Source organism: Arvicanthis niloticus, chromosome 2, assembly GCF_011762505.2.
Source record: "Arvicanthis niloticus isolate mArvNil1 chromosome 2, mArvNil1.pat.X, whole genome shotgun sequence".
NCBI lineage: Eukaryota > Metazoa > Chordata > Mammalia > Rodentia > Muridae > Arvicanthis > Arvicanthis niloticus.
Genome location: NC_047659.1, coordinates 119,713,649 through 119,774,596, shown reverse-complemented (window position 1 = coordinate 119,774,596; position 60,948 = coordinate 119,713,649). Strand labels below are relative to the sequence as shown.

General features: G+C 40.1%; 2 protein-coding genes and 1 pseudogene across 2 annotated transcripts; 2 read left to right on the top strand and 1 right to left on the bottom strand.

Moving 5' to 3' along the window:
* Positions 1-1,622: 1,622 nt before the first annotated feature.
* Positions 1,623-5,148, bottom strand: LOC117703880 (uncharacterized). Its single transcript, XM_076929932.1, has 3 exons — positions 4,939-5,148; positions 4,686-4,746; positions 1,623-3,613 (listed from the first exon to the last, which is right to left on the bottom strand). The coding sequence occupies exons 1-3, from the start codon at positions 4,970-4,972 to the stop codon at positions 2,671-2,673; spliced, it is 1,038 nt and encodes a 345-aa protein (XP_076786047.1). The 5' UTR covers positions 4,973-5,148; the 3' UTR covers positions 1,623-2,670.
* Positions 5,149-8,757: 3,609 nt separating this feature from the next.
* On the top strand, positions 8,758-22,321 carry LOC117703232 (dihydroxyacetone phosphate acyltransferase-like; annotated as a pseudogene).
* Positions 22,322-37,414: 15,093 nt separating this feature from the next.
* Positions 37,415-40,223, top strand: LOC117703231 (uncharacterized). The gene is given in 5 exon segments (XM_076928317.1): positions 37,415-37,423; positions 37,618-37,744; positions 37,941-38,001; positions 38,978-39,669; positions 39,754-40,223. Coding segments are annotated over 5 exon segments (1,359 nt in total).
* The last annotated feature ends 20,725 nt before the right edge of the window (positions 40,224-60,948 follow it).

Here is a 60,948-nt window from a genome sequence, read left to right as displayed (position 1 = left end):
GCAGGAGCTGAGGGGGGTTGTATCCCCATGGAGAGAGCAGCAGTGTCAACTGGCCAGACCCCCTGGAGCTCTCAGGGACTGGACCATGAACCAAAGAGTACATATGAAGGGACCTATGACTCCAGCTGCATACATGGCAGAAGAGGGCCATGTTGGCATTAGTGGGAAGAAATGCCCTTGGGCCTGAGAGTGTTCAATGCCACAGTGTAGGGGAATGCCAGGTCAGGGAGGCGAAAGTGGGTGGGGGAGCACCCTCATAGAGGCAGGGGTAGGATGGATGAGATAGGGAGTTTCCGAAGGGGAGACTTGGAAAGGGGAAAACATTTGAAATGTAAACAATGAAATTATCCAATAATTTTTTTTTATTGAAAATAAATCTCAGTGCTGTTACATTAACTAACATCTCTAGATAATCCCCTTTGGTGGCATACTTCAAGATGACGTGCCAAATGATAAGTAATGGGAACATGAAGAAGCATAGAACATCAAATGATATGTACATATCCATAGCAATCAAGCTATCCTGTGATATACTGTTGATTGCTGAATATCCTATCTCATTGCATCTCTACCAGACACATGACAATGCTGTTCTGGACACATAGGAAGTATGTAATGTTTGTTATATTCTATTAAGCATTTTAACATTAGCATTGTTAAAATTTGTTGACAAAATAGGACACATTGGGGTATATTATCTATGCTTTAACTTGTACTCAGGAGGTTTGACACATGAGAACCAAGGGTTTAAAATATATCATTGACTACTGGGTGGATAACACACCACAACATTTGAAGGGAATTTTTGACACTTGTGTTGCCACTTTCATGGTTATCCAATAACCCTCTGAAACCATAAACCAAATTAAAATCTTTCATGAGTTCCTTTATATACTGTGTTTTATCACAATGACAGAAAAGGCACTAATACCCATAAAGCTCTACATCTGGAGTAATTTCCCATAATTGAAGAGAACTGGGATTCTGAGTCAAAACAAAATAAACAGAGATTATTGAATTTGCCAAGTGCAAACAAAATAAAGTATGACATCATAATGCTTGAATAGATTGTTGAGACTTGTCATATTGTTTTCTCCAGAAAAATAATCTTGTATAACTGAATGTGTCACAGGTATAGATATTAGCAAATCCTTCAGAGTCACAGATTCACTTCAGTATGAATTTCTAGGTCCTCGAAGACGACTGTGATATGGAAAGTCTTTAAAGATGGATTATATACTAAAATATTTTACTCTTGCATGAAGATACCATGAAGTACAAAATGTTACCACACTGACTACAATTATGGGTTCTTTTACAGGATCACTTTTTCTCATCATTTTTCCAGACTACTGCTACATGCAAATGATTTACCAACTGCATATTAATAAGATTCTGATCCACTATGTTTTTTTAATAACTGCATATAACTGTATTGATGACATTTGTAGGGTTTCCTCTCCAGTGTAAATTTTTTCTTAAGTATTCAAAAACGACTGTGATATGCAAATGTTGGGAACAAGCAAAAGAAACATGTCCTAAGAACTGCCTTTGTGTTATCGGTTTCTATTTAATCATAAGGTGAAACTAAGTTCAAATTCCCAGGCCCTAAGGTAGCTGGGGACTTCCCAATAGTGGACCAGCTTCTATTATGCACCTTTTGTTCCTGAAAACATAATGACTGTCCCAAATAATGTCTTCTGCTATTCATCTTTTGTTCCTCAAAATAAAATACAGGTTCCTAACCACAAAGAACAAATGGATTTGATTGGTTAGACTGTAACACTCACATTCTATATCAGCTGGCACAGAAAAATACATGAGGAAAGCACCTATCCCTCAATCCTGGTTCATCAGAAAATGTAGCTGTATCTTGGTGCAGATGTTTCTGGTTTTCAAACTTAAAAGCTCCTTGACATACTGGCTCAGTGTGGGTAGGTTGGTGTGGGGACTGTCACAGTTCAGCTTTCAAGTATGTTCTCTGGCCCTGATCCAGCAGCAGCAGCTTCATTACAATAAATTCTAGTCACTTGCATTACCTGAGTTTGAGTTGTGTTGGATCTCAGAGGACCTCATAACACAAAGGCTTTACCACATTGCTTACACTCATAGACTACAGTACGAATACTTTCATAATAACAACTTGTGAATTTGAAAAGACTTCACCATCTTAAACTCATTTATACTTCCCAGTATGGATTTCTTCCATGCTGATGAAGACTATAGAAATGTGCAAAGAATTCAGTCTTAAAATACACTCACAGGGGTTCCCTGCAGTATGGTTTCTTTTATGCCTTTGAATACCACTGGCATGCTTTCCAACATGGATTACATTCAGTTTCTCACCAATTTGTATTCTTTTATGTCTTAGGACATGGCTATTCCATGGAAAGGTGTGACCACATTGGTTACATTCAAAGGGTCTCTCTTCAGTATGTGTTCTTTAACATATTTGGAGACTACAGTGATTTGGAAAGGCTTTAGCACATTGATTACATTCACAGGGCTTGTCTCCTGTATGTGTTCTTCTATGATACAAGAGACCAGTTTGACATGGCTTTGCCACATTGGTTACATTAATAGGGTTTCTCTCCAGTTAAGTGTTCTTTTATGCACTTGGAGACTACTGTGCAGTCTTTACCACATTGCTTTCATACATAGGGTTTCTCTTCAGTGTGTACTCTTATGTGTTAGGAGATGACTGTTTCGTGCAAAGGCTTTACCACATTGGTCACATTCAAAGGGTTTCTCTCCAGTATGTGTTCTTTTATGTATTTGAAAATGACTGTGATGTATGAAGGCCTTACCGCATTCCTTACATTCATAGGGTTTCTCTCCAGTATGTGTTCTTTTATGATACAGGAGACCACTTTGACATGCAAAGGCTTTATCACATTGATTGCATTCATAGGGTTTCTCTCCAGTATGTGTTCGTTTATGTATTCGGAGACCACTTTGACATGCAAAGCTTTTACCACATTGATTACATTCATAAGGTTTCTCTCCTGTATGAATTCTTTTATGCCTCTGAAGAGAACTGTGCCGTGCAAAGTCTTTACCACAATGGTCACACTCATAGGGTTTCTCACCAGTATGTACTCTTTTATGTCTTAGGAGATGACTACTTCCTGCAAAGGCTTTACCACATTGGTCACATTCAAAGGGTTTCTCTCCGGTATGTGTTCTGTAGTGTTTTTGAAGAGAACTGTGATATGCAAAGCCTTTACCACATTGATTACATTCATAAAGTTTCTCTCCTGTATGTGTTCCTTTATGATATTGTAGTCTGCTTTGACATCCAAGGGCTTTACCACTTTGATTGCACTCATGAGTTTCCTCTCCTGTATGTATTCCTTTATGCATTTGGAGTCCACCTTGACACGCAGAAGCTTGACCATATTGATTGCATTCATAAGGTTTCTCTCCTTTATGAACTCTTTTATGCCTCTGAAGAGAAATGTGAGACACAAAGTCTTTACCACATTGGTTACACACAAAGGTTTTCTCTCCAGCAAGTGTTGTTTTATGTATTTTGAGACTACTGTGATGTGCAAAGGCTTCACAATGTTGGATACCTTCATAGGGGTTTTCTTCAGTATGACTTTTTTCATGCCTGCAAAGATAATTGGCACATGTGAAACATCTGTGTAAACATGTTTTCCAATTTGGTCTAATTGTAAAGAACAACCTGATCTTAGTGTACTATCACTTTGTTTACATCCATGGAGTTCTCCTTCATTGTGGATTCTTGTGCATCTTTGAAGATACATGGGATGGGAAGAACACTGATGACATGGATCACGTTTACAACATCCTCTTTATTATAAGAGGTTGTTCACATTATTTGAAGAGAACAGGAAGAACTCGGAGCTTTACTGCACTGATTGCATTCGTAAACCTTGCTATCATGTAATTCTACATTTGCAAAGTGAACCAAGGCTAACAGAAAACTTCCCTCGTATTCAATTTTCCACAGTGTGATTTTGTAGATATCCCCAGTAAGGTTGGAAAACTATTAGTAAACTTGTAGCATATTTAGAAAGTCTATGCAAACTGGGGAGTTCAACATATCTTTGAAATGTGCTGGAAGACAAAGAGGTTTTTTGCTTCTTTCAATATTCCTATTTTCACATGGCTTACACCTATTGTGACTTATGACATCCCTATTAAAAGGAGAATAACAAGTAAACGAGTTCCACTTTGCATTCACAGTTTGGCTTTCTTTCCTCATATAGATGTGGTACAGGGATTAAGGTTTTTCCACAACAGCATTCTTGGCTTTCTAAACTACTCATCTCACTAAACTTAGCAGTGATAAATACCAGCTTTAGTATGGACTATTTCCTTATTAGAAGGTTTTGGAAATACACTTATCACCTACTCAGTGTGTATACCTTGCAACGTCTAAGTGGTAGTAGATTGAACAGTCCTACAGCATAACTACTAGGCTGTGATTCAAATGGTGAGCTCTGTTAAGGCATTGTTTCCTTGTCCTTGTACTTAGAGGAATGCTGTGCAGGCACACATGAGATACCTAACATTGACACACATGGTTTTGTGAGAATTGAGTAATCACCCATAACGTAAAGCAGTGCTTTTTTTACTTTGTTGCCTTTTTTAAAACCTGGAGGACATAATAAAATTTCTTCCAAGGCATATTTTAACAGTTTGTACATGAAAATTACCTTCCATGTCTTCTAGAACTTTGAAAATGTTCTTCAAGATTATGGTCTTCCCAAACGTAGCCTAGAATATAGTACCAAAGACTATGTGTTACACTATTGGAAATTAGGCAAAATATAAGTTACTAACTTCAGTGAACTTTACAACCATACTTGACTTATTCACCTCATTCTCAACTGAAATTACAAGAATAACAATAACAAAGAAACATTTGTCACTACATTTTAAAAAGTGAAACAAAATTCACTGTATTACCTATAGCAGCAAGATTCCTATAGGTCTCCAGCATCACATCTTTGTAGAGGCTCTTCTGAGAAGGATCCAGCAAAGCCCACTCTTCCTGAGTGAAGTTCACATGCACATCATCATAGGTCACTCTACCCTAAAATATCCAGTACATGTGTACAGAAGGAAACATATTACTGAGAACACTGTAAATGTATACTTCAGTGAGAATACAGCCATATAATTCTGGTAATTCCTGCACCTAATTCCGGCCACAAATGCTCTAATGTAATAAAGGCATTTTAGAAGGACACTAAATAATGAATGAAGTTCACCTCTGTCATTTCTGAATAGGAAATTCACTTCTTGAATAGGATAAAGCCTTGCAAGCAAAATGATAATTAATAGACATAAAGACACACAAGCAAACAGTTCAATAGTACTGAGGACACACATCAGATAAATTGTATGAACAATTACTAACTTAAAAATGATAAACATTCTAGCTATTCAATTGTGTCTTTAATCCCACTAGTGAAGAGGCAGACACAGGTATATGTTATTGAGGTGGATGTCAGCATGGTCTAAAATCTGAGTCCTGGGAGAGGAACAGTATTAGGAAAGTATTAGGACACTAACTCCCATGCAAAAATCAATCAATCAATCAAACCATAAGATAGAAAGAACTCAGAGGTCTTCACTGAAGTTCCTACAAAGAATTATACATTTACTGCAGTTCTTTATTCATTTTTCAAAAACCTCAGGTGACCCAGTTTCAACAGTAAAATTAATAAGATCTTAATAAAAGGGAATTCATATTTATACATGAACAGAAAAAAACAGTAGCACTATAAATCTTGAGCATGAATTAGAAACAGGGCAGTTGAGGTGGATCACCAGGTGTATTGCCTGTATTGGAGTAAATTGCCAATATTTACATGGAGGATGGATCACAACTATCCATTGTACCAAGTTCAGGAGTTCTGCGGTCATCTATCTTCTGCCTACAGTGAGCATCAGGCACTCATACTATACATAGTCATACATACAGGGAAAATCCTCATAGTCATTTAAAAACTTCATAACATACCCCACAGATAGTAATAATGCCAACTAGCTACAATCCCAGAACATCTAGTAGTATTAATGTCATGAATACATGATATCATGAGAAATATAATACACTCTCTGCCAAGGTTCAAAATTCAAGTGTGGATGAAGTTCAGTACACCAGCGTGTGCTTGCACATACATAACCTACTTCCAAGCCCATCAGCTTAATAATCTAAAAACAAAACAAGCCAGACATTTTGCCCCACATCTAATCATAGCACTCTGGAGACACTTCACCAAATTCAAGTGCTGTCTGGTCTGCAAACCTACTTTCAGAACAGCCAGGACCATACAGGGATACTTGAGCTTCAAAATAAAAAACCTAAAAATATAAAAGTGTCAGGCTAGCAAAATACCTTAGCACTGAATGACAACAGCTTCTACTGTATCTATGTGACATATGGATAGAGTCTATAATGATGAGGATATGACAGCAGAAGAAAAAAGCTGACTGATAAGTTTCAACCACAGCACAGTAGTCATAAAGTACAGGACACAGGCTGAGTGTCCATTGTGACTCTGGTCACTATAGGTTCATGGTCATCCTCTCATATATTTAGTCTAAATTCAATGATCCTTATATTCCCCTAGAGTGTTCACACGTTCAAAGACTCCTTTGACACTCAAAGCAATCTCTTGACTGCCACATCTTGGAAAATCAGAAGACAAATTATAATTTTGAACATAAAATGGCAAACACACACACACACACACACACACACACACACACAAACCCTTTCCATTCCAATACAGAAGAATGTGTACATTAGACTAAGGCAAGAAACCAAACAGAGCAAACACTAAATCCCATAGTTCTGTCTCAGACATATGAGGCTTCAGGTTCAAAGTGCTTACATGGCTCTATCCCTGCAACTTCTCATACATCTCAGTTTCTGTACTTCCATTCCCTATATGCATCTCTCCATGGCAGATTCTCATAGCTTAGGTATCTCAACATCTTGTGGTCTCAAAATACAGCTAGGCATCTGTCAGGGGCAGCTTTGCTCATACACTGAAGGCCTGAAATCAGCCATAGGACTAAAGTCAGTCTGCTAGCACAAAGTCTCGGGTCTCTGTGGAAAAACACTGACACAGATGGCTAGAAGCTATTGTAAAGGAGCACCTTTGGTGGAAGCCTGAGTAGTCACACACCTTGGGTAGCCTTGGTGGATAGTACCAACTTAGATAAGGACAAGTGAATCATAGGCGGAGTCATAGTGTCCTGTCCCCTGAACCTTCCCCCAGCTGACCCACTGTTCTGGAAAATATCTGTACTCCCCCAGAACACCTACACTCCTGTGTCATCCCCTTCCACACATCCTGCCTTTTTGTGTATATAACCCATGTGTGAAAAGTAAAAATTATGGTTTGATCAGCCTATAGACAAGCCGTGTTTCTTTGTGTCTTTGCCTGTTTTCCCCCTGCTCTCTTTCAGGTGACCTCCCTGGACCTCTGTTTAATGTCCTGCTGGACAGGACAGGACAGGCATCATCCTCACAGCTTCATTTAGTGAATGCTCACAGTATCCTAACTTGGGCTGTGACTCTGCCAAACACAGAAGGCTGGAATAGTGCTGAACTGAAACAAGAAAGGAGAATCCATGACCATAATTTCACAAATTCCTTGTTTCCAGAACCAGAACAATATAGGAGAGCCTGTGAATTCTGACTCCTACATTGGGTTGGAACCTGCCACACATGTACCATAGTTACAGCAGGTTTTAGATAAAGTTCCTTCCTGGACTAGGTATCACTTTGCCTACTCCTTCTATTAATTGAAGGCTTAGCAGAAGGGATTATTACTCCTAGGGCACCTTCTTAGGCTTCCAATCCAAAGCAATGTCATTCATGTCACTGGTGATAACATTGACAATTCATGCCTATGTTTAAACACTGACAGCATCTGAAACTACCTAGTGTGTTTTTTCTCTCCAAACACACACTTTGCATTTCTTTCTACTACACTTGCTGCTTTTTTTCCTATTGTAGTTCTGAATGAGTCAAGGTAAGAACCATATAAAAGCTTCAATATACCAACTAAGAAATCAGTCCATTATCTTTTCATTCTGCCCTACTCAGTTCCACAGGGCATGGGGAAAATAAGAAATATTTGTGGCCTAAATAGCAAACATGATCTCCAGCAAAGATTTTCATAGTGTCTGTTTCCCACTGAATTTCTATGACATCATCTTCCTCTGTCTGCATCAGTCTCAATACTCCAATCTTCCTAAGTCCTACAAGAACAGCCAACTAAGATATATATACAGCTCTCTAAGGCTTTGACCATCTCAAACCTTATGTTTTCCATATAATGCTGAAAGAAAATATTTCCAGGTTTTAAAAGGACTGAAATCCCTTTGTGTGTACCATTCTTTGTTCTAACCTGCTACTCAGGTTGAACAGTTTTCTGGATGCTTCTTTCAGATCACAGTTCATCATTTTGTGAGCTTAAGACAGAAATTGATGCTAGAAAAAAAAGGCAAAAAGCATAGATCAACATTGTTTCTTTGTTTATCCTCCTGCTTGGTCACTGTCCCGTGTTCAGCTAGCTTACTTATCCAGCCCAGGCCCCCTTGCTTAGGGATATTGTGACCCTCAATGGAAGTGCCTTCCCATATTAATCAACACAGTTTCTCAAAGACAGTGCAACCAGCCATTAAAAAGGGGCGGGTCGTACACCATTAATTGGGTGACTATATGCTCTAAAACATTGAAAAATGAAGCTAATTAGGACAACAATGTATGAGAATGTTAATGTCCTAAACCAATGTGTTAACAACACCAATCAATTAAGTAGCAAAACCACAAATACTGATTGTTACAACTACTGGAAAAACATAGATTTGGCAATAAATGAGAAGAGGTAAGTCATTAGGATCAAGCAAAAAAACAAACCATTTTCTCCAGAGAAAGTCCCTGAACCTTCAAAAACTCAAGGAATGCATAATAAAATATATTAAATTTTCAGAAGACAAAAATTAGTGAGAGTCTATTATTTTTAGATTATACTTAATAATATCACAAGACAAAAATGGCACCACTAATTACAGTAGACACAAAGACAGACTTACAAATACAACACAGCCTTTTAAAAAGAACTACAGTACGATACTCAAAATCAAAATCAAAGAAATCAATTGTACTCTTGTACCACTCGGCTCAAGTACTCTCCTGTCCTAATAATAGAAAACAGATTGGTCAGCTATTGCTTAAATAATATGAATGTATCAACATTGGAAAAAATACTATTGACTACTAAAAGCATCTTCTCCACTTATGATAAAGAAATGCATGTGTTTTAGGATCATTTATTTCCTATGATTAATCACTGCCAGGCAGTGATGGCGCACGCCTTTAATCCCAGAACTTGGGAGGCAGAGGCAGGCAGATTTCTGAGTTCAAGGCCAGCCTGGTCTACAGAGTGAGTTCCAGGACAGCCAGGGCTACACAGAGAAACCCTGTCTCGAAAAAAAAAAAAAACCAAAACAACAACAACAACAACAAAACAGAATATGCTTTCTACTAAAAGGCTAAACAACTTGTTTGAAGCTAACTGCTGTATAAGTCATAAAGACTTCTGAAAGCATATCTACTCCATTCTATCTCTAGTAATAGGTAGGTAAGAGCCTCCCAACTTGGGCTGGCTGTTAATATCTGAACTCAGGTCAACCTCGAAACAAATAGTTGCTGACTGACCTGCCCATCCACATAGAACATGTTGTCAAAAATAAGCTAGCGGCCTTTCACAGATAAACAACAAAAACCTAAGTAAATATAGAAGTGAATTAATGAGCCCTGAGAATCTGATGCCTTGGTATTAAGCCTTGGTAAGGAACTAGGTAGGATGTCTCCAGACCATCCCCACATTCTGCTGAGACCCAATAATCAAGGTTGCCCTGAGGACTGCAGCTTCCTCTCACATGTCCATGCCTCCTGTAGATACAAAAGAGCATTTCCATCTTCCCTTCTCTTCCTGTACCACCTGTGTCTGAGCCCTCAACTATGGGCAGAAACTCCCTGCTGAAAAACAGGCCATGACTGCCAGAAGACTAGGCACTCTGTCCAAAGACCCATCCCACTCTCTGTTACTCCAGACCCAATTCTCATAGTTGCTAAAGCACTGCAACACAGTATGGGGTAAACTTCCTCTTCCAGTTTCCATGGTCCCATAAATACCACAGATAATCCCCAAATGCCCTTCTTTTCCTGCCCCATCTCTGTGTCCCAGGCCCTGCTGAGGAAGACACACCTTCTCAACCATGTGGTAAGCTTTCCAGAAGACCACTTAGGCAGTCCAAAGATCTGCCACACTATCTGTTACCCTAGACGTAATATTCACAGTTTTCCACAGCACTGGACTAAAACACAAAAGGCAGCTTCCCCTATCTTCTGTCAACTGTCTGTGAAGATTACTAAGATCATATTTTACTTGAGTCTTTTTCCCACAACCTCCAAAATCATCAAGCATTTCCCTTTGAAACTCACCCAAAAAAACAGATCCAGAAATGAGGCAACACTCAGTTAATACACTCTCTGAAAATCCAGAGAACCAACAGAAACCCAGGAGCAAAACTCCTCCCAAAAGAAGACAAATCTTGGAATCAGAACCTAGGCCTTTAATGACACCAAACCTAGATGTCTAGACACCAGCTTAGAAACATAATCAATGACAGCCAGGAAAATTGTCACCAACAAGACAAACTATTTTCCCACTGCAAGTCCTGAATATTCCAACATAACAGAAAGCACAAGAAAAAGACCTGAAAAGCAACTGTTTGAAGGTGATAGAGGTCCTTTAGGGGAAATGGATACATGCAGGCAAACACAATCAAACAACAGACATGATTAAGAAATTGCACAAATGTAGTGAGAAAAAACATGCAAATGTTTAATGAAAACATAACTGTTCATGACATAAAAATGGAAATAGAAAATATAAAGACAGCACAAAACAGAGGTCTCCCCAACCCCCACACCACACCTTTGCAGATTTCTATTCAGTCTTCTGGCCCTCTGGACTTCTTTCCTATCTTCCCCCAGTAACTGATCTGGAAACTGTTTTCCCCTCTTATTCTCCTCTACCACCCTGATCCTTCCCTCCCTCCCCACCTCTGCCTCACATGATTAATTTGTTCCCCTTTCTAAGTGGGATTTAAGCATCCTCATTTGTGCCTTCCTTCTTGTTAAACTTCATACTGTCTGTGAATTGTATCATGGATATTCTGTAATTTTTGGCTAATGTCCACTTATCATCGAGTCCTAACATGTATCTAATTGGGTCTGGGGCTCAGGATATTTTCTAATTCCATCCATTGGCTGGCAAAATTCATGATGTCCTTGTTTTATTAATAGCTGAAAGTTCCAGAGATGTGGGTGTGAGGAAGATTCTAGGACAAAACTGCAGAACAGTGGGGATAGGGAACCTGAAAAGATCACCTCCAATACATAGACAGGTTCCCCAGTGTTGGGATGACGGCATCCACTTATCTTCAAAATTTCTGACCCAGAAATGCAGGACTGGAGCAGAGACTGAAGGAAAGGTTATTTACTGACATACCCAAATTTGAATCCCTTCCATGGGCTGGCACCAAACCCTGACACTATTACTGCTGCCATGTTGTGCTTACAGACAGGAGCCTATCTGTTATGGTTGTTATCTGAGAGGCTCTAGCAGCAGCTGACTGAGACAAATGCAGATACTTACAGACAACCATTGGACTGAAGTCAGGACCAAGATGCAAGAGTTAGGAGAACTGGAGAAGCTGAAGGGGATGACAACCCCATAGGAAGAACAATAGTATCGACTAACCTGGAACCCTCAGAGCTCCCAGAGACTAAGACACCAACCAAAGAGCATACATGGGATGGATGGTAGACTCAAACACATATGTACCAGAGGACTGTCTGGTCTGGGGTCAGTGGGTAGATATGCCTAACCTGTAGAAACATGATGCCCCAGGGAAGGAGGGTGTGCTAGGAGGGTGAGGGAGTAGAGGGTGGGTACAGAGGGTACAGGTGAGTGGGGGAGCATTCTCTCAGAAAAAAAAGTAGAAATGATGAGATGAAGAACTCTGGGAGGGGGACTACTAAGGAGGGCAACATTTAGAAAATATATAAATAAATTAATGAATAAAATATTTTTTCTAGAGAAAAAACATGATACATCTCAACAATCTATTCAAGCATTATGATATGATGGCGCTCCTTATTTTGTTCACACTTCCAAATAAAATACTCTTCAATTAATATGAAATTACTCATCCAGGTGTAAATTTTATGGCTGTACGTGATAAGGGGGGTAGATGTTTCCACGGGGGAGCACTTTCTCACAGGTAAACGAATGAGATGGGATGAAGAACTCTAGGAGTAGGGACCAGGAAAGGAGGAGACATTTGAAATGTAAACAAATAAAATAATTTAATAAGAAAAAGAACAATAAAAAATGAAAAAGAGCCGGGCAGTGGTACTGTACACCTTTAATCCCAGCACTTGGGAGGCAGAGGCAGTCAGATTTCTGAATTCGAGGCCAGCCTGGTCTACAGAGTGAGTTCCTGGGATAGCCGGGGCTACACAGAGAAACCCTGTCTTAAAAAAACCAAAAAAAAAAGAAGAAGAAGAAGAAGAAGAAGAAGAAGAAGAAGAAGAAGAAGAAGAAGAAAAAGAAAGCAAAAGCACAAACTAGGAGCATCCTGTAAAATCCTTTAGGACTGCAAAGAGGAACTACAGTGTCAAGTTTCATCCACACAATACTGATGGATGGGAGAATCTCAGACACTGAAAGTACAATACAAGGAATGGATACACAGGACAATGAAAATTTTAAATCTAAAAATTGAAAAAATTTGTAACAGAAAAGTTGATCCCAAGACTATGTGTCATGTGAGAAAACTCAGAATGCTCAACAGTATTCTGAAGAAATAGTATACACATTGGCACGGTGCAACTTCTATAATTATGAAAACTATACAATAATCAATAATATGTACAATATTTGTGAAAGAATGTGGGAAAGCAAAGAAAAAGCCAAAAATAGAAACCTAAAATTGTATGCAAGTTTTCATCAAAGTACCTAAGGAAACTAAATCAGGAAAAATTGAACTTGACCAATGTTACCTGTGACTATATGTATAAAGAAATTAAATAAAAACGGAATTCATGAATCCTATAACAATAACTCAAAGTGACCCCTAACCTGTTATATTTCTGTCTCCAGCGACTGCTCATCTGTCTTCCAAACTCTCCATGTTCTAGACCTCTCTCTGTAAATAGAGGTGGTCAGAACTGTAGGCTATGACTCTGCAGCCCCTCATGACCCCTTGTGATTTCAGGTAAAGCTAGTACCCCAGAATACAATATTGAAAAATAATAAATGAGTGCTCCCTGCCACATGGATTATGTCACAAGATGCACAATCTGCCTTACTCACTTACCCAACACTATGTACACCTTAGAAATTCTGCATCTTAGAAACTCCTTTTGTCCTCTGGAACTGAAATTCCATGAATCATGCCATTGAGAATGGAGGCAGTGGAAAGGTAAAAGGATTCTAATCAAACATTACTGAAGGATGATCCCTACCACCTCCTTCTATCTATTCCTAAACTATTTGTGCCACAAAACTGAATGTGGAAGGTTCAGAAATTCTAGAGACCAGACCTGCATTCTTCAATATGTCTTCCTACTACACACCCAAAGCAATGCTTGTGTGTACACACTGGATAATGACATTATAAACACCACAGATTTCCACAGCCAGTGCTCTACAGCTTCGTCCTTCCATTGGAATTCAGGCTCAGGAAGGGTCAGAGGCCAAGGGCCTCTGCTCAGATCACCACATGAACCAATAGAACCAGAGTCTGACCCACAGTTTATCTCAGTCTCACCACGTCATAGCCTGTGGTCTTCCTCACAACTTCCTGCAGCTGCATCTGAGGAGAATCCTGGAAAGAATTTGCAAGCTACCTTCCACTGGTGCTCCTGATAGTTAGAACTGCACAGACTCGCTCATTAGCTTAGAAAACTCAGCTGGTACTCAGGACAGTTGCAGCTCCTCTCCTGGGAGAACAGAGAGCAAGTGCCTCACACAGCCGAGGCCTTCCCAGATCTGCCTTTCCACTCGCGGTGCAGACAAAGCCCTGGTCTAGAGAATTTGTATTTCTCATTCAATTCATAGCATGGTCCAGTCTCCCAGAGCACTTATTCTCCTTTTTCAAGGCACAAGGTCCTGTGTTTGCATATTCCTTTACACATGCACTGTCCAGTGCAGCCATGTCTGCTTCAGAGTTGGGAAGTCCTGCAGCCAAACTGGAGTCAAATCAAACAGTAACATAGTTAAAAAGAAAACGTGACTAGGAAATTTATAGCAAGGAGTGATTAATACGAAGTAAATGGGAAAAAAAGAAATAAAAAAGGAAAGGACATGACTGCTCCTAGGTATGCAGGAGTAGAAAGCTTCTTATACATGAAAGAGAGAATATAACCAGAGGCGAAACATCTGGGAGAGTACAAATAGACAGGACCCTGAGCCATGTGGAGAGAGGAAGGAGGGAAGAAAAAAGATCCAGACAAAGAGATCAAGATAATTAGTGACACATGAAAAAGACTACATAACCAAAATGGTTGGTTTCCATAAGAAGTGGCAGCTGGGAGAAGGGCAGCCCTGGCCTAGAGGGTGAGGTACGCCAGCCATACCATGTATTAGGTAGGGACTGAGGTCTGCTGAGAGAACCTGATAGATAGGTTTGTTCTCATTTTTTTAAAAATACTCCTCAACTATTTGTCCCAAGGTTTCAGACCTAATAGTAGGAAGAAAGAAGGAAGAAATGATTTAATTCTACCCTTCAAAAATTATTTTTAAAACTTGAAACACACTTTATGGTCCAATATTCTTCACAGACTAAGCGTACGTACTAGAGCACACAAAATGTTACTCGTGTCTTTTCTGTCAAATTGTGTGTTTTCAAACCGGAAATTAAGATTCCTGTTAGGCACAACACATCAGTTTGTGTATACCTTTGAAGAGCCCCATACTCGGGAGACCCTTCCTCAAGCCTCCGGAATCGCGACCACCCAAAGATCACAAGAAACCATACCTGGATGCAATCAGCAGAGGTTTATTAGGGAAAGAGCTGGCAGCCAGCGGTCTGACCAGGTACTCGCGCTGGAGTCAAGGTCCGACCCCCTCGGCCAGTCCTTGGAGGGTTTTAAAGGGAAAAACCACAAACCAGGGGAGTGGGATGGGGTTGTTAAAGATACAAAACATGAAAACAGTGGAACAATTCAGAGGTATTCACTCTAAATGATTAGTGTCATGTGGAAATCGCCCTGCATTCTTCTCAAAAATGTGGTTTTTACCATGCCATTGTGCCCTATCCGGCCATTTCAGATTGCTATCTTTACTTTTTCCGGCTATAGGGCTAGGGCCCCACCTAGGTGGTAGCATCTTTATCTGTAATCAGGAATGCCTTCCTGCCTTGGGCGAGGCTTGAGGAATGTAATCCAGCAAGTGTCCTTCACCTGGAATGTGAAGGCCTGAAATCTTATTTTCAGTTCTGTAAGGCAAAAAATCTACACATATTTCATAAAATGGCCTTTATAATTTTTCACTCTACATTCCTCACTTTTTCCGATTTGGCTATGTTTTTAATCATAAAAACTCAATTATTAATAAGTCTATTCTCACCCCACTTTTTCCGATTAGGATCTTTAGAAAAGTTTAAACTCCAGTGTCATCATAATTACCATTTTCTTGACCCAAAGTCTTATATTGGTGGCGCAACACAAAAAGCTGAACAGCATTTATCCTTTCTCTAACAAAAGTTACTAATCTATTTTAAATGTAGGGGCCTATGGTTAAGAGCAAAAGTAAAATCACAAGGGGTCCAGCAAGGGAGGATTGAACCAACTCTCGAATCAAAGTTGCGGTGCATCTCTATCTTGTCTCTGGTCTAACTTTTTTTCTGAATTTACTCTCTGGTCACTCTTGAATGGTCTACATAATAGTAACATTTTTTCTTAGAGCAGCACACAGACTTTCTCCTTTAAGAAACAGCAAGTCTAGTAACAACTTAACTTTGTTACTGACTGTTCTAGGGCTCTCAAATCCACATCAGTGGCAGCTCTCAGCTGATGAAAGTAATGAGGTGTCTGTATCAATGTAGTTACACCTGTCTCTATACCTATGGCCACTCCTAGTCACAATGTAACAGCTAGAGTCAAGGAAAATAGGCTCTCTGCAGAATCATCTAGGGTGTATCTCAAACTCAGTTCAAGAGTACCTGCGGGATCTAGCTGGACAAGTACACAATAATCTTTGTTTTCATCAAAGATAGCAGTGGAAACACATGGTGTTAACCCGGAGCTGTAAGTAACAAAATAGAAACTTTGGTCATAGTTCTATAAAAACCTTTTAAAGAGTTATTTCTGATTACAACAAGAACAATAAAGTAAACATTTTTATGTCTAACGTAAGAGCACAAGTCTTCACCACTTCTTTAATTTTATCTTGTCAGAACTCTCATCTTTAAACCAAATCTTAATGAAAATCTCATACAAATAATGAAATTGTCTCAAACAGTAATGGCTAAAAAATTTATCAAAACTGAAGGAGATATATATATATATATATATATATATATATATATATTCCTGACATATATATATATATTTCTGACTCAGGGCAGCCTATAACTTTTAAGCTGTAATTTTAGAAAAAAGCACTGCTTTACTTATTAAACTAGGAAAAATCATTATCAACTTCCTTATTACAGAAGCTAAAAAAACTGCTGGCCCCCTTTTTTTTTCTGCTTTCTGCTGGTGTCCTTCTCCTAGCCACAGAGCAGGGCGAATTATCAGTTTTTCTTGTGTAAATCAAGACTGCCTCACAAGTAAGTTTTAAACTAAATTAAGTAAGCAGTTTTAACCAGTTCTTGTCTCTCTTTTTTTTTTAAAAAATAATTAACTCTCAGGTGAACAATCTTGCTGCGGCTGTTTGTCTAGCTGTCCTGGCTCCACTGCCAGGTTTTTTTCTTTTTTTTTTTATCACCTGGGTTCTCATCTATCTTCATAGGCGGCAGGTGGAAAACCGCCATTTGTTGCACTAGTGACCTCAAGGTACCCAGTACAGCCAGGAATACCAAACTAGGTAGCTGTTGCACGCTGTTGCTGTGCTGGGGAACCACGAGTTGTAGCCCGCCAAGTGCGGGCTGGGTGAGGGCACCCTCCATGTGCTGTTACCTGAAGCATACCCTACATGCGGCAGGCAGGCTGTAGGAACATGAACCACGAGCATGAACTGAGGTAGTTGCCCCTTATTAAAGGACCTGCCCGCCTTTCTGCAGTTGTATTCTTGTACCGGTGGCTTCATTTCTCTCTCTGCCGGCAATCATGTTACCTATTTTTAACTCAAGATGTTTAACACAGTAGATTAACAGCTAACACACAGATGATTTGCCAAGAAAAGACACACACATATAAAAAAACAACACAAATAACTCACCCCTCTCACGTGTAGTACATAAAACACAGATAGCTCACCCCTGCCACGGGTGGCACAAATAACACTTAACTACATTTGGTCACGACCCCAGATGGAGAAGGATTCCACGTCTTCTCCCAAGTAGGAGCGCTCAGTCTCTTGAAACCTGACAGTCAGATCCCCTGACCTTCTGGAAGGCCTCTCGCCTTCCAAGTAAGACTCCAATAACCAGACAACGCGGTCAGTCTTCACAGATTCAGATTTAACAGATTCAGACAACTTGGTCAGCCTATGCTGGACCAAGTCTAACAGATTTCTAACATACCAGCAATGAACAACCCAAAAATAGACACACTGCCATGAGAGCACAACTACCACGGTGGCCATTTCTGACCTTTTCTCTCTAGTTTTCATTGTTAACACACAAAAAGACTAACAAAAAAAACCCGTCTCAATCGCCAGTGCCAGCCAAGAGGGATTCCACATCCTCTCCGGCACCTAGATGCAAACCTGTGCCAGCCTAGAGGGATTCCACGTCCTCCCCGGCACCTAGATGAACCCCCAAACGTCTCTGGGGGTGCAGCAGCTAGTGACTCTCCAGCACGTCTGCTAATCACTCATTTGTCCCCTCTCGAAACGAATGGTTTACTGCCCCTCACGAGACAGAAACAGCTGCCAGTCCAAACCAAAGTGCACTTTTCAGAAACCAAATAATCCAGACAGACGGGCACAAACAACTTAGAAACCAAATAACTTAAACAAACTTAGACAAAACAGCACACGATTTAGGCAACCCTAGCACACGAGAAATCAGACGATTTAGGCAAACCCGCACATGAAAAACCAGAAATCAGTACATGAAAAACCAGGCAATTTATACAAAAGGTCACACAACAACCAGACAGAAAAAACCGCGGTGTCCCTTTACCTCCCAGCGTGGTTCTTGGATTAAGGTGGTCGCATATCCAGGACGAGCCCCCAAATGAAGAGCCCCATACTCGGGAGACCCTTCCTCAAGCCTCCGGAATCGCGACCACCCAAAGATCACAAGAAACCATACCTGGATGCAATCAGCAGAGGTTTATTAGGGAAAGAGCTGGCAGCCAGCGGTCTGACCAGGTACTCGCGCTGGAGTCAAGGTCCGACCCCCTCGGCCAGTCCTTGGAGGGTTTTAAAGGGAAAAACCACAAACCAGGGGAGTGGGATGGGGTTGTTAAAGATACAAAACATGAAAACAGTGGAACAATTCAGAGGTATTCACTCTAAATGATTAGTGTCATGTGGAAATCGCCCTGCATTCTTCTCAAAAATGTGGTTTTTACCATGCCATTGTGCCCTATCCGGCCATTTCAGATTGCTATCTTTACTTTTTCCGGCTATAGGGCTAGGGCCCCACCTAGGTGGTAGCATCTTTATCTGTAATCAGGAATGCCTTCCTGCCTTGGGCGAGGCTTGAGGAATGTAATCCAGCAAGTGTCCTTCACCTGGAATGTGAAGGCCTGAAATCTTATTTTCAGTTCTGTAAGGCAAAAAATCTACACATATTTCATAAAATGGCCTTTATAATTTTTCACTCTACACCTTGTGTTGCTGGAACTAGTATAAATAAAGAAATTTGATTTCTAGAAATAAGTTCATTTCCTCATCCAGATTCCTGATTGCCCTGTTCTGTGCTGCCACCCACTACATGTTAAACGCTACCAGCAGAACTTACTGAAGATAATAGGGTTCTCAGGTTTGGCATCCTGCCGAGTATTTCTCTGCACACAAGCCTCTGCCCCAAATACTTTGTGAAGATGCAGCCCCCATAATAAACTTATTCAGAGGCCACTGCCAGGTCAAAGGAGAGACTAGAACCACAAGGACCTCACATGTGGCCATATCTGTCTGGCTGCTGCTTACCATCCACCACATGTGCACCCTTTGCAAAGCTGCTTTCTCCTCCCTTTTGTGGAAGAGGACCCTGAACTTACCATATCTAGAGTTTTGAGCTTTTCTGAGCTCCCTCACAGCACCCAGCAGCGGCATTCAAAACATACCACAGAGAAAAGTTCCAGGCATCTCAGATTCAGACAGGAACTTCCAGGCTTGGTACTGGAAGAGCCTCCTCCTCTTCTGAGTGGCTTGTCCTTCTGGAGGTTCTGAGTGGCTAGTGATTCTTGAGTGACATGAGCACCTTCCTTACAGTTATAGTGTAAGGGAGAGAAACTACCTAGTGGTTCCTGTTTGTGACCAGTCCTTTTCCAAATCTGCAGGTTTGCATTTCAATAGCCTAATTGTGTATCCTTCCATCAAGCACCTCAGAGAACAAAACAACTCCAGATCCCTGCTGCTTGGCTGCCAGTGTCTCTGCACTGTGGGAAGTCACCACCTAGCTAATTTGGACTGTTCCTGAGCTCACAGCACTCAGTAGGCACTTCCCCTTCTTCCTCCTGCAGTCAAGCTGGATAGCTTGCATGGATAGCCCTTTAGTCAACTAACAGTGGAGTTATCAATCTGTCCCACAAGTGGATGGGTGCCCAGAATATTAACAACTAAAGAGAGATTTTTGGAAACAAGATTTTGCTTTGTGGTTTCAGGCTGAGTTCAGGTAACCTGCATGTAGTTTTTCACCTGATAGTAATGAGATAATTCTCAGAGCAAAGCAGGAAAACAGGACAAATACTGTGGAGCTCTCTTGTAAACCAGCACATCTACGTACCTCAATTTCAAAGTAATAGACTCTAATGCCAGGAAAAAAAAAATACTGTGCGGCCTCGGGCGTGGTTGAGGTGGTGGTACCTGGGATTCCTTGCAGTGGCCTTATGGAATGTCACTACCATGGGCAGATGGGAACTGCCCTGTTCCAAAGAACTGTCTCCAGTGGCTGCACCACAGCTGTGTAGCCTACCAGCCCAAGTCCCTCCCAGGATGCCAATGGCACCTCCAGCTGGGGATTCTCGGTAGACTCTGCCAGTGAGTGTGCTCCTCTATGTGAAAGACCTCAAAAAGTGGGATGGGTTTGAAGATTGGTTAGAGGAGAAAAGACATGTCAGTGACTTCAAATTTGCAATGAAGTGCTACACACTGCCCTTGTATAGGGTGAAGACCCCCAAATTAGGGAGACCCTCACTCAAGTCTTGGGAAATCGCGGCCACCCAAGAACTCTTGCAAGACACCATACTTGGATGCAAACGGCAGAGGCTTTATTAGGGAAATTGGCCAGTGGTCAAACCACAAGCTCTCTCCCAAGAGCAAGGTTTGGCACTGAGTGATGGGTTAGGGGTCTTTTAAAGAGCAAAACCACAAACCAGGGAAGTGGGGAGGGGGTGAGGGGTTGCCAAGGATACATAACATAAGAATAGTGAAACATTCCAGAGAAACCCACCCTGAAAGGTTAATGGCCATGGAAATTACTCAGTACAATCATTTTCTCAAAAATGTGGTTTCAGCATGTCACTGCCCTACCCTGTCATTTACCAACTATTTATCAACTATTTCTCACTAGCTCCAGCTATAAAGCCACAGCCCTGTCATTGTGTTTTTACCACCCGAATGACTTTCATTTTTTACAGCCAGTTCCTGGAACTGATCTGGCTTGTTTCAGAGTAAAGTTTCCATGTCCCTAAAAGAACTTAAAAAGCATCTATATATGTATATATTCTATAAAATGATTTTTATAATTTTTCATTCTTCAGGGGAATCACTCCCTGTAAGCCAAGTGACATCAAGACCATTGTTCTCAATTCTGAAGAGATGAACTATGTCATTAAGCCGCTTTCTGGGAGTCACTGGATGTCCTCTAGAGGAAGCCAGTGAGATCCTGGAGGAACTGAGTCACAAACTGCTTATAGGAGCCATTCCATTCTTTGCCTTTCTTCTGAGCAAAGTTTGAAACAGATCTTCCCAAAGGTGTGTGTGAATGAAGAAGGCGTTCAAAAGCTACAACGAGCTGTCCAGGAGCACCCTGTGATCCTGCCGCCCAGACAGCAGAGCTACATTGATGTCCTCATGCTGTTGTTGTTCTCTACAACTATGATCTACCTGTCCCAGTGATCACATCGGGAAAGGACTTCCTGGGAATGAAGGTTGTCAGTGAGTTGCTCAGGATATCTGAGGCCTTCTTCATGCCATGCACTTATGGAGGAAATAAACTCTGCTGGGCCATATTCCCTGAATAAGTGAAGACCATGCTAAGGAGTGTTTGTGCTCTTGTTGCATTTTTTTTCTTGAAAGGACAAGGAGTTGAGCAGCCAAGACCTTGACTCCTAAATTTCCTCTCCTGAATATTGTGATGGAACCATTTTTAAAATACAAGTTTTTGATACCTACTTTGTCCCAATTAGCATCAGTTATAATAATATTTTGAAAGAAACTCTTTACGCTTATGAGCTCCTTGGAATTCCTAAGCGAAAGGAATCCACCACTGGATTGTAGAAAGTTAGACGGATTCTCTCTGAGAACTTCGGAAGCATCCGTGTGTACTTTGGGGACCCTGTATCACTGCATTGAGCTCTCTAGCTGCAGGCCAGCTGAGTTGGAACACATATAACTTGGTGCCAAGATGCATCCCTCAGAGGCAGCCTGAGGATGTGCAAGCCTTTGTCACTGAAGTTGCCTATAAGATGCAGCTTCTGCAGATTGAAAATCTGGCTCTGAGACCATGGTTCCTGGTAGTTGCCATTGTACTTCAAAACCAGCAGTCCATGGACTTTGACACCCTGGTGGAGAAGATTTTGTGTCTGAAGGATTTAACCTAGGTGTTTGAAGGGTTCCTGGTTATTGGCCTAGCTTCTCTAAATGTTCTCTTTGTTAACCAGAAATTCAGTGGTCCCCTAGGGAAATGACACCATTGCCAGGAGCCTGAGCATAACAATTGCTCCATTCCTGGCAGTGCTAAAGATGACTTACACATTTCAGATGCTATCCTGTTCTAGAGCTAATTTTTACCACTACATAGTATTTTAATAATTCCTCTGACTTTCTTTCGTACATCTTGATATGTACTTACAAAACAAGAAAAAAAAAGTTATTGTCTCATTACTGCCTGTGATAGGTATTGGAAAGTATGTTTCTTTTCTTTTCTTTTTTTTTTTTAAAGATTTATTTATTTTATGTATGTGAATACATGTTGCTGTCTTCAGAGACACCAGAAGAGGCCATCAGATCACATTAAGGATGGTTGTGAACCACCATGTGGTTGCTGGGAATTGACCTCAGGACCTTTGGAAGAGCGGTCAGTGCTCTTAACTGCTGAGCCATCTCCCCAGCCCCTATGTACAGTTTCTTAATGTAAATTTAAAAAAATATTTGTTGTGCTCTGCTCTGTAAACATTTCCTTAATGCTTATTTGCATGAAAGAATTTTGGGTTCCTTTGTACTCTGTAGCTGTAAGCTGGGTTTGGGTGTCTATCTTATCTGTTGTTTCTAACTTTTTAAACACTTTAACATTTTAAATGAGTGTTAGAATTATGGTTTTTATAACCTACTTTCTAAATAAATTCTCTTCTTTACCAAAAGAAGAAAAAGATGATGAAGAAGAAGAAGGAGGAGGAGGAGGAGGAGGAGGAGGAGGAGAAGGAGAAGGAGAAGGAGAAGGAGAAGGAGAAGGAGAAGGAGAAGGAGAAGGAGAAGGAGAAGGAGAAGGAGAAGAAGAAGAAGAAGAAGAAGAAGAAGAAGAAGAAGAAGAAGAAGAAGAAGAAGAAGAAGAAGAAGAAGAAGAAGAAGAAGAAGAAGTGGAGGAGAATATTCTTTAAAGAGTTGCTTTTTTGGAAGTCTATATTTGTTAATCTTGAGAAAGGCATGGAACAGATTATATTTACTCTAGAGATAAAGTTTGAAAAGATATTCCAACCTGATTCCTCTCTGTTCCTCTTTCTTTCTCTCTGATGTGCTTTCTCTGGAGATCTCCAGACAGCTCTCTCTATTTTTCTGCTGGAGACCCTTCTCCAAGAAATTCTCTCTTGCTATTCTAAAAAATTCTCTGCATAGCTCATCTCCTGCAGATCATAAGCCTTGGCTTCTATTTTACATATCAATTCAGTCATTTACTCCAAGTTTCCTTTTGATTAGCTTAAGAATCAGCAACCCAGGACGCCAGGCCCTTAGTTCTTAGGAGACAGCAAGTAGAACACACTTCTTTTAACATTGCAAAAACATTCAGAGAGCTGCTTGCCTAGGTTAAACACAGATGCTAAACTACCTGGGTGGGACCTAATCCTGAAATTAGCATTTCTGCCACACCTGGGCCTAAACTTCTACTGTTCCAGGCTGATCCTAAGCCCAGGAATTCCTCTGACTTTGTAAGCACAAACAAAAAGCTTAGCTGGGTGATATCTTCCATGATCACCACTTCCTAATCCATTTATCTCCCGTCTCCTTTAGTATCTTTCTGACAAGTTGGCTCACAGCATACCTGCTTTTGTTGTTTTAGATTTGTGAAGTCCCTCATACCTCATATTGCATTCTTAGTTTTTGAGAAATTATATTTTTTGAACCCATGGTTTTAGAGGTCTTTTTCATAGCCTTAAGGGCTGGCTGTCCTGAAGGTCCCAGAGTTTACCATTTTGCTGAGACATTAGCCTTACCATGCCTCCTGGACTTGTGCTGTCTCTGATTATCATGGAGTCATTAACATTAACAGGGAGGACATTCCTTGAAGGAAGAACATAAAATTTGAACATTATTATACAAACAAGCCATAAGCCAATGGCAGCCATGTACACTGCTGAAGGCCCACATCCACTGTCCCTGTACCTGGGGCAGGAACTGAAAGAGTTAAAAAATTTTAAACCTTCCACAGATGGAGTCAAGAGTTCAGATCAGCTTGTTCTGCGTTCTGGGTCCTAGGAAACTAGCTATCCACAAGACAAAATAGATGGTAGATTGAATAGAGTTCAGAACTGGGAGTTCAAGATAGCATGACCAAGTGCTATGGGTACCAGGAACTAAAAACTGACCATAAGATAGATTGAATAGGGTTTGAGCTGAGAGTTCAAGTTAGCGTTCCTGTGCACCCTGGATACCAGGAGAGTTTGAGTTGGGAGTTCTCAGCATGCCCGTACATCCTGGATACCAGGAACTTGGCTGATTACGTATAGGCTCTTAGAGAATAGCCTGTTCCTTGTGTCCTGTCACAAACTGAATAATGGGCTGGGACTTTCCACAGGTGCTCTCCAATAGCCCTCCCTTACTCCCCCTGGGTTGTGGTTCCCCCCCTGAGATGTGGTTTTGGGCTTTAAATTCTCTCTGTCTCCAAAGCCCCGGGGTCAGACCCCATTGCCCCTGCGTGGGCTACAGGTCTTGACCTCAGTATACTGATTAAAATATACCTCTTGCTGATTACATCAAGTTTGGTGTCTTACAGTTAATGGGTGGCTGTGAATTCCCGAGACTTGGGTGAGGTCCTCCATTCATGGAGGCCTTACAGAACCATGTCATTCTGTTCTCCCCAAGGCCATTCAGGCCCTGGCACTCTGTCTTACAATGGAACCTGAAAGTATTATTTGTTGAATGCTGTCTTCTGAAAGTACCTGGCAACATGTGACATAAAAATGAAAGGTATATTTTAGCAGTATATATACCCAGCGGAAATACTTTATTATGATAGGAAAGATTTAAGGATAGTGTTGGGAATCTAGCTTGATGGTCCTAGGTCAAGAATCAGAGATCCAATTGAAATGTACAATGACCATAAACCTTGAATACTTGACAACAATCCATTTCTCAAAGGAGGCTCCATTTCTTATAGGATGCACAACTGCAAAACAGCACTGTCAGCTTGGCATCATTGATCCTTGGAACACATGAACTCTGGAGGATATTTCGCATTGAAACAAAAATGGTCAATTCTGGAACCAAATATCAGTGACCATGATCTAGTAAAACAGACTAGATTACTACCCATCATCCTCTTACACAATAGCAATGTAACAGTTTTACTGTTTGGTTCACAATAGTAGAACAAAGTAAATTAATACTAGACGCATTTAAAATATATGACTGGAAGCATGACACAGGTGTGTTACATCAAACTAGGGAAATCCCTTTTATGGACTTCAGATTGGATTTCATGTTAATGTTAGTTTCTCCAGGGTGAACACTAAGGTAGAATGGCAATGGGGACTATGATCATGCTAAAAGTTGGACCTCAAGAACAGATCACTTACAATGTCGCCAAGGATTTCAGGGTTTTCCTTTTTGTGTGTGTGTTTGGTTTTTTGTTTTTTTGGGTTTTTTTGGTTTTTTGCTTTGGCTCACTTGTAAATGGAATGCTCATGCTAGAGTGACCAAGCCAGCTCAGTCAGTCAGCAGGTTCTCCAGAGCAGGAGTGAGGATTAAAAGAAAAGAGATGATTAGACAATATTGCAGCATGACCCCCAGCCAGTTCTGAAGCTGAAGGCAGGTTTATTTTTTCCCACTTTTCTTTTTAACCATTTTAATTACATGCAAGTATTTAGTTCAGTTTCAGGTTGAAGAATCAGCAATAGAATAGATACAAATAGTCAAGGAACAACCAGGCAATAGACAAAGTCCTGTGATCACTCCCTTGATCACTCTCATGATCACTGTTTCTAAAGGCTCATCAGGATGACAAAAATATCTGGCCCTACTTTCCAGTCCTAGCCCAGAGTCATATAGATGCCTGAGGCCTGCTACTTTGTTCTAGCCTAAGACTTAGATTCCTGACTGAAATTACTTCTCTGTTTTAGCCTAAAATTAGATTCCTGCCTGAACTTACTTCCTTGTCATGGCCCTATCTTAGATTACTGCCTAAAATCCATTTCGTTGTCCTTGGCTGAAGACCTCTCAAACTTGGGAGACCCTTACTCAAGTCTCGGAAAGTCACGGCCACCCAAAAACTGCAAGACACTGTACCAGGATGCAATCAGCAGAGGTTTATTAGGGAGAGTTGGCCTGCCAAGATCAATTCGGTTCACTCACACAGGAGTTGAATTGACAAAGCCAGTCAGTCTGAGAAGGGTTTTTAAAGGGTGAAACCACAAACCCAGGGAGTGAGGAGGGAGTGAAGGGTTGCTAAGGAAATATAACAATAAAAATAGTGGCGAATTCCAGAGGAACGCAACCAAAGTGAATCAGGGTCATGTGGAAAACATTCTGTATTCTCAAAATGTGGTCTTGCCCTGTCACTAGCTCAACTATTTCTCAGTCTCACCTAGATGACTTGCATTTCTCTTTGTGGTCAGGAATGTGTCTTCCTGCTTTGGGCCTTCCCCACCCACAGGTGGGTTCTCTTCCCTGAGGCTTGAGGAATGTTAATCCAGCAAGTGTCCTCTGACTCACGAATAATGTAACTCTTCCCAGAATGTATCCCAGGGCAGTGAAGGCCTGAAATCTTACATTCAGTTCTGCTTTCTGGAACCTGCATTCTTTTGCTCAGGTCTAGGGGTAAAGAAAATGCCTCTATATATTTTATAAAATGGTCTTTATAATTTTTCACTCTACATAGCCAATGTCACATTCCTGTCAAGCATCCCCTAAAGCTCTACACACTAGAGAATCAATATGATCTATATTTGTGACAATTGAACCATTCCTCTTCTCTTTCAGAAAGTCTAAGTGTAATGTAATTTTGTAACTAGGGTAACATCAGTACTTGGTCCCTTATATGGTGGCCAGAGTGTTTTGCAGAAAAAAAAGAAAGGTGCTTTCTCTTTATGGTATCAAGAGTAAATTATGTTCAGTGGAAATGATTATAGCCAATTTAGATTTTGGCAAGATTAAGGGTGTGTGGCAGGACAGTGATGGTGCATGCTACTGTAATTAGTGGTGCCATTTTTGTCATATGATATTATTAAGTATAATCTAAAAATAATAGACTCTCACTGATTTTTGTCTTCTGAAAATTTAATATATTTTATTATGCGTTCCTTGAGTTTTTGAAGGTTCGGCAACTTTCTCTGGAGAAAATGTTTTCTTTGCTTGATTCTAATGACTTATCTCTCCTCATTTATTGCCAAACCTGTTTTTCCAGTTGTTATAACAATCAGTATTTGTGGTTTTGCTACTTAATTGATTGGTGTTGTTAACACATTGGTTTAGGACATTAAAACATTCTCATACATTGTTGTCCTAATTAGCTTCATTTTTCAATGTTTTAGAGCATATAGTCACCCAATTAATGGTGTATGCCCTGCCCCATTGTAATGGCTGGTTGCACTGTCTTTGAGAAACTGTGTTGATTAATATGGGAAGGCACTTCCATTGAGGGTCACAATATCCCTAAGCAAGGGGGCCTGGGCTGGATAAGTAAGCTAGCTGAACACGGGACAGTGACCAAGCAGGAGGATAAACAAAGAAACAATGTTGATCTATGCTTTTTGCCTTTTTTTTCTAGCATCAATTTCTGTCTTAAGCTCACAAAATGATGAACTGTGATCTGAAAGAAGCATCCAGAAAACTGTTCAACCTGAGTAGCAGGTTAGAACAAAGAATGGTACACACAAAGGGATTTCAGTCCTTTTAAAACCTGGAAATATTTTCTTTCAGCATTATATGGAAAACATAAGGTTTGAGATGGTCAAAGCCTTAGAGAGCTGTATACATATCTTAGTTGGCTGTTCTTGTAGGACTTTGGAAGATTGGAGTATTGGGACTGATGCAGACAGAGGAAGATGATGTCATAGAAATTCAGTGGGAAACAGACACTATGAAAATCTTTGCTGGAGATCATGTTTGCTATTTAGGCCACAAATATTTCTTATTTTCCCAATGCCTTGTGGAACTGAGTAGGGCAGAATTAAAAGACAATGGCCTGATTTCTTAGTTGGCATATTGAAGCTTTTGTATTTTTTATTGGATATTTTATTTACACTTCAGATGCCATCCCCTTTCCACATTCCCCTCCTTAGAAAACCGCTATCCCATGCCCCCTTTTCCTTTTTGCATTTATATACTTTTTAAAAATGTTAATCAAAGGCTTTATAAGTTTGGTAATGCTCAATCAGAGGTGTAACCCACTACCCAACCTAGATATATAAACTATCTTTGACTGGTGGAGACACGTGAACATCTGCCTCCCTGTCCCCCGCCCCTCTCTCTTTCTCTCATCACCTAGCTTCTTCTCTCCTCTTCTCCTTCTCTCCTTACTCCTTCTCTTCCTCTCAGTACTCCTCCCACCTTAGCTCCTCCTACATATCACTCTTCCTGTTAAAATAAAACTTTTCTCTCCAAATACAATTAGAGCATAATTATGCCAATTTTTACCAGTGAGGTACAAGATAGTCCTAATACCCAGGCCATCATTTTGTTGACTAACCAAAACCTCTGTCATCTATCCTAACTAAAACATTTAGTTCTGAACCTGGCTTTTTCCTTGGCTTTAGAATGAATATCAGCTGAAAACCATCCACTCAAATCTTTTCTCTCAAGGTAAATAGCCAGGATTGGCTATGAGACCATAAGTTTTCAACCCCACCAGAAATCCAGAATGACTGAGTTAACTAAAATTGTGGGAAGCACAAAACATAGCTTCTAAAACTTAGCCAATTTATAGAGACCTCTGAACACCTGGACACTCCCTATACTACAAAACGTGGGAGCATCTGTCCTTCCACCTTCTGGCCCAGGATCATCTGACAGACCTTAGTGCTGCAGAATTATTAAGGGCTGATTACTCTGTCTAGGCAGATATAATCAGTCGACTATTCTGCAAGTGTGTCCTTTTCTGGACAGTAATTTGTCTGTAGATGAAAAGAGGCAATTCTTGTCTAGTGGCTGTCTCACCACAACTGGAGTAACTCCAAAGATGTTCAATTTCTTCTTAGAATTCAATGCAGGAAGCTGTCAGGAGCAGACAGGTCTCTAATCAAAATGAACATTAATACAGAAATGTTTGTAACGTCAATTCTGTGAATTCTGACGTTTTGAAAACCAACTATCCATGTAAGGTAATCTGGACTGTTGTCTGTTAACTCCACTCAGCTATTTCTAAATAAAACCTAGAAAACACCCTAACAATAAACTCCAAGCCATGAATTTGCTATAGTCCCTTAACTCACAGGCTAACCATCTCAAATCTGTTTAAAAAGTTAAATGAAGGACTGGGTCTAGGCCTTGTATTCCTAAATGTGTTATACTGGTACAATGCCTATGAGAGTATCAATATTTATCTCACTTTTATATCATTAAGAAGCTCGTACCAATGAAAACCTTAAAATTTGTAATCAAAGTAAATTGGTGCCATTTAAGAAATTATATCTTCGACTTGATAATAATTGTACAGATTTCTACCAATAGGTTATGGCTGTGCAATAAATCCTAGCTAATCCTCTCTATTCCCACAAAACCAATACCTTTCCCTAGAAAGACAGCCCAACATTTACCACTTTAGTCCTCAAGCCCAGGGAATAGGGGCGCTGACTCTACATTAACTTCTTCAAGCTGATTATGGGTGTTGAGATATTAGAAGAGGAGTGGGAGGAAGAGTAAATTGATAAGCCTCTGATGCTGTGTCTTCACTGCATCCAGATGTAATTCCAGGACCTCAAACCTCAGAGGTTTGAGCAGGTCTGCTCAGCTTGCTTGATGAGTAGATACACCAAGGCTGTGTATTCTGCAATATACAATTCTCAAAACAAATTTTAGTATCAAGATAATTTTTTTAAGAGGGCTGACATTTTATTAAAGATGTTGGTTCTAACAGCTTTTCTTTTTTCCCCTCTTTTATTGGATATAATATTTACATTTCAAATTTCATCCCCTTACCCCATTCCCCCCACCACCCAGGAACCCCTTACCCCCTCCTCCTGCTTCTATGAGGGTGTGCACCCACCTACCCCCCACTCTTCCCTCCCCACCCTTAGATTCCCTCCCCCCCCCCAATTCAGTGTTCAGCTTCATGGGACCAAAGATCTCCTCTCCCACCTATGCCCAACAAGGCCTTCCTCCCCTACATATACAGCTGGAGTTATTTGTCCTTCCATATGTGCTCCTAGGCTGGTGGTTTAGACCCTGGGGAGCTCTGGCTGGTTGGTATTGTTGTTCTCCTCAAGGGGCCACCAACCCTTTTGGCTCCTTCAGTCTACTCTCTAACTTCTCCATTGGGAACCCTTGATCAGATTAATGGCTAGCTGGGAGTATATGCCTCTGGGTATGTCAGACTCTGGGGGATCTCTAAGGAGACAGCCTTATCAGACTGCTGTCAGCATTCCCTTCCTGTCATCCATATCACCGTCTATTTTTGGTGACTGCACATGGGATGAATACTCAGGTGGAATGGTCTCCGTACAACCTCTCCTTCAGATTCTGTCCCACACTTTGTCTCCATATTTGCTCCCTTGGGTATTTAGTTACTCCTTCTAAGAAAGACCTAGGCATCCACACTTGTTCTTCCTTCTTCATGAGCTTCCTGTGGTCTGTTAGTTGAATCTTTGTTGTTTCAAATTTTGGGCTAATATCCGCTTATCAGTGAGTAAATACCATGTGTGTTCTTTTGTGATTGGGTTACCTCACTGAGGATGATATTTTCTAGTTCCATCCATTTACCTAGAATTTCTCGAATTCATTATTTTTAATAGCTGAGTAATATTCCGTTGTGTAAATGTACCACAATTTTTTATCCATTCCTCTGTTGAAGGACATCTGGGTTCTTTCCAGCTTCTGGCTATTATATATAAGGCTGCTATGAACATAGTGGAGCATATGTCTTTGTTATATGTTGGGGCATTTTCTGGGTATATGCCCAGGAGTAGTATAGCTAGCTGGGTCCTCAGGTAGTGCTATGTCCATTTTTCTGAGGAACCGCCGGACTGACTTCCAGAATGGTTGTACCAGCTTGCAACCCCACCAACAATGAAGGAGTGTTCCTCTTTCTCCCCATCCTCGCCAGCCTCTACTATCACCTGAATTTTTGATCTTAGCCATTCTGACTGCTGTGAGGTGGTATCTCAGTGTTGTTTTGATTTGCATTTCCCTGATGACTAAGGATGTTGAGCATTTCTTTTTTTAAAAAAATCATTTATTTAGTTTATGTGAGTACACTGTAGCTGTCTTCAGGCACACCAGAAGATGGCATCAGATCCCATTACAGATGGTTGTGAGCCACCATGTGGTTGCTGGGAATTGAACTCAGGACCTCTGGAAGAGCAGTCAGTGCTCTTAACTGCTGAGCCATCTCTCCAGCCCCTGTTGTTGAGCATTTCTTAAGGTTCTTCTCGGCCATTCGAGTTTCCTCAGTTGAGAATTCTTTGTTTAGCTCTGTACCCCATTTTTAATGGGGTTATTTTGTTGTTTGGCGTCTAATAAGAGTTCTTTGTATATATTCGATATTAGCTCTCTATTGGATCTAGGATTGGTAATGATCTTTTCCCAATCTGTTGGTTGCCATTTTTGTCTTATTGACAGTGTCTTTTGCCTCACAGAAGCTTTGCAATTTGATGAGGTCTCATTTGTCGATTCTTGATCTTAGAGCATAAGCCATTGGTGTTCTGTTCAGGAACTTTTCCCCTGTGCCTAGGTATTCGAGGGTCTTCCCCAACTTCTCTTCTATTAGTTTCAGTGTATCTGGCTTTATGTGAAGGTCCTTTATCCACTTGGAGTTGAGCTTTATACAAGGGGATAAGAATGGATTAATTTGCATTCTTCTACATGCTGACCTCCAGTTGAGCCAGCACCACTTGTTGAAAATACTGACCTTTTTCCACTGGATGGTTTTAGCTCCCTTGTCAAAGATCAAGTGACCATAGGTGTGTGGGTTCATTTCTGGGTCTTCAATTCAATTCCATTGATCTTCCTGCCTGTCTCTGTACCAATACCATGCAGTTTTTATCACTACTGCTCTATAGGACAGTTTCAGGTCAGGGATGGTGATTCCCCCAGAAGTTCTTTTATTGTTGAGAATAGTTTTTGCTATCCTAGGTTTTTTGTTATTCCAAATGAATTTCTAAATTGCTCTTTCTATCTCTATGAAGAATTGATTTGGAATTTTGATGGGGATTGCACTGAATCTGTAGATTGCTTTTGGCAGGATGGCCATTTTTACTAAGTTAATCCTGCCAATCCAGGAGTATGGGAGATCTTTCTATCTTCTGAGATCTTCTTCGATTTCTTTCTTCAGAGACTTGAAGTTCTTGTCATACAGATCTTTCACTTGCTTGGTTAGATTCACTCTGAGATATTTTATTTTGTTTGTAGCTATTGTGAAGGGTGTCATTTCCCTAATTTTCTCAGCCTGTTTGTCCTTTGAGTAGAGGAAGGCTACTGATTTGTTTGAGTTGATTTTATATCCAGCCACGTTGCTAAAGTTTTTTTTTTTTTTAATCTGGTTTAGGAGTTCTCTGGTGGAAGTTTTAGGGTCACTTAAGTATTCTATCATATCATCTGCAAATCATGAAATTTTGACTTCTTCCTTTCCTATTTGTATCCCTTTGACTTCCTTTTGTTGTCTAATTGCTCTAGCTAGGACTTCCAGTACTATATTAAATAGGTAAGGTGAGAGTGGGCAGCCTTGTCTAGTCCCTGATCTTAGTGGGATTGCTTCAAGTTTCTCTCCATTTAGTTTGATGTTGGCTACTGGCTTGCTGTATATTGCTTTTACTATGTTTAGGTATGGGCCTTGAATTCCTGATCTTTCCAAGACTTTTACCATGAAGAGATGTTGAATTTTGTCAAATGCTTTTTCAGCATCTAGTGAGATGATCATGTGGTTTTTTTCTTTGAGTTTTTTTTTTTTTTTTTTGTAGTGGATTACATTGATGGATTTCCGAATATTGAACCATCCCTGCATTCCTGGGATAAAGCCTACTTGATCATGATGGATAATTTTTTTGATGTGTTGTTGGATTTGGTTTGTGAGAATTTTATTGAGTATTTTTGCATCAATATTCATAAGAGAGATTGGTCTGTAGTTCCCTTTCTTTGTTGGGTCTTTCTGTGGTTTAGGTATGAGTGTAATGGTAGCTTCATAGAACGAATTGGGTAGTGTTTCTTCTGTTTCTTCGATGGAATAGCTTGAAGAGGAATGGTATTATGTCTTCCTTGAAGGTCTGGAAGAATTCTGTACTGAAACCATCTGGCCCCGGACATTTTTTGGTGAGGAGATTTTTAATGACTGCTTCTATTTCTTTAGGAGTTATGGGACTGTTTAGATGGTTTATCTGCTCCTCATTTAACTTTGGTGCCTGGTATCTATCTAGAAAATTGTCCAGTTCATCCAGATTTTCCAATTTTGTTGAGTATAGGCCTTTGTAGTAGGATCTGATGATTTTTTTAAAATTTCCTTTCTTTCTGTTGTTATGTTTCCCTTTTCAGTTCTGATTTTATTAATTTGAGTACTGTCTCTGTGCCCTTTGGTTAGTCTGGCTAAGGGTTTGTCTATCTTGTTGATTTTCTCAAAGAACCAACTCCTGGTTTTGTTGATATTTTGTATAGTTCTTTCTGTTTCAACTTGGTTGATTTCAGCCCTGAGTTTATTTCCTGCCGTCTACTCCTCTTAGGTATATTAGCTTCTTTTTGTTCTAAGGCTTTCAGTTGTTAGTGTATGCGCTTTCCATTTTCTTTTTGTGGGCACTTAGAGCTATGATTTTTCCTCTTAGTACTGCTTTCAGGGAGTCCCACAAGTTTTGATATGATGTGTCCTAGTTTTCATTTAATTCTAAAAAGTCTTTAATTTCTTTCTTTATTTCTTCCTTGACCAAGTAAGTTATCATTGAGTAGAGCATTGTTCAGTTTCCACGTGTATGTGGGATTTCCATTGTTTTTGTCCATGTCAAAGACAAGTCTTAGTCCATGGGTCTGATGGGGTACAAGGGATTATTTCAATCTTTTTGTATCTGTTGAGGCCTGTTTTGTGACCAATTATATGGTCTATTTTGGAGAAGGTATCATGAGGTGCTGAGAAGAAGGTATATTCTTTTGTTTTAGGATGAAATGTTCTATAGATGTCAGTTAAGTCCAATTGGTTCATAACTCTGTTAGTTTCATTGTGTCTCGGTTTAGTTTCTGTTTCCATGATCTGTCCATAGCTGAGAGTGGGGTGTTGAAATCTCCCAATATTATTGTGTAGGGTGCAATGTATGCTTTAAGCTTTAGTAAAGTTTCTTTTATGTATGTGGGTGCGAGTTCCTCTTGGTACATTTTTCCTTTGATGAATATGAAGTGTCCTTCTTTATCTTTTTTGATTACTTTTGGTTGAAAATTGATTTTATTTGATATTAGAATCACTACTCCCACTTGTTTCTTGGGACCAGTTGCTTAGAAGATTGTTTTCCAACCTTTTACTCTGAGGTAGTGTCTGTCTTTTTCACAAAGGTGCGTTTCTTGTATGCAGCAAATTGTTGGGTCCTGTTTACGTATCCAGTCTGATAGTCTATGTCTTTTAATTGGGGAATTGAGTCCATTAATATTAAGAGGTATTAAGGAAAAATGAATATTGTTTCCTGCTATTTTTGTTATTGGCAGTGGAGATATGTTTCTATAGCTACCTTCTTTTAGGGTTATTGGAAGATTACTTTCTTCCTTTTTCTAGGTTGTAGTTTTTTCCTTGTGTTGGAGTTTTCCACCAATTATCCTTTGAAGTGCTGGATTTGTGGTAAGATATTGTGTGAATTTGGATTTGTCATGGAATATTTTGGTTTCTCCATCAATATTGATTGAGAGTTTTGCTGGGTATAGTAGGCTGGGCTGGCATTTGTGTTCTCTTAGGGTCTTTATGATATCAGTCCAGGATCTTCTGGCTTTTGTGGTCTCTGGTGAGAAGTCTGGTGTAATTTCTTATAGGTCTGCCTTTACATGTTACTTTGCCTTTTTCCCTTACTGCTTTTAGTATCTTCTCTTTGTTTTGTATATTTGATGTTTTGATTATTATGTGACGGGAGGTATTTCTTTTTTGGTCTAGTCTATTTGGGGTTCTGTAGGCTTCTTGTATATTTATGGACATCTCTTTCTTTAGGTTAGGGAAGTTTTTCCTCCATAATTTTGTTGAGGATATTTACTGGTCCTTTAAGTTGGGAGTCTTCCCCCTCATCTATACCTATTATCCTTAGGTTTGGCCTTATCATTGTGTCTTGGATTTCCTGTATATTTTGGGTTAGTAGCTTTTTGTATTTTGCATTTTCTTTGACAGTTATGTCAATGTTTTCCATAGTATCTTCTGCACATGAAATTCTCTCTTCTATCTCTTGTATTCTGTTGGTGATACTTGTGTCTATGACTCCTGATCTTTTTTTTAGGTTTTCTATCTCCAGGGTAGTCTCCCTTTGTGATTTCTTTATTGTTTCTACATCCATTTTTAGATCTTGGATGGTTTTATTTAATTCCTTCTCCTGTTTGGTTGTGTTTTTTTGCAATTCCTTAAGGGATTTTTGTGTTTCCTCTTTAAGGGTTTCTGTCTGTCTATCTGTCTACCAGTGTTCTCCTTAAGTTCTTTGAGAGTGTTATTTATGTCTTTCTTAAAGTCCTCTATCATCATCATGAAAAGTGATTTCAATTCTGAATCCTGCTTTTCTGGTGTGATGGGGTGTTCAGGGCTTGCTCTGATGGGGGAGCTGGGTTCTGATGATGCCATGTAACTTTGGATTCTGTTGTTTACGTTCTTGCGCTTGCCTTTTGCCCTCTGGTTAACTCTAGTGCTACCTGTACTTGCTGTCTCTGAATGAAGCCTGCCTTTCCAGTTATCTTGCTTGTGTCTGATCTCCTAGGGGTCCAGATGTCTCTGTGATCTTTTCCAGCTGCACTGATTACAGTGGTACCTCTAGGATGCCTCAGGATATGGTGCCTCCAAGGTAGCAGACCAGCTAGATGTCTGCTGTTCTGCATGCAGTGTCTCCTCTAGGATGTCTCAGGATAAGGTGCCCACTGATCTGAGTGCAGTGGCTCCTCTAGGATATCTCAGGATATGTTGTCTGACTCTCTGAATTCAGTTGTTCCTCTGTGGCTCTGGATTGAGTGGACCTTCCAGAATGTCTCGGGAGGAATCCGGGGTCCACACAAGAGCGGACTGGCCAGAAGTCTGCTCCAGGCCTCAGACCTGGGAGAGGGGCAGAAGGAGAGTGCTATTCTACAGGGGCAGGGGTTTGGGTATCTAATGGAATCTGAGGGCTCCCAGCACCCGACTATGGGCTTAGCGCAGTGTGTGGGACTTTCTACCTATGGCTCTGAGATCCGTGGAGCCTCCAGGATGTCTCTGGTGGAATCCGGGGTCCACAAGGGCAGACCAGGCAGAGGTCTGCTCCAGGCCTCAGATCCAGGAGAGGGGCAGAAGGGGAGTGCTCTTTTGTATGGTTCTTACCTTGACTCATTCAGAACTACAGTAGAATAAAAGCAGCAAGTGTAGTAGAAAGAAATGCAAAGTGTGTGTTTGGAGAGAAAAAACACACTAGGTAGTTTCAGATGCTGTCAGTGTTTAAACATAGGCAAGAATTGTCAGTGTTATCACCTTTGACATGAATGACATTGCTTTGGATTGGAAGCCTAGGAAGGTGCCTTAGGAGTAATAATCCCTTCTGCTAAGCCTTCAATTGTTTAAACATGCATAACTTTTATTAAGATTTTAATTAATTTTACTATTGAAACTGGGTCACTTGAGGATTTTGGAACATGAATAAAGACATGCAGTAAATATATAATTCTTTATAGGATCTTCAATGAATACCCCTGAGTTCTTTCTATTTTTTGTTGATTCTTTGATTGATTTTTACAGGGGAGTTAACGTCTTAATATTTACCTGTTGATGTCTTAGAATTTATGGCATAGACCAGGCTTACCAAACCATTCAATGAGATACACCTGGGTCCACATGCTGACTGCTGGGATTAAGTGCAGGAGTAATACACCCAGCATGCTCATCATGTGCTTAGTTAGTAATTATTAATACAATTTATGTAATGTGTGCTCAGTACTGTTGAACTGTGCACTTGTCTGTCTTCATGTCTATTAATTACCATTTCTCTTACAAGGCTTTATCCTACTCAAGAGGTGCAGAAATGACAGAGGTGAAGCTGATTCATCATTCAGTTTCCTTCTAAAATGCCTTGATTACATTAGAGCATTGGTATCAGGAATTAAGTGCAGATGTTACCAGAATTATATGGCTGTATTCTCACTAAAATATACATTTACAGTGTTTTCAATAATATGTTTCCTTCTGTAGTGGATATTTTACATGTACATGTACTGGATATTTTAGAGTAGAGTGACCTATGATGATGTGCATGTGAACTTCACTCAGGAAGAGTGGGCTTTGCTGGATCCTTCTCAGAAGAGCCTCTACAAAGATGTGATGCTGGAGACCTATAGGAATCTTGCTGCGATAGGTAATACAGTGAATTTTGTTTCACTTTTTAAAACGTAGTGACAAATGTTTCTTTGTTATTGTTATTTGTTCTTATAATTTCAGTTGAGAATGAGGTGAATAAATCAGGCATGGTTGTAAAGTTCACTGAAGTTAGTAACTTAAATTTTGCCTAATTTCCAATAGTGTAACATATGGTCCTTGGTACTATATTTTAGGCTATGTTTGGGAAGACCATAATATTGAAGAACATTTTCAAGGTTCTAGAAGACGTGGAAGGTAATTTGCATGTGCAAACTGATAAGAATATGTCTTGTAAGAAATTTTAGTATGTCCTGCAAGTTTTAAAGAAAACAACAGTGTAAAAAAGGCACTGTTTTAAGTTATAAATGCTTTTGAATTATGATAAACCATGTATGTCAATGGCAGGTATCTATTTTGTGTTTTCAAGCCATTCCTCTAAGTACAAAAACAAAGAAAAATGCATTAATAGACCTTACCATTTAAATCATAGCCCAATATAGCTATGCTGGAGAAATGCCAGTATGTTTAATCTCCTACCACTTAGACATTGGAAGATATACATATTGAATATATTGAATGTGAGAAGTATATGTTCAAAACCTTTAAAAACAAAACAAAACAAAACAAAACAAAACAAAACAAAACAAAATTCAGCTGGGCAGTGGTGGCATATGCCTTTAATCCCAGCACTTGGGAGGCAGAGGTAGGCTGATTTCTGAAGATACATAGTACTCCCCACTTTGAGTAGACTCTCTAAATGTGCTACAAGTTTACAAATGATTGGCTTTCCAACTGTATTGGGGACATCTGCAAACTCATACTGTGGACTATCTCTCTGAGTATGAGGGATGTGGAAATTCTTCTATTTGCCTTGGTTCACTTAGCATATATAGTATTACTGTCACAAGAGCAATTTTTTTGTGTGCAATCTGAGTGGCGAAGCTCTTATTTCATCCTGTTGTATTCAGATCTGTGAAAAACCTGGTATAGTAAAGAGGATGCTGTAAATGTGAGTCATGTAATCAATGCTCTTCTTAGTCCAAGTATCTTCAAAGATATAAAACACCCCATAATGAAGGGGAACTCCGTGAATGTAAACAAAGTGATAATTCATTAAAACCAGGTTGTTTTTTATAATTAGACCAAATTATAAAACTTATTCATACAAATGGAAAGTTTCATCAGTGTAATGATGTGAGAAAGCTTTCACATGTGCCAATTGTCTTTGCAGGCATGAAAGCAGCCATCCTGAAGAGCAGCCCTCTCAGTTTATTCAATGTGGGAAAGCCTTTGTACGTCACAGTTATCTTCATACTCATAAAAGAACACTTACTGGAGAGAAACCCTTTGAATGTAACCAATGTGGGAAAGCCTTTGCAAAAAACAGTCATCTCCTAAGACACAAAAGAGTACACACTGGAGTGAAACCCTACGAGTGTAACCAATGTGGTAAAGACTTTGCAAGTCACAGTTCTCTTCAGATGCATAAAGGAATTCATACAGGAGAGAAACCTTATGAATGTAATCAATGTAGTAAAGGATTTGTATATCAAAGTAGTCTCTGAATACATACAAGAACACATACAGGAGAGAAACCCTATGAATGTAATCAATGTGATAAAGCTTTTCCACGTCAGTGTAGTCTCCTGTATCATCAAAGAACACATACTGGAGAGAGACCCTATGAATGTAATGAATGTGGTAAAGCATTTATAGCTTATGGTCATCTTCATAGGCATAAAGGAACACATACTGGAGAGAAACCCTTTGAATGTAACCAGTGTGGTAAAGCCTTTGCAAAAAAACATTATCTCCTAAGACATAAAAGAGTACATACTGTTGAGAAATCCTATAAGTGTAACCAATGTGGTAAAGACTTTGCAAAAAATAGTCATCTCCTAAGACATAAAAGAATGCATACTGGTGAGAAACACTTTAAGTGTAACCAATGTGGTAAAACTTTTGCACAAAACAGTTCTCTTCAAAGGCATGAAAGAATTCATATAGGAGAGAAACCTTATGAATGTAATCAATGTGGTAAAGGCTTTGCATGTCCAAGCAATCTCCGAGTACATACAAGAGCACATACAGGAGAGAAACCCTATGAATGTAATCAATGTGATAAAGCTTTTCCACGTCAGTGTAGTCTCCTGTATCATCAAAGAACACATACTGGAGAGAGACCCTATGGATGTAATGAATGTGAAAAAGCCTTTATATCTTACAGTCATCTTCATATGCATAAAAGAACACATACTGGAGAGAAACCCTTTGAATGTAACCAATGTGGTAAAGCTTATTCAAGAAACAGTCATCTCCTACAACATAAAAGAGTGCACACTGGAGAGAAACCTTATGAATGTAAGCACTGTGGCAAAGCCTTTGCAACTTCCAGTAATCTCCAAGTGCATAGTAGAAGACATACTGATAGAAACCCTACGAATGTAATCAGTGTGATAAAGCCTTTTCATGTGTAACTGGTCTCCTGTGGTATAAAGGAAGACATAACACATATAGAAGAGAAACCCTTTGTATATAATCAGTGTCTTAAAGCCTTTACAAATCCATGTAGTGCCCAAATACATAAAACAACACATAATGGAGAGAAACCGTTTGAATGTAACCAATGTGATAAAGTCCTTGTGTATCATGGTCATCTTTGAATGCATGAAAGAACATCTACTGGAGAGAAATATGAATGCAAGCAATGAAGCCTTTGCACATAAGAAAATAATGCCCACGATCCTGTAGAGACTTGATTCCCCATGGAAGGGGAAGTATAAGGGGTGGTGTGCAGGTGATGCTTGTGAGTCGGGGAACATTCTTTCAGAGGAAAAGTGTTTTGGGGAATGTGGTGAAGAACTCTTTGAGGGGAGAACATAAAGGAGGATAATATTTGGAATATAAATAAATAAAACAATGTCTAAAGCACTTTATAAAGATTTTAAATTGGCTTATGGTTTCAGAGGAGGATGGGATCACCATGAAAGTGGCAACAGAAGAGTCACAAATTCTCTTTAAATGTTGTGCTATATTATGTAGCTTGCATTGGTTGTCAGTCATTAGTCAAGGCTACATTTTAACTCTTGAATCTCATGTGTCAGCCTCCTAAGTACAAGTTAAAGCACAAAATCTGTACTCCAATGTGTGCTATGTTGTCAAACATATTTTAACAACTGTAATGTTAAAATGTTTAATAGAATATATCAAACATTAAATACCTCATGTGTATCCAAAATAGCATTTTCATGTACCACTCAGAGAAGTATTGTCTTAGGACAATCAGCAGTCAACTGTATATCCCACACCATGGCTTCATTGTCATGGATATGTGTTGGGGTCCACACTAGCCCCACATTGGGGCGGCCCAGGCAAAATGTTGAGGCCCAGGCCGACCCACGTTTGGGCGGCCACTGTATCCCCGCCCAAGCTGCTGCTCCGGTCCATGGGTCGGGGTTCAGCAAGAGAGAGAGTGAGGGCAGTCAAGAGGAATGGAGACCAGACATAGTGTGATTCAATCCTGTTTATTCTTCAGTCTCTCTTCCTTTCTCCAAGTCCCAAGTCCTAAGTTCCCAGTCCCTAGTTCCTAGTGCCTCCAAGTTCCAAGTTTCTTCTTCCAAGTGCCAAGTGCCTAATGTCTAATAACTAACTCCAAGTTGTTCTCTCTAACCTAATTCCTAGTTCCAAGTTGTATTCTCTGAAGTGTCTCCTCTCTCTTCTGTGATGTGTCTCTCTCCAGTCTGTCTGTTGTGTCTGATTCTGTCTGGAGCCAAGTTTCTTCTACCTAATGTCTGATGTGTCTGATTCTCTCCTCTGTGTCTCCCTAATGTCTGATGTGTCTGATTCTGATCTGTTCTGTCTCTGCCTTTTATATGTCTCACTTCTAAGCCACACCTCTAAGTCACACCTTTAATCATGCCCTTAGGTCTTGTCTCTAACTCTGATCTCTATACTTCTAAGTCATACTCTTAAGTCACACACCTTTAATCTCACACACCTTTAATCTCAAAGTATCTAAACCAAGATTATCGGAGTGTGCTCAGCTGTTGTAGGCTATTGTAATCCAAGTCTCATGTCAGGGTATATGGCTCAAGATGGCTGCAAAGCTGATAGCCGCTTTCTGCTAAAAGTTGGCCCCCAACAGATATGTACATATTATTTGATGTACCATGCTTCTTCATGTTCGCATTACTTACAATTTGACACATCATCTTGTAGTATGCCACCAAAAGGGATTATCTAGAGATGTTAGATAATGTAACAAGATTTATTTTTACTAAAGTGTTCCTGGTTTGTGTGTGTGTGTGTGTGTGTGTGTGTGTGTAATGAGATTATATAAGCAATGACAGATATGTGGATACTGGGTGACAGCAGTATAGCATATACTTTATCCATCTTTATAGAGTGATCAAGGTCAGGTTGTCAGCATTGTATACCATAGCCATTTCCTCCTGAGCCATCTTGCTGATGCAAGAATTTCAGAAAATTCTAAAATTTACTAGCAGCTTCCTATCAGGGAATGATGGTCTTGTTTTCCTTGTGTTAGAGAACTCATATTGTTATTCAGGAGCATGCACTGTATATTTTTTTCTTGTATTTTCATATATATGTGTGTGTGTGTGTGTGTGTGTGTATTTCGAAACTCTTAGTTTTGGTTCCATTTGTATTGCTCTATATGCACTTTTTTTGGATATTTTATTCATTTACAATACAGATGTCATCGACTTTCCCCATTTTCCCTCCCTAGAACCCCCATCCCATCACCCCTCCTACTTTATGCTTTTATACCATTTTGATTACATGCATGTATTAAGGTCAGTACTAAGTTGAGAGTCTAGCAATACAATAGATGCAAATAGTCAAGGAACAAACAAGACAATAAACACAAATAGTCAAAGAATATGTAAGGCATTAAACCCAATTACATGAACACTCACATTATCAGTGTTTCTATGGGCGTATCAGGATGACCAAAGTATTTGAACCTACTTCCCTGTCCTAGCCCAAGGTCATTTTCATGTCTGAAGGTGACTTCTTTGTTCTAGCCTAAAATTTAGATTCCTGTCTGAAATTACTTCTTTGTTCTAGCCTAATATTCAGATTCCTGCCTGACATTATTCTTTTTCCTAGCTTAAGATTTAGATCCCTACCTGAAATTACTTCTTTCTTCTAGCCTAATGTCATATTCCTGCCAAGCTGCCCATTTCCTTGTTCTTGATCCATGTCAGATTCTTGCCAAGCAGCTCCAAAAGCTCTCTGCTTCTCAGCCCTTTTTCTTTCATAAACAAGACTGAGCCTGTCTTAGGTTTTTCTGCCATGAATTCCTTCCTTACAAGTTATGGAATATGCATTATCAAAAGGAATGCATTGCTGTATTAGGTTGATAAGGCTCTGCAGAATTTTACCCATCCCTGGCTTGCCAGCCTGTTTATTTAATAACTCTGTTTACAGGGTCTATTTTCAGGTTCAAGCCTTGATTGTATTTTGGCTGCCAACATTTTGATGTTGTTAAAGACAAACTTTAGCAGAATTGTCAGGATTAAAATTATACCCAGGACAAAAAGGGCTAGCATAATCAAGCTATATATGCCATTTTTGAAGCTTGACCAAAATAGAAATACTGACCTCAGGCCATGGATAATTTTATCTGCAGTATCTACAGCATCAACACTCAGCAGAGCAGCATTCTTGAAATTCATGAGCTCCTATGTATCCTTAAAACATCCCAAGAGTTGTTAGAATTATGCCAAATACACTGCAAGTGTCATTAAACTTCTTCCTGATTATAATGACTACTGCTGTAAATTTTAGAACTAACATGAATCCAATGGTATTTGGCATGACACTCAAGATAGATCCTTACCCTTAAATTCTGAGCCACCTTCTAGTAATTTGAATAGGATAAAGAGCATCAATCCCTTCTTCCAAATGCCTATTAAATCCTTTTGTATATTCAACACATTAGTAGCATTTTTTTTTTTTTTTTGCTAAATGATTAACAAAAGTAGCTGTCTTAACTTATGTCGCAGCAATTGCAAAAGCAGTGGTGCTAGCAATTAATGTATTTAAAGATGTTATACCAGCAATAATCAAGCCCACTACTCTCTTGCTTCTGTTGAAAGCCTGACTCATTTCTTCCAGTACTTTAAAACTACTTTTAGAATACCAAGGTTCTGTGATACTCGGGGCACTAAAACAAAAGCTGGTTGATAGATCTCCATAACCAACATTCCATATTTCAAGAAACAAACACAATTAGAAGGTGTACAATCAAGGCAACTTACGTTAAACACTGTAGAAGAAACAAAAGTATTTTTAACTTGACAATTAAAAGGGCCTTAACATGCTGGGCAGTGGTGGAGCACACCTTTATTCCCAGCACTTGGGAGCCAGAGGCAGGCAGATTTCTAAATTTGAGGCCAGCCTGCTCTACAGAGTGAGTTCCAGGACAGCCAGAGCTATACAGAGAAGCCCTGTCTCGAAAAAACAAAAAAAAAAGAAAAATAAAAAAAAAGGGGGGGAGGGGCTTAACACATGTGCAAACACCTGTTTGAAATCCAGATCCTTCCCCAACTTTACCTCTTGCTAACATAACAGGGTAGAGAATTGCAGCTAATTTCCATATATGTCTCTGAAAATGTCCAGAACCAGACTTCCAAATGAAAACTGTTATTTTCAATATTGGTTTCTAGACCAGTCCATGATTGAGTCTGAATAAGTGGTCACATTTAATAACCATACCAGAGGCACTATAACTTCTCTTTTTGATTCTCTGTTCCACAATGTCCAAGAACTTGAAGCAAGGCAGTTTGTCCTATCAGGGTTATAGGTAAGCAATGGTGGGTCTGGAACTTATATCCAATACAGCTTTCCAGTCACCATTGTCAGGGCACTCAGCAAGCTCAGAGGTCAGCATCAGTCTTTGTACTGGCATCAGCATGTCTCACCTATCGCTCTGGTGGCCACCATGCTCCTTCAGCATACTGAAGAAAAAGGACAACATGCCCTCTTCCCCATATTTAATACCTGATTGGATCGTGCCTTGTGCCAATAAGTGTATCCTTTCCTTTTATCTATGCATAAGTATGCCCAGTTGTAGAGTGCCATAGCATTTCCTTGGCATCCAAATTTTTTATTATAAATAAGGCTGCTATGAACATAGTGGGGCATGTGTCCTTGTTATATATTGGAACATCTTTTGAGTATATGCCCAGGAGTGGTATCGCTGGATCTACAGGTAATATTATGTCCTATTTTCTGAGGAACTGCCAGACTGATTTCCAGAGTGATTGTACAAACTTACAATCCCACCAACAATATCTCCACATCCTGGCTACCACCTGCTATCGTCTGAGTTGTTAATCTTAGCCATTCTGACTGGTGTGAGTTGTAATCTCAGGGTTACTTTGATTTGCATTTCCCTGATGACTAAAGATGTTGAACATTTCTTTAGGTGCTTCACAGCCATTTAATATTCCTCAGTTGAAAATTCTTTGTTGAGTTCTGTACTCCATTTTTAAATAGGGTATTTGATTGTCTGGAGTCTAATTTCTTGAGTCTTTGTAAATTTGGGGTATTAGCCTGATAGGCCTTGGACAAGGTAACTCCATTTAACCTGTGACCTTCAGTCACGTAACACACACGTAGAGGGCATGATTAGCAAGTATCCACCTCCAGAGATTAAAATATTAATGAATTATCTAAAGGCGGGGGGGGGGGGCAAAGCTAATTAAGTTATTTCTTCCCTTTTTTCTCCCTCCCTATAAAGCCAGGGGAGCCTGGCTTTTGGCGGGGAGCACATGCCATCTATACCCATTCACCATGCCATGAACAATAAAAGCTTTGGAAAACCAGACTCCATGTGTCACCTGGTCCTGCCTCCACCAAGTTCCCAGCCTTTGGAACCCTGAACCTTGCTGGTGCAGCTGCTGGCCTGCCCACTGGTGGCTTCGTGAATGGGGGACCCTCCTCTAGCAGTGTGGGAAGCCTGCCGGGACCCCGGATGTCCATGGGACCCCGCCGCCGAGAGAATTTTTTCCCCACATTAGCCCTCTATGAGATGTAGGATTGGTAAAGACCTTTTCCCAATCTGTTGGTGGCCATTTTGTCAGTTCAGGAACTTTTCCCCTGTACCCATGCATTTGAGCCTCTTTTCAACTTTATCTTCTATTAGTTTCAGCGTGTCTGGTTTTATATGGAGGTACTTGATTCACTTGGACTTGAGTTTGTACAATAGATAAGAATTGATATATTTGCATTTTCCTACACACTGACCTCCAGTTCAACCAGCACCACCTATTGAAAATGCTGTCTTATTTCCACTGTATGGTTTATCTCCTTATCAAATATTAAGTGACTGTAGGTACGTGGGTTCATTTCTGGATCTTTGATTCTGTTTCATTGATCTTCTTGCCTGTCTCTGTACCAATTCCATGCAGTTTTTATCACTACTGCTGTAGTCAGGGATGAGGTCAGGGATGGTGATTTCCCCAGATGTTCTTTTATTGTTGAGAATAGTTTTCACTATCCTGGGTTTTTTGTTATTCCAAATGAATTTGAGTTGCTCTTTCTATCTCTGTGAAGCACTGAGTTGGAATTTTGATGAAGATTGCATTAAATCTGTAGATTGCTCTTGGCAAGATGGCCATTTTTAATGTATTAATCCTGCCAATCCATGAGCATGGCAGATCTTTTCATCTTCTGAGATCTTCTTTGATTTCTTTCTTCAGGGACTTGAAGTTCTTGTCGTACAGATCTGTAGCTTGCTTGGTTAGATTCACACCGAGGTATTTTATATTATTGGTGACTATTGTGAATTGTGTTGTTTCCGTAATTTTTTTCACAGCCTGCTTATCCTGTAAGTAGAGGAAGGCTACTGATTTGTTAGAGTTGATTTTATATCCAGCCACTTCTGAAGTTGTTTAACATGGTTGGAGTTCTCAGGTGGAAGTTTTGGGGTCACTTAAGTATATAATCATATCATCTGCAAATAATGATATTTTAACTTCTTCCTTTTCAATTTTTATCTCTTTGATCTTCTTTTATTGTTTAATTGCTCTGGCTAGGACTTCAGTACTATTTTGAATAGATAAGGAGAGAGTAGGCAGCATTGTCTAGTCTCTGATTTAGTAATATTGCTTCAAGTTTCTCTCCATTTAGTTTGATGTTGGCTACTGGTTTGCTGTATATTACTTTTACTATGTTAAGTTATGGGCCTTGGATTCTTGTTCTTTCCAAGACTTTTACCATGAAGGGGTGTTGAATTTTTTCAAATGCTTTCTCAGCGTCTAGGGAGATGATCATGTGTGGGGTTTTTTTTTTTTTTTTTTTTAGTTTGTTTACATAGTGAATTACATTGATGGATTTCTGTATATTGAACCATCCCTGCATTCCTGGGATAAAGCCTACTTGATCTTGGTGGATGATTATTTTGATGTGTTCTTGGATTCAGTTTGTGAGAATTTTATTGAGTATTTTTTCAACGATATTCATAAGGGAGATTGGTTTGAAGTTCTCTTTCATTATTGGGTCTTTGTGTGGTTTATGAGCATAATTGTGGCTTCATAGAATGAATTGGATAATGTTCCTTATGTTTCTATTTTGTGGAATAGTTTAAGGAGAATTGGTATTCTTGGAAGGTCTGATAGAATTCTACACTAAAACTATCTTGTCCTAGACTTTTTTTTGGTAGGGAGACTTTTAATGACTGCTGTTATTTCTTTAGCGGTTATAGGACTATTTAGATGGTTTATCTGATTCTTATTTAACTTTGGTGTCTGATATCTGTCTAGGAAATTGTCCGTTTCATCCAGATTTTTCAGTTTTGTTGAGTATAGGCTTTTGTAGTAGGATCTGATTTTTTAAAATTTCCTCAGTTTCTGTTGTTATATCTCTCTTTTCAGTTATGATTTTATTAATTTGGATACTGTCTCTGTGCCCTCTGGTTACTCTGGCTAAGGGTTTATATATCTTGTTGATTTTTCTCAAAGAACCAGCTCTTGGTTTTGCTGATTCTTTGTATAGTTCTTTTTGTTTCTACTTGGTTGATTTCAGCCCTGAGTTTGATTATTTCCTGCCATCTACTCCTCTTGGGTGCATTTGCTTCTTTTTGTTCTAGAGTGTTCAGATGTGCTGTCAAGCTTCTAGAGTGTGCTCTCTCCAGTTTCTTTGTGTAGGCATTTAGAGCTATGAGTTTTCTTCTTAGCACTGCTTTCATTGTGTCCCACAAGTTTTGATATGATGTGACCTCATTTTCATTATATTCTAAAGTCTTTAATTTCTTTATTTTTTCCCTGACCAAGTTATTGTTGAGTAGAGCACTGTTTAATTTCTATGTGTATGTGGGCTTTCCATTGATTTTATCATTATTGAAGACCAGCCTTAGACCATGGTGATCTCATAGGATGCAAGGGATTATTTCAGTCTTCTTATATGTGTTGAGGCCTGTTTTGTGACCAACTATGTACTCAATTTTGGAGAAGGTACCATGACGTGCTGATAAGAAGGTATATTCTTTTGTTTTTGGATAAAATATTTTATAAATATCTGCTAAATCTATTTGGTTCATAACTTCTCTTAGTTTTACTATGTCTCCATTTAGTTTTTGTTTCAATGATTTTTCCATTGGTGATGGTGGGGTGTAAAAGTCTCTTACTATCATTGTGTGAGTTGCAATGTGTGCTTTGAGCTTTAGTAAAGTGTTTTTTATGAATGTGTGTGCCTTTCGTTTGGAGCATAGATGTTCAGAATTGATATTTTATCTTGGTTGATTTTTTTTTTGATGAGTATGAAGTGTCCACTATTATCTTTCTTGATAACTTCTGGAAGAAAGTTGATTTAATTCAATATTAGAATGGCTCTTCCAGCTTGTTGCTTGGAAAATTGTTTTCCAGCCTTTTATTTTGAGGTAGTGTCTGTTTGTGTCACTGAGGTGTATGCAGGAAAATGCTGAGTCATTCTGTTTACTTATCCAGTCATTTAGTCTATTTCTTTTTATTGGAGAATTGAGTTCATTGATGTCAAGAGATATTAAGGAGAAGTGATTGTTGCTTCCTGTTATTTTTGTTATTAGAGAGGGAGTTATGTTTGACAATATTCTTTCGTGTTTGTTGGAAGAAGTTTACTTTCTTGCTTTTTCTAGGGTATAATTTTCTTCCTTGTATTGGTAGTTTCCCTCTATTATCCTTTGTAGGTCTGGATTTGTTGGAAAGATATTGTGTAAATTTGGTTTTGTCATAGAATATCTTGGTTTCTCTATTTATGGTAATTGAGAGTTTTGCTGGGTATAGTAGTCTGGTCTGGCATTTCTGTTCTCTCAGGGTCTGTAGGACATCTGTCCAGGATCTTCTGGCTTTTATAGTCTCTGGTGAGAAGTCTGGTGTAATTCTCATAGGTCTGCCTTTATAAGTTACTTGACCTTTTTCCCTTACTGGTTTTCATATTTTCTCTTTGTTTTGTGCATTTGGTGTTTTGATTATTATGTGACAGGGTGAATTTCTTTTCTGGTCTTTTCTATTTGAAGTTCTGTAGGCTTCTTGAATGTTCATAGGCATCACTTTCTTCAGTTCAGGTAAGTTTTCTTCTATATTTTTGGTGAAGATATTTACTGGCCCTTTAAATTGGGAATCTTTGCTTTCTTCTATACCTATTTCCTTAGGTTTGGTCTTTTCATTGTGTCCTGTATTTCCTGGATGTTTTGAGTTAGGAGTTTTTGCAGTTTGTATTTTCTTTTGTGGGGCACTGAGCTATGAGAGAAAACCAGGCGCCTGGTTAAACAAGCTTTTGAACCCCGGAGACCCTTTGGGACGGAAGACGTTCAGCTCTGTTCCTGGGCCCCTGGCTCTCTCAGCTTCTACCCTTCACAGCCCTTCCCACAGAGAGAGGTTTATGGCCATCGGGTCATGTAGGAATAGTGCCCCAGGCTCTCCTCATGCATATGAGGCATCCCCAAAACCTCAGACCAAGCCAATAGGATCACCTGCTGCTAAAACCTTCACCCACCCCAAACTGTATATATTGAGCTTAATTGAGAAGTAAAGGTGTGCACAAGTATCATCCCGTGTTGTTCGAGAGCTTCTGTCATGGACCCTCCCCTCTTTGCCGGCTAGCCCGGGGGCCCCTCACCAGCTCCAGAGCTGTTAACACTGGGAAAGAGATCTGCTCTCTTTCCCTGCTACCTGGCCGGCACCTCTTGGCTTAGCAAAGAGCTGTAACACTTCAGAAGACGCAGGCTCTCCCGGAGTGCCTTGACACTCATTGACAGTTGTGTCAATGTTTTCTATGGTATCTTCTGCACCTGAGATTCTCTCTTCTGTCTCTTGTATTCTGTTGGTGATGCTTGCATCCATGACTCCTGATCTCTTTTGTAGGTTTTCTATCTCCTGGGTAGTCTCCCTTTGTGATTTCTTTATTGTTTCTACTTCCATTTTTATGTCCTGAATCGTTTTGTTCAGTTCTTTCATCTGTTTGGTTGTGGGTTTTTTTTTTTTTTTTTTTTTTTTTTAATTCTTTAAAGAATTTTTTTGTGTGTGTTCAGTTAAGGGCATCTACCTGTTTACATGTGTTCTCTTGTACTTCATTGAGGGAGTTATTTATGTCCTTCTTAAAGTGTTTTATCAACATCATCATGAGAAGTGATGTTAAATTTGAATGTTGCTTTTCTGGTGTTATCGGGCATTCAGGACTTGCTATGGTGGGAGAACTAGGTTCTGATGATGCCAAGTAACCTTGGTTGCTGTTGTTTATGTTCTTCTGCTTGCCTTTCGACATCTGGTTATTTCTACTGCTACCTACTCTCACTCTCTCTGACTGAAGCCTGTCTTTCCTGTTATGTTGGCTGTGTCAGAACTCCTCAGAGGCCAGGTGTCTCTGTGATCCTATAATCTTGGGACCCTGGTTGTGATAACTCCTGGGAGTCAGGTTGCTTCTGGGCTTCTGAAATCCTGGTGTGCCCTAGCTACTGAGATCCTGTGATCCTATTATCCTATGTTCCTATGTGTTAGAGCTCCTGGAAGTCCAGCCTCCTCTGGGTTTTGGAGGGTTGGGTATAGAGCTGAAGCTTTAGAGCTCTCCAAGTGCAGGCACAGAGAGGAAGGGTCCTGTGCAACTGGCCTTGAGGGAGTTCCTGTTTCCCAGTGGGTCCCAAATTACTCTGTGTGGTGCGGGGTGCACCTTACTATGTATATTTTACACTGCCTTACACTGTGGAAAATATTGTAAATACTAGGTTACTTCAAATTGGAACAGACTCCATGTGTAAATTTCTTGCAGTCATATTTTAAACATCAATTTGGTCTCATAAAGTCTATATTCTCAGCAGATATAGTAGAGCACACACCTACCTATTCTCAATTCTCCTACAGTTAGATGCAGGTTGGGTGGACAGAAGTACCTGGGCACTGGGATATCAATCCTGTAATATATAATCAAGAACAACAACAAAGCCTTAAATATTGTAAGTGGTAAAGAAGGAAATTTCGATGCACACATGTCAACACTTACAGAGAAGAGGACCAGGTTTTGTTTCGTTTTCTATTGAGGCGATAAAGAACATAATCAAAGCAACATGAGGAAGACAGGGTGTACCAGGCTTATACATTTAGCCAACAGTGAATCATTGAGGGAAGAAAAGTCTGAAAATGAAGGAGAAAAGAAGTCTTGGATCCAGAAAAGAAAGCAGAATTCATGGAAGAATTTTGCCTACTGGCTTTTTCTCTGAACTTATAATCCTCCCTCTTTCTCAGGACTGCCTGACTGAAGGTGGAACTGAACAGAGCCCACATCAATCATTATCATGAAATTTCCCTATGTACTTGCCTAAGGTCCAGTCTGATTTATGCATTTTCTGATGTATGGTTTGCCTTTGCAGACAACTATCAGTTTTGCCATTTTATTAAAATAAATATAGCCACACAACTCAACTAAACTGGCAAATATATCATTATTAATTCTTAAGCTTTCCTTTTGACACTGCCCCTAAGATTTGATGTTATTATCAAACTACAACACAGATAAAGTTTTAAAAGTTTTTATTCTTTCAAAAATCTAACACTAAAGATTCAGTGTTTCCTTTTTTAAATCTTTTTTTTTTCTTTTATTGGAAATTTTCATTATTTACATTTCAAATGTTATCCACTTTTCACTTTCCCCTCTGGAAACCCTGTATATCATCACCCTTTCCTGCTTCTATGAGGGTACTCCCACAGCCACCCAACAACTCCTAGCTTCCTGCCCTGGCATTCCCCTACACTGAGGCATTGAGCCTTCATGGGACCAAGGGCCTCTCCTCCCATTGATTTTTGATAAGGCCATTCTCTGCTCTATCTGGTTGGTTGATATTGTTGTTCTTCCTATGGGGTTGCAAAACCCCTTCAGCTCCTTTAGTCCTTTATCTCTTCTATTGTGGATCCTGTGCTCAGTCCATTGATTAGCTGCGAGCATCTGCCTCTGTATTTGTGAGGCTCCAGTAGAGCCTCTCAGGAGACAGCTGTATCAGGTTTTCTCCCAGCAAGCACTTCTTGGCATCCACAATAGTGTCTGGTTTTAGTGACTGTACATGAGATGGTTCCCCAGGTGGGGCATTCTCTGGACGGCCTTTCCTTCAGTCTCTGCTCCATACTTTGTATCTGTATTTCCTTCTGTGAGTATTTTGTTCCCCCTTCTTAAAAGGACTGAAGCATCCACACTTTGGTCTTCCTTTATTTTATGGAGACTTTCTTTAATGTATCGATTTTCTGAACTGTGGGCTCCAGAAAAATCAAAACCAAGTTACACTTCCTTTTCTTGCACAGTTCCAAAGGGAAGAAAAAAAACCCATTCCAGTATTATAAGGAGCTTAGTGTCCAGCATTGGAACTCAAATCTCCTTTGCCAAAAGGTGATTGTGCAGTTCTACTTCTCTGGTTTTACCTCCACATCACACACACAGAGATTATGGCATAGGCTGAGGTCCATTTATTCCATACAGTCTACTGGTCTAAATGGCCGTCCCAAAGTCTGAGAATCACTGACTTGTCTGGATTCCTCTGCAACTGAAGTTATGCTTTCAGCTATAGCTTTATCTCCTTTACATAATGCAACCCTGCCACACGGTGCCAAGCTTCACCATATTTCTGTGGTACTTTAAATCTGGGGTTTCTTCTGTAATTGAGGAGGTATCATCACCAATGGCCTTTCTTCAGTGACTCCAGCACCTCTACACAGTGCCATGTCCAAGGTGTTCTCCATGACATTTCCAGTCCCACAATTTCTATGATGCCAAAATAATAACCCCTGGAAGACCATTGCAGTTTATCTGATTCTATTGTGGTTATAATGTATATCCTTTGAATTTTATGGAACAAAATGTCTCTTTAATTAACCTCAGGCAATATTTTTTTTTTAAAGTTTGGTAGCAGTAATGGTTTTTTTTTTGTCACATTTTATTTCTTATATGATTAGTTGATCTGATAAAACCAGTATTTCACTTCAATGGTACTTTTCTATTGTTAATCATTAATGATTTGCCTTCTCCAGATTGTAGGCCGCCGACCCGACTCGGCTGGTCAAGATGGCGATGTAGGCCTCCGGCCCTTTCGGTCCCCGATCTGTCTTTGTCTTATTAACGTCTCTTCAATCGGGACCATATCTTTTTTGTTTATACTTAGCAGCCTCTTCTTCGAGTTCCGCCTCTGTCTCAGAGTCTAACCCAGACTCATTGGAAATCTCCAACTCTTTTAAGGAGGGGTAAATTCCTGTTATCCCCTCTTTATTTTTCTCCTTTTTATCCTTTTCAGGCCGTTTAGGCCTGTCTTTTATTTTGCTAGCATTTCCTTTTTCTTTATCTTTGTTTCCTTTTTCTTTATCTTTATGTCCTTTGTCCTTTTTTCTTTCCTTAAAAGCCCTATCCTCTTCTGACATGCTCTCCTGGTGTTATCTCTGTCCCGCTTTTACACTCTCGACACATCTCTTATCATCCAAGCAGGCGTGTATCAAGCGCCAAAGAGGCCTCACCCTGGGTTTCACTGACCCTTCCTCAGCCTCCCTATCAAGATCTTGACCCAATTTCTCCCATGAGCCAATGGTTAGAGACCCTGTGGGAGCGAAATACGGGGCCACTTGATCTATCTCACGCAAGAAGCTCTCTAGGATTTTTCTCTGTAGTTTAAGGTTTTGTTGCTCAAGGAGCTCTTGCAGTGCGCTCAAAAAATGGTTGGAGGGAGTGTTCCCCATGTTACTCACTTACCTACCTGAGATTTACACACGAGTGGACAGGCGGAGTTATCTACCCCCGTCTTACTGCCGATTGTGGGTGCTCTTCGTCCCAACAAACACACTCTCGTCCGGGCAGATGACAATTGAGGCAATAACATGCAATGGTGGTAAAAACCGAAAGCAAGGATGATGAAGAGAGCGGCAATTAGCGGATCAACACCAAAGCTTAGCATGATCAGACACAGGGCTTACTCTATTGTCCCACCTTAACCTGGGAACTTTCTCTATTGTCCCATCTTAACTTGGGAACTTACCAAGGGACTTACTGGTACCGCTGCTTCTAAGGTGAAGAGTTCTGGATCCACGAGAATTTCTTCTCGGGTTCCCGGGTTTCGGCACCACTTGTCGTGCCCCACTCAACCAGCAAGGAAGACATGAACAACCGGATCCTTCTCAACAGCCTTTATTGTAGAAGCACTTCATTATACAGCCGGGAACCCTGAGCACCCGGAGCGAGCTGCTTATATACTCAGCTCCAGTCTGGGAATGTGCGTGGAAGTGTGCTATTGGCCAGAATTGCAGTGCTTCATTTACATATCCTGCTCGGGAGGGGTTGGTGCCAAAACTGAGTTGGCCCAAGGGTGATCGCATGCGCAGTGCACTTGTTTACCAGTAGATCATACCAAAAGCCAGCACCATCTTGACCAAACTGGATCGGGCCAGCGGCCTACATCACCATCTTGACCAGCTGAGTCAGGTCGGCAGGCTACACCAGAAACCACAATTTTTTTCTTTTTGATTTTTTCGAGACAGGGTTTCTCTGTGTAGCCCTGGCTGTCCTGGAACTCACTCTGTACACCAGGCTGGCCTCAAACTCAGAAATCCACCTGCCTCTACCTCCCAAGTGCTGGGATTAAAGACATGTGCCACCACCGCCCAGCCAGAAACCACCAATTATTAATACAAAGACATCACACACATGACCATAACAGGTGTAGTTATGGATTCAATAGCCACTTTCTCCATCATGAGCACTTTTCTCAGTATTTTATTTAAAGTTACTACAATAACTTATTAACCTCTTAACACTATATGGCTATTATAGCCAGAAGTTCAAAAGATGTCTGCGATCATTACATAAGCAACATGTGACCTATGTCCTGGACATACTCCCGTGATCTAGGTACAGGTAAAGGAAGACTGAGATGCTAGTCAGAGACTGGGAAATGGGGCATTAATCAGAAACTGATCCAGATAAAAGACAGGGACCCATCATATCAGCTGGATAGCTTTCAGCAGTGCCAGAATTCAGCACCTCCACAGGTGATCCCTGGATGGAGTCTTTCAGCCAGGTGAAAATATGCTGAGATGAATGTAGACTAGAGACAAAATTAAAATTATCTAGTAATTGAGGAAAGTAAAAAATGCCAAGACCAAGCAAAAAAAATCCCATTTTCAAGAACAAGCAGATATACTTATATAGAGTCCATTTGATCCGTGGTAGGGAGATCAAAGTCTTATATCTCTTGATTTACTGAAGCTTATGTGAACTTTACTTTAAAAAAGGATGTACATTGGTTTTTTTTTGTTGTTGTTTTTTGAGACAGGGTTTCTCTGTGTAGCCCTGGTTGTCCTGGAACTCACTTTGTAGACCAGGCTGGCCTCGAACTCAGAAATCCGCCTGCCTCTGCCTCCCAAGTGCTGGGATTAAAGGTGTGCACCACCACTGCCCGGCTGTACATTGGTTTTTACCATTGTATTGGAATCCATATTTTAGAAAAAGTAGTTAATAGGTCCTTGTTATAAAACAGGAGTAGACTCTTGCCTTTAAGATCTAGTAAAAGCTATAGGTTTAAAAGCCACAGAACATTTTTTAAATTTAGAGCTCTAGATATACTGATTTAACAGAGGTGCTTTTAGTATGGTGATCATTAAGTTTATATTCAGAAGACAATGAAATAGAAATTAAAATCTTGAGTTTGTGCCTGAATTGCAAGCTGCCATTAGCTTATCAGTACTCCATTGATCAATGTCAAAATTAGAATTTTGAAATAACAGCAGCATGCAGGGAATATAGGAACCAGTTCTTTTTTTTTTTTTTTTACCTTAAATAATTTCTTATATCTCTATAACATTATATGGCTTAAGACATCCTTTTAGAACCTCCAATGCATTTACCAACATTAAACATCTTTACATGCATTTACCAACTTTAAACACCATTGATCTGAAGCATTTTATTTGTAAATCATCCAAGTTCCTTTAAAGCATTTAACCTTCTTCACTTGCATTTATCAATCTCAACCATTTTCCATAAAAATTTCTCAGACCTTAAGTTCAAATATCATATTTTTACATCCAATAATTTATTATGAGATATTGGCAATTGATTATTCAGAGCAGTCATTTAATATAAAGCAAACCTGTTTTATGTTAAACATCAAGACAAACCTATTTGCCCTTTTCAGTACCATGGCGATAGATTATCCCGAGATGGTTGCCTGTTTTGTGTTTTTTTTGGGGGGGGGTGTTTTTTGTTTTGTTTTCTTGTTGGTGGTGATTGTGGTGGTGGTTTTTTTGTTTTAGTTGTTAAACTACAAGTAATTTAGTGGTCAATGTACCTAGAGAGCTGAAGAAGGATAAATTGTAATCAAAATGACCTGTGTATCAATTAAAATGACAGAGACTAGTCCATAGTTTATTACCAAGACAGTTATTGCAGGCTCCTGTGTCTCTATGTCACTGAGGCCTAGAAGATGAAGAGTTATTTTTTCCTGTAAAGATGGAACTTGAATGAGAGAGATTGTCCAGTAGGTATCCTCTGTTTGTCTACAGTTGAGGCAAGGTTCTGGCAGCAGGGAAGGCATTGGGGCAGTTATCCCCACTGGTTATCACACCACAATATTGGAGGTGTCCTTTGATGTTCTGCTCATATTTTCTTGGAGACATTGGATGGGGGCGTGACAGTTAGGATTAAGGAGTGTCTGTCTGGCATGGTAAGGTTCAACATATTAAATGCCATATTCAGCAGATCTCTGATTTGTTTGAGGCCTACCTGTACTACCTACATAGTGTATCTGAATTAAACAACTGACAACTCTGGTGCTGCCCATGGTACCAAGCTTGGGCATAGGCTTGGGGGATTAAAGACTCAGACTCAGGTCATCCATTATGAGAGAATGCCAATGCCTTTACTGGGTAGGTTCAATATATACACCAAGCCAGGGAAGGAAAAACACAAACTCAGGAAAAAACAGGAACTCAACAGGGAGTGGGGGGGGGGGGGCAATAGGATGTCAAGTGTAAATTCCCTCCCTGGGGTACCATGTCTTAGTCAGGATGTTTTTGATCTTAGAGGAACCTCAAAATGTTACTTAGTAGACAACAGACAACAGCACACGGAAAGTCTCAGCCAGGGCATAGCAGCCCTTCAGGGTCCTACAGGTCCCCTGTATTTATTTTATAGGTGAATAGTGTTTGTCTTAGGTCACCTTCTTTCAATACCAATTACCCATCACGGGGAATCCCTGCCAGCCTCAGAGACCCTGTCTTAGGTAGGTAAGGACTGCAAAGGTGTTGCCCATTATTGACTAACTATGCTCTGTAAAGGCTCAGCCAAACCTGGGCCAAAGGGTTTGCTTGTGCAAGCAACATGAGCACCTGCTTAGTAATTGCCTGGGACTGGATCTGCTGTCTGTGAAAGCAGCAAAGACATATCGATCCTGCTGTGGCTGCCCCAAAACCTAGGACTCCCAAAGATAAGGACCTCTAGCCCATCCTTGAAGGAGTCTTCCAGCTAGTTTGAGTCCTGCTAGAAACTTCTCTCCATAGAAAGGCTGCACACAAGTAACATTAGTAACTGATGAGTAACATGAAGAAATTGTTGGTTTCTCAAAATTAGCAGCAGCTTTTCCAGTAGTCTTGTTGGTGGGAACTATGACCGGACAGGTCTGTTGAGAATCGCACTGCCCCATGCTTTGGGGCTACTATGTTGTTGTTCACACTGCCCCATACTTTGGGGCTAAGTGCTCTGGTCAAGATAGAGAGTGGGGATGGAGGGGCAAGAGATGCAAAGAATAGAGACAAGACAGGGTGTGTGGTCAAGTCTCCTTTACTGTCTTCTATTCACTCATATTCACACCTCCTACTGACCACCATCCATTACTACTATACCACCTATACCCTCCTATTGACTACTCATTGACTTCTCCTATTCTCTATTACAAGAAAAATCCTGGATATTTATGAGCACAATCAGGAGAACACAGGTGAAAACATTTTACCACATGCACCATGCAGCTGGGGTCACTAAACAGCAAAACAAGCTATGTGGGATAAACAATATATTTATCAGAGTGTGCTTCAGCTGTTGTAGGCTTTTGAAAAACAAGTCTCTCATCAGGGTATATGGCTCCAGATGGCTGCAAAGTTGATAGCTGCTTTCTACTTAAAGTTGGCTCCCAACACAGGTCAAGCTTCTTATCTGATTGACATCAGAACTGGGGGGTTCTTCACAAGGCTCCAGTAGATCTCCATTTGGTCGAAGCTGCATAGTGACAGGGCACACACAATGCTCAGAAATCCAAATGGGACTTTCGGCATCTTTAGGAAAAACACAAACAGAACCTCTCACCCTGACTAACACAGGGTCAGGGCCTTTCCATACACCTGATGACAATTCTTTCCATTTTACTAAGCCCAGTGCCTCTGGGCTCCTTTCCAATGTCTCCGTGTTGCAGACAATGCATCCTTATCTACTAATAAAAAATTTTAAATACATAAAATAAAGGATAATCTTGCATGAGGTAAGGTAAACTCCCCATCTTGCTTTTTCAAGATACTTTTTCAAAGTTAAATGTCCTCTTTCCACTATAGCCTGGCCTTGTGGATTATAAGGAACCCCAGTCTTATGGGTAATATTATATTCATCACAAAAATTTTTAAAGGAGACACTACCATAGGCTGGGCCATTATCAGTCTTTATTTGGTGGGGAACCACAAAATAGACAAATCTCTGTAGGCAATTGTTCTTAACATCTTTTATTTTTCCCCACTTTGAGCCAAGGCGAAAATCATACCAGAAAAGGTATTAATGGTAAAATGAACGAAGTGTAATTTTCCAAATGAGGGAACATGTGTAACATCCATTTGCCAAATACCACTGGGTGCAAGACCTTGGGGATTCACTCCCAAATTAGGGAAGGAGATAAACTGAGCACAGTGAGGGCAGTGAGTAAGGATTTGAACAGCCTGTTGTTGGGTAATGTCACAATGAATTTTCAAGGAATTTGCATCAAGATGAAATTTATTATGCATAGCGACAGCCTTATCATAATTAGTGACTGAATTTAAGGCAAGCAATATTTGTTTGGTGTGAAAATCAGTCTCACTATTAGTTTGTGCCAAGGGGCCTGGAAACCCCTGAATGTCCCCAAATATGACCCACAAACACAGGCAAAGTTTGCTGCCCTAAAAGAGCTTGCACCAGCAATAGACAAGAGCAAATCAAAGACACAGGTGCCACATAAAATTTAATCTCCAAGGGTTCCATAATTTGAGAAACATATACACTATCAGTATATATATATTGCAAGCTTCATTTGGGAACAAAGATAGTGCCAATTGTACAGTCTTTTGCTAATTGTGCAGAGCAATTGGTCATCTGTAAGGTCTCAACTCTACCTTGGGAAACAACTGCAGCCCTACCATTGGAGGATCCATCAGTAAATACTAGGTGAGCTTGATTCAAGGGCTGATTGGAAATAAGTTTTGGAAAAACAACCGGGTAGAACTTAAAGAACTGACACAACTTATTATCTGGATAATGATTATCAAATTGGCTATCAATGGTACAAACAAACAAGGCCCAATCAACACGATTTTGAGATAAAATTGGATCTGATCCTTATTATAAGGGTTTATAAACATGTCTGGTTCTTTACCAAACATTTGTAGGCTTACTTTATGGGCTTTGAACAACAAAGAAACTACTGCCTATGGGTAAGACAAAACAATCTTGGAGGGTGATGCTTGCAAACAAACCCATAAAATAGGGCCCTCCTGCCAAAAGGCACCCACTGGGGAATGTTTTGATGCAAACCCCACAAAAAACAGTTTCCTTGAATAGTCTACATAATTTAAATGAGCTTGTTCAAGAGCTTCCTGTACCATTTTCAAGCATTGCCTAGCCTCTTCATTTAATTGTCTGGAGGAAGAGGGTGATGCATCTCCCTTAAGAATATCAAAGAGAGGTTTTAACTGTCCTGTGCTTAATTGTAAAGAAGGTCTCAACCAATTTATGCCTCCTAACAATGTTTGACAATCATTTAAAGTTCTCAGAGTATCTATTCTAATCTGTAACTTCTGAGGACAAATCCCCTTTTGTAATAATTCTTGTCCTTCCTCATCTTGCCATTTTAAGATCTTACTGCTCTTGAGGGGTGAGGCAGCTGTCCCCACTCCTTGTAAGTTGGAAGAGGATCTATCCAGGGGCCAGCTACTAGGCCGAGATGTTTTAGATATCACAGTAGTATCTGCACCAGTATCCAGAATTCCTTGCATAGGCTTTCCATCAACCCCAAGGGTAAGGGTAGGGCAGTCCTTGAGGGTAGCAACCCTGTGGATCCAATCCTTCATCATTTCTAGTATCCTTAATTGTAGCTTATTTAGTGGGTAACTGCAGCAAGAGAACTAACTGAGCAATTCTATCTCTCTGGGTAATAACTACAACTCCCCTATTCACAGTAGCCATAATTGTAGTTTTCCAGTATAATCTGAGTCTATCACTCCTGGAAGGATCCTAATTCTCTTCAACAAGGCACTGCTGCATCCTAGGAGAAGGCCTATACTCCCTGAAGGGATGGGGCCATATACTCCAGTACCTAATGCTTGAGGGTGCATTTGAGGTGTCAATACTGCTCTGGGTGGAGGAGTGGAGGTCCAATCCTGTGCTTCCTGGGGTACTTCTGACAAGGTTATTGACATAAAGGGGTTGGTTTGAGGCACAAATGGA

What these genes read in the sequence shown, in the direction of transcription:
- LOC117703880 (XM_076929932.1), bottom strand. Translation starts at nt 4,972, where the DNA reads ATGCTGGAGACCTATAGGAATCTTGCTGCTATAG. An exon ending in TAGGAATCTTGCTGCTATAG is followed by an intron (nt 4,747 to 4,938) that starts GTAATACAGTGA and finishes ACTATATTCTAG; the next exon opens with GCTACGTTTGGGAAGACCAT. An exon ending in AGTTCTAGAAGACATGGAAG is followed by an intron (nt 3,614 to 4,685) that starts GTAATTTTCATG and finishes TTATCTTTGCAG; the next exon opens with GCATGAAAAAAGTCATACTG.